Source organism: Arachis hypogaea, chromosome 5 (assembly GCF_003086295.3).
Source record: "Arachis hypogaea cultivar Tifrunner chromosome 5, arahy.Tifrunner.gnm2.J5K5, whole genome shotgun sequence".
NCBI classification, from domain to species: Eukaryota; Viridiplantae; Streptophyta; class Magnoliopsida; order Fabales; family Fabaceae; genus Arachis; species Arachis hypogaea.
The window spans coordinates 111,487,730-111,551,608 of record NC_092040.1 but is presented as its reverse complement, the minus strand read 5'-3'; the positions used below and the strand labels follow the sequence as shown (position 1 = coordinate 111,551,608).

General features: G+C 32.4%; 3 protein-coding genes and 1 long non-coding RNA gene across 12 annotated transcripts; 3 read left to right on the top strand and 1 right to left on the bottom strand.

Annotated features, from left to right (window-relative positions):
• The first annotated feature begins 14,891 nt into the window (after positions 1-14,891).
• On the top strand, positions 14,892-20,151 carry LOC112802748 (uncharacterized). Its single transcript, XM_025846092.3, has 6 exons — positions 14,892-15,425; positions 15,742-15,778; positions 16,783-17,019; positions 17,129-17,176; positions 19,072-19,484; positions 19,901-20,151. The coding sequence occupies exons 1-6, from the start codon at positions 15,115-15,117 to the stop codon at positions 19,977-19,979; spliced, it is 1,125 nt and encodes a 374-aa protein (XP_025701877.1). The 5' UTR covers positions 14,892-15,114; the 3' UTR covers positions 19,980-20,151.
• Positions 20,152-33,285: 13,134 nt separating this feature from the next.
• Positions 33,286-39,939, top strand: LOC112802747 (heat shock protein 90-5, chloroplastic). The gene is made up of 19 exons (XM_025846091.3): positions 33,286-33,836; positions 34,275-34,348; positions 34,651-34,776; positions 34,885-34,978; positions 35,086-35,169; positions 35,278-35,421; positions 35,729-35,845; positions 36,326-36,373; positions 36,463-36,543; positions 36,649-36,753; positions 36,842-36,982; positions 37,289-37,381; positions 37,533-37,610; positions 37,693-37,947; positions 38,173-38,275; positions 38,376-38,550; positions 38,647-38,752; positions 39,200-39,289; positions 39,376-39,939. Exons 1-19 carry the CDS (start codon positions 33,558-33,560, stop codon positions 39,583-39,585), a joined length of 2,403 nt encoding a protein of 800 aa, XP_025701876.1. The 5' UTR covers positions 33,286-33,557; the 3' UTR covers positions 39,586-39,939.
• Positions 39,940-42,314: 2,375 nt separating this feature from the next.
• On the top strand, positions 42,315-54,813 carry LOC112802746 (uncharacterized). 9 transcript variants are annotated; one of them, XR_011882435.1, is made up of 3 exons: positions 42,341-42,477; positions 42,590-42,785; positions 54,114-54,813. It is a non-coding gene; the product is annotated as an uncharacterized lncRNA (long non-coding RNA). The 9 variants fall into 9 exon arrangements; XR_011882434.1 differs by having other exon boundaries at positions 54,079-54,813; XR_011882436.1 differs by having other exon boundaries at positions 42,590-42,789; positions 54,556-54,813.
• Positions 45,834-60,988, bottom strand: LOC112802745 (amino acid transporter AVT6B). Its single transcript, XM_025846090.3, has 5 exons — positions 60,183-60,988; positions 50,488-50,640; positions 47,585-47,788; positions 46,695-47,160; positions 45,834-46,163 (listed from the first exon to the last, which is right to left on the bottom strand). The coding sequence occupies exons 1-5, from the start codon at positions 60,622-60,624 to the stop codon at positions 46,037-46,039; spliced, it is 1,392 nt and encodes a 463-aa protein (XP_025701875.1). The 5' UTR covers positions 60,625-60,988; the 3' UTR covers positions 45,834-46,036.
• Between the last annotated feature and the right edge of the window lie 2,891 nt (positions 60,989-63,879).

The window sequence follows — 63,879 nt, the reverse complement described above, 5'->3', positions numbered from 1 at the left end:
TCTCCCCCCATTTCCTTGCAATTCTTGGGTTCAAAAGCATCAGAAATGAGTTGGATTTGGGCCTCCTTGAGTTCAGAAATCGCCCCCAGCGTATTGCCCTTAAGTTGGTCACGTGCTGTGATGATTGGATTTTTGATGGTTTAGAATTTCACAAATGAATTCTCGTTGCAAGTATAGTTCCTAAACCAAACAATAATCTTTTCATACAAAAAGTTGTTTGTCACTAAAACAAACCCCTAAATTTATAAACCGAAGTATTGAAACCTCGGGTCGTTCTCCCTAGGAATTACAATAGAGTGTCTTGTTATTGGTTGTGAGTTATTTTGGGGTTTTGATATGAAGCATGAAAGATAAATGGCAAGAAAGTAAACTAAGGCCTAAAAAGGTCTTGGCAAGGGTTGGTGGTCAAGGATCCCTATCCTAATCACTAACCACAATATGAGAATTGGCAAGGATTAATCTCATTAAATCATCCTCTAACTAGTAGTAAAGGAAAGTCAAATGAGCTATATCAATCCTAGTCCATAAGTCCTAACTCTCCACTAATTCAATTAGTGAGAACTAGAGTAAATAGCTCCCAATCATCAATTACTTGGACATTAGTAACTCAAGAGTTCCTAAGTTACCTTTCCAAGCCAAGAGTATAAAATTCTACTCTAAAATCCAACCAAGCATTTCATCGAACACTTGGAAGGCATAAACGAAAAGCATAGTAAAATTGCAAGAAAAGTAAATCTACACTACTCAATTGCAAGGAATTAAACAACAACAAAGCAAATGAACACAATTATTATGAATTACCTTGAATTGAATTGAAAGAAAATGGAAGGAACAAAAGTAGATCTACAACAAAGTATAAGAACAACATAAAGGAAATTACAATAAAAGAATGGAAGAAGAAGGAATGTAACAACAAGGAATTGAGAAGATAGAAGTAGAAGAAGATGAATTAAAATCTAGATCTAAGAACTAAACCTAATCCTAATCCTAATCCTAGAGAGAAGTGAGAGCTTCTCTCTTTAGAAACTAATTCTAACTACTAAACTAAACTAATGGTAAAAAGTATGAAAAGTAAGTTGATTCCCCATCAATCCTTGGCTTAAATAGCATCAGAAATGAGTTGGATTGGGCCCACAAGACTTCTAAAATCGCTAGCCACGTTTTGCTTTAAGTGAACCAGGTGGCAGCAACGGCGCGTGCGCGTACTATGCACGTGCGCACCACCATACGTGTAGCAACTATGGCAAATCTTATATCGTTTCGAAGCCCCGGATGTTAGCTTTCTAACCCAACTAGAATCGCACCATTTGGACCTCTGTAGCTCAAGTTATGGTCGTTTAAGTGCAAAGAGGTCGGCTTGACAGCTTTCCGGTTCTTTCATTTCTTCATGAGTTCTCCAACTTTTCATGCTTCTTTCTTCATTCCCTTGATCCAATCTTTGCCTCCTAAACCTTAAACCACTTAACAAACATATCAAGGCATCTAATGGAATCAAGAAGAATTAGATTTAGTTATTTTAAGACCTAAAACGCATGTTTTCACTCTTAAGCACAATTAAAGGAGAAGTTATAAAACCATGCTATTTCATTGAATAAATGTGGGTAAAAGGTGATAAAATCTCCTAAAATCAATACAAGATAAACCCTACAAATGGGGTTTATCAACCTCCCCACACTTAAACCAAGCATGTCCTCATGCTTAAACCAAGAGAAAGCGAAGGGCATCAACATTTATTCAATGGGAACTAACTAAATGCAATCTACCTACATGCAACTATCTAAATGAATGCAATTGCTTGGTCAAAATAAATCAATTCCCAAGAAGCATATATGCACAAGGGCTAAGGACTAGCAAGTCTAATCCATAATTGAATTGAGCTATTAAATATTTTTGCAAACTTGCATGAAGGGAGATGATCATGGGTGGAAACATGTAATTGAGCATCAAACCCTCACCGGTAGTGTTTGCACTCTATTCGCTCAAGTGTATAGGGTTGATTCTCTCAATTCCCCCTAATCATGCTTTCCAAGATTTGTTCTTCTTCTAACAATCAACATATATTTCATGCATGCATACAAGTATCATGAGGTCTTTTCTTTGGTTGTAATGGGGCTAGGGTCAAGGTATGATGCATATATGGTTAAGTGAGCTTGAAATTTGAATCTTTGATAAGCTTAAACTTCCCACCTAACCTATGACATCCTATACAATTAAGTTCTAACCTAACTACCCATTCCTCACTTTTCCCATACTCATGCATTTCCTTTTCATTTCACAACACTTATGCATTGATCTTTATTGAGCTTCACTTTGCTTTGGGGCATTTTGTCCCCTTTTTATTGCTTTCTTTTTCTTCTTTTTCTTTCTTTTTCTATTTTTTTCTTTTTATTTTCCATATTATTTTTCTTTTCTTTTTCTTTTGTTTTTCTCATTCCTTTCTTTCTATATACAAGAACCTCAATGCATAAGGTTTTACATTTGATCAATACATGAGTATGTACCCAATTCCCAATATTTCCAATAATACTACAAAACTACCTTTTTATTCCCCCAATGTCCCAAGATTCCCACACTTGAATAGTACTCACACACACTAGCCTAAGCCAATCAAAGATCCAAATTAAGGACATTTATTGTTTTTCGCTTTAAGCTTGCAATGTGCTAAAATTAAGAACAAGTGGGTTAATCGTAGGCTCAAAGTTGGCTAACAAAGGAAGATAAAAGGTAGGCTATATGGGTGAGTGAGCTAATGAAATGATGGCCTCAATCATATAAATGCATGTATACATAAAATAATAGACATAAAGAATCAAACAAATCAAGGATCACAATCATAGATAGAGAACAATTTCACACAAGAAGGAAAAATAAGTGGTTATAAGATGTAACCACACCATTAGGCTCAAATCTCACTTGCTTGTGTTCTTAGCTCAAAAACATGATCCACAATACATATATATATGTGATTCAGCAAGTTTAATGAAAAGTTTTTTACTCAAATCAATTGAAGTGCCCTATAGATAGAAATCTTGAAAATTTTCATTATTTTGACTAAGCTTATTGTGTATACATATGCAAAACTAAGAAAATGCAAGTAAAAATCCTAAAATCCTAGAATGAAATGCAAAAGTGTTGGGATTAGAAATTTGTCACCCAAAATTGCCGAACGGTCGGACGACCTCCCCACACTTAAAAGTTTGCACCGTCCTCGGTGCACTCAAAGATGAGCAAGGGGGTACGGCGACTCTCTGGATTGCTACGTGTTCTTAGTCTTGCTTTCGTTATTGCTTGTGGTGCATTGTTCATGAAAAACAAAAATATAACACCATAAGATGAGAAGATATAAAAGCAAGGAAGCATAATTGTTGGAATGAGGTAAATCACTAGAATTGAGTGAGTGAATTAGTGTGACATGAATGACAAATAAGTGTGTGAATTCTAAATTGCGCGATTTAGAACACACATTAGCCTAAAAGTTATGTCACAAAAGAAGCATGCACTTCACTTATCCTAGTGTACTTGAGACGCTTTAAGTGAACTTGTAAGGTAAAACAAGTATTAAAGAAGCATGAAAGCATTCAAGCTAAACACATATGGATGCGTATGATCATGCAATACAATGCATTAAGGTAAATGCATAACATCCATCAAGAGGTTTCCTAATCAAGGAAAAGGATTCAAATCACATGATGGCTAGCTACAACATGCAATTCAAAAGAGTTATAAGCTCGAAGGCAATTCTCATCACTTGGTATTTTTCAAAAGGTAAGCATGAAAAACTCAAAACCAAGTAGCAAAATATAACCTCAATCATAGAATCCAACAAATATTATCTAAAAAAAAATAGTCATGCTAAAATAGCATTTAGGCAATAAGGAGGCAGCAATGCATAGTAAACAAAGTCAATAATCCAACACTTATAATAAAAAAAAGATAAAATGAAATGAAAACTAACTAAAACTAACTAATCGACTAACCAACTAACTAATTAACTAACTAAAATAAATGGTTATCCATGGTGTTTGGAAGTGTTGGATGAGGGGTAGGAGGAGGGAAGAAGAAAGGAGGAGGAAAGAAATAGAAAGAGGAGAAGAAAAGAAATGTGGTGAAGGAAGGAAATCCACGCGTACGCGTGCATGCCGCGCGCGAGCGGATGGTGTATTTCGAGAGTGGCGTGTACGCGTCATGTGTGCGTGCGCGCAAGTGGTGTTTGTGCCAGAGGCACAACGTTGGCGCGGCGTAAGCACAACTCTCTGGAAAATGTATGGAATGTGGAATTTCTCAATCCACGCGTACGCACGCATGGCGCGCTCGCGTGGATGGTCGAAAACGCTTGATGCACGCGTACGCGTACAGTGCGCGTACGCGTGGATGGTGCTTTGTTTTTCAAAAATTTTTGCTATGTTTTTGCACCAGTCCAAGTATTCTAAACCTCCAAACAGCTACCAAAATACCATAAAACCTTATTTAACATACTAAAATACCAATTAAACTCATCAAATCAATCAAAACAAGAATTTAAACTAATTTTACCAATATGTACAAAAAGAGAAAATGAAAAGAAGTTACCATGGTGGGGTGTCTCCCACCTAGCACTTTTGTTTATTGTCCTTAAGTTGGACTTATGGGGAGCTCCTCTCAATGTGGCTTGTGCTTGTATTCATCTTGGAACTTCCACCAATACTTGGACTTCCAATAAACTCCATTATTCAAGATTAATATCTCCAAGCTTTGATGGAGTTCTTCACAAACCATGGGCTCCCAATGTTGATCCTCATGTATTCCCGGATCCCATATTTTGTCTTCACACCCATCTCCAAGTTGATTATCATCAATCCATGTGGGTGGTGAGCAAGGTGAATTCTCAACAAAGTGACCAAACATCCCTCTAGACCCATGTACTCTAGTTATACACCAACCTTTGCTATCAAGCTTTGGACATGTGACCATAATGAACCTAGGATGATGCTTCCAACCACTAACCATCTCCTTTTTACTCTTAAAGCCACAAATATATCTAAGTTGACCATCCGTTTCAAGCAAACCATATTCAAGGGGAATAATAAAGCTTGAGTATAAGGAATTTACCCACTTGAATAAGAGAGTGGATGGTGGTGGCTTGGGGAGAGGTATCTCCAATGTGCTTGCAAGCTCTACTCCCTTGTTTGCTTCTTTGTCAATCTCCACCTCTTCATAAACTTCTTCATTCTCAATCCTTTGTTCATCAACTTCATCTAACTCTTCTCCATCACTCAAGTCATAAACGGGAGGTTGAGAGAAATCTACCTCCATATCACTTTTAAATTCATTGGGCGAGGGTTCTTCAAATTCAAAGGATTCTTCACCAAGAAGATTGGATGCATGATCTTCATCACCAAGGGAACTCAATTCTTGCTGCATTCTCTCCAAGTCTTCATATAGAATATGCCTCGGAGGTTGTGCACATTTCTCCTCAACATCAAATTTACTCTTCTTGGAGGATTTTTCTTTGACTATAGGTTCCCATGGAGGTTCCGCATCTCCTAAGTCTTCAACCACTTCTACCTCTTGTTCAATAATCATAAGTTCCTCTAATTGTTTTAACACAAAGTGGCATTCCTCTTTTTCCATCGGAGTTTCCAATCTCTCCTTCATGCTATGCTCTTTAATCGATTCTCCACATGTGACCATGGGAGTTCTTTGAGTGCTCATGCATTGGGAGGCTAAAATGCTTACTACCTTGGTAAAGGTAGCCATAAATTCTAGTGTCTCCCTTTGCATTTCTCCTTGCCCTTGAAGTATAAGGCTAAGGATTTCATCCATTGAGGATTGGAGTGGATAAGAGGGTTCATTGTCTTGGAGAAAGGGTTCATTATAGGAAGGTGGTTCTTCTTGGTAAGGTGGTGGTATGTATTGAGGTGGTTCTTGGGAGTAATAATCTTGGAATTGTGGTTCCATGTATGGCTTATATGGTTCAAAAGGAGGTTGGTATGGTGGGTAAGGATCATGATCATATGGAGGTGTTTGTTGAAAATAGGCTTGTGAGTGTGGTTGAGGGTCATGTTGAGGATATGACTCATAGGCATATGGTGGTGGTTCTTGAAAATCACAAAGAGATTCACCATAGCCATTGGATTGATATGCATCATAGAGTGGCTCTTCTTCATAGTGAATTGGTGGAGGTTGTTGCCAAAAGGATTGATCATATGCATATGGCTCCTCCCACCTTTGGTTATCCCATCCTTGATACACATTCTCATTATAGTTCTCATCACCTACAACATAATTGTAACTACACTCATAGCCAAAGTGAGAATTCATGATAATAGGAGAGGGCAAAAACAATAAAATAGGAACAAATAAAGAGAACAAACTAAAAACTAACAAAGAAGCAAAAAGCAAACATATTCACAATATTCACATATATACAATAACCAATAACATAACACCATTACAATTTCCCAGCAACGGCGCCATTTTTATGATTGGATTTTTGATGGTTTAGAATTTCACAAATGAATTCTCGTTGCAAGTATAGTTCCTAAACCAAACAATAATCTTTTCATACAAAAAGTTGTTTGTCACTAAAACAAACCCCTAAATTTATAAACCGAAGTATTGAAACCTCGGGTCGTTCTCCCTAGGAATTACAATAGAGTGTCTTGTTATTGGTTGTGAGTTATTTTGGGGTTTTGATATGAAGCATGAAAGATAAATGGCAAGAAAGTAAACTAAGGCCTAAAAAGGTCTTGGCAAGGGTTGGTGGTCAAGGATCCCTATCCTAATCACTAACCACAATATGAGAATTGGCAAGGATTAATCTCATTAAATCATCCTCTAACTAGTAGTAAAGGAAAGTCAAATGAGCTATATCAATCCTAGTCCATAAGTCCTAACTCTCCACTAATTCAATTAGTGAGAACTAGAGTAAATGGCTCCCAATCATCAATTACTTGGACATTAGTAACTCAAGAGTTCCTAAGTTACCTTTCCAAGCCAAGAGTATAAAATTCTACTCTAAAATCCAACCAAGCATTTCATCGAACACTTGGAAGGCATAAACGAAAAGCATAGTAAAATTGCAAGAAAAGTAAATCTACACTACTCAATTGCAAGGAATTAAACAACAACAAAGCAAATGAACACAATTATTATGAATTACCTTGAATTGAATTGAAAGAAAATGGAAGGAACAAAAGTAGATCTACAACAAAGTATAAGAACAACATAAAGGAAATTACAATAAAAGAATGGAAGAAGAAGGAATGTAACAACAAGGAATTGAGAAGATAGAAGTAGAAGAAGATGAATTAAAATCTAGATCTAAGAACTAAACCTAATCCTAATCCTAGAGAGAAGTGAGAGCTTCTCTCTCTAGAAACTAATTCTAACTACTAAACTAAACTAATGGTAAAAAGTATGAAAAGTAAGTTGATTCCACATCAATCCTTGGCTTAAATAGCATCAGAAATGAGTTGGATTGGGCCCACAAGACTTCTAAAATCGCTGGCCACATTTTGCTTTAAGTGAACCAGGTGGCAGCAACGACGCGTGCGCGTACTATGCGCGTGCGCGCCACCATACATGTAGCAACTATGGAAAATCTTATATCGTTTCGAAGCCCCGGATGTTAGCTTTCTAACCCAACTAGAACCGCACCATTTGGACCTCTGTAGCTCAAGTTATGGTCATTTAAGTGCGAAGAGGTCGGCTTGACAGCTTTCCGGTTCTTTCATTTCTTCATGAGTTCTCCAACTTTTCATGCTTCTTTCTTCATTCCCTTGATCCAATCTTTACCTCCTAAACCTTAAACCACTTAACAAACATATCAAGGCATCTAATGGAATCAAGGAGAATTAGATTTAGTTATTTTAAGACCTAAAACGCATGTTTTCACTCTTAAGCACAATTAAAGGAGAAATTATAAAACCATGCTATTTCATTGAATAAATGTGGGTAAAAGGTGATAAAATCCCCTAAAATCAATACAAGATAAACCCTACAAATGGGGTTTATCATGCTGCTTGTCATGCGTACGCATGGGTCACGCGTACGCGTCACTAGCAACTTTACTTATCACGCATACGCGTGGGTGACGCGTGCGCATTGTTGGCAAATCCCCTCCTCACGCATACGCGTGGATGATGCAGTGCATGGCCTTGAATTCTACAAATGCTCATTTTCCATGAATTCTTCTTCTTGCATGCTTTTCTCTTCACTCGTTTGATCCATTCCTTGTCTTTTAACCCTGAAATCACTAACAAACACATCAAGGCACCGAGTGGAATTAAAGTGGATTAAATTTAACCAATTAAAGGCCTAAAAAGTATGTTTTTACTTTTAAGCACAAATTAGGAGAAATTCACAAAACCATACTATTTCATTGAATAAATGTGAGATAAGTTGATAAAATCCCATAAATGTTACACAAGATAAACTACGAAATTAGGGTTTATCAAACCTCCCCACACTTAAACTAAGCATGTCCTCATGCTAAACCAAGAAAGACAAGAAGTGGGGTATGAACATTTATTCAATGCAGATAATCTATATACACCTATCTACATGCATGCAACTAAATGTAAAATAATTCTACCTACTTGGTTAAAAGTAAATCAATCTCCAAGAACGTATATGAACAAGTAGGGCTAAGTTAATATGATGATTCATGAATTCCACCAATTCAAATATTAAAATGAAGTTCAAATAGACTTGTAAGAAAAAAGCTCACGAAAGTCGGGAACGAGGAATTGAGCATCGAACCCTCACCGGAAGTGTATCCGCTCTAGTTGCTCAAGTGTATAGAGTTGATTCACTCAATTCTCCTCTAATCATGATTTCCAAGATTTGTTTTTCATCTAACGATCAACAATTATTCAATGCATGCATACATTTATCATGAGAACTTATTTATAGGTTATAATGGGGCTAGGATAAATATAAGGATTCATATGGTCAAGTGAGCTTGAAATTTGCATCTTTGATTAACCTAAGCTTTCACCAAACACATATAACAACCTATACAATTCTAATATACCACCTACCTACCCATGCTTCCCACTTTTTTTTTTTTTACATACTCATGCATTCTCTTCAATTCATATTCCATATGCATTGTTATTATTACTTTGTTTTGGGACATTTTTGTCCCCTTTTTATTACTTTTTTTCTTTTCTTTTCTTTTTCTTATATATATATATATTCTTTTTTTTTATCATTTTTTTCTTTTCAAACTAAAATATATACAAGAGCATCAATGTATAAGGTTTAAACATTCAATGCATGAGTACATATCCAATTCCCAAGATCTTCAATAAAAATACAAAAATATACTTTTATCCCAACCAATATTCCCAAATTTTCCTTATTTAAATGATACACACTCTCACTAGCCTAAGCTAATCAAAGATCTAAACAAGGGACATTTATTGTTTTTCGCTTAGAGTTAGTGATGTGTTAAAATTAAGAACAAAAGAAGTTTAGCATAGGCTCAAAGTTGGCTAGCAATGATAGATAGAAGGGTAAGGCTATTTCGGTAAGTGAGCTATTTGAAATGAGGCATCAATCATATAAATGCATTCATACACAAAATAATGGATATAAAGAATCAAACAAATCAAAGATTACAATCATAGAAAGAGAATAATACGCATAAGAATGAATATAGTGGTTATATGATGTAGCCACACACTCAGGCTCAAAACTCACATGCTTATGTGTTCTTAGCTCAAAAATCATGTTCCAAAATTAATTCCTTCAAGCAAGTTTAACACACACAAAAATTTATTCAAATTGGTAGGGTGCCCTAAAACGATTTTCTTAGAAGGAAAATCATCACTTCAACCAAGTAGTTTATTAATTGTAGAGTTTATTAATTCGTGCAATTTAGTATACTTTTTCTTGTATGCACACGAAGTATTTGATAAAATGTTTGACTTAGTTTTAGAGTAGATTTTTTAGCATTCTCAGCTTGGAAAGAGAAATTAGGCAATCTTAAGTCATTAATACCCAATTTGAATTGGTGATCTAGAGTTGTTAGTTAATCTTGTTTCTATTAACATTGCTTATAGATTGGGATTAACGAAGCATATTTGACATTTTTCCGATGTGAAGATAACATAATAGGCTTAACTCTTGATAATTATTGTATGATTAATGATTATGATAGAAAACCTCGATTCTTAATTCTTGCCATGAATGCCTCTTTTTAGTATTTGTCATCTTTAGTTGTTTTCTTTATTTTATTGTCATTTAATTTCTTGCCATTTTATATTCTTGCTTCTTTGTCATTAACCCACCTTTGTGAACCTCGTAACCAATAATTAAGTACTGACTTTTAATTCTTAAGGAGAACGATTCGAGAGTAATACTCTCGGTTATTTTTATTGGGTTGAATTTGTAACAACTAAAATTAAACTTTGATTGAGGGTTATTTGTTAGTTTAAAACTATACTTACAATGAAATAATTTTTTATTGAAAAGAAAATTGTAAACCGACTATAACCCTAACATCACATATAATACGCATACTCTCACAATTACAATATCCAACAAAACTGTATTATTAAGGGTTGCTAATTCAAGGTAGTAATTAGAGTAGTAACGAACAATAATTTTTCTGGATGACTACGGTATTTGTTAGTCTGATAAACTAATAACTAATTCGTTATGAATCTAAGCTCTATTTAAGAATTAGTTGTTGACCAATAAATTGCTGCATTTATAAAATAGAATTTGAATCCTCAATACTTGTTAAAGTAGACAAATAAATTGATCACTCGACCAATTCGAAGTGCTTTGTACGTAACAAATAATAATTAAGAAGTCTCGTTACCCACCAAAACCGTATTAAGGGTTGCTACTTGCTAATAATTCAGCACAGTAATTAGAGTAGTGACTTATAATAATTAACAAGTCTCATTCAAGTTTTGAAGTTCAAAAAGGAGTTCAATTTTACGCACTAATGATATGCAATCATATAGGGTGCTCCCCGTGCTCCTATAACGCAGACCCACCATTCATTTTCTTTCATCTTCCTTTGTTCATATCAACCCCACAAAATTCATCATATTCATTAACTGTTTCCCCTTTAATTTTCACTTTTCTTCTCTGTCAATACTCCCATTTCTGTTTCTATTCAAATGAGCACACGGATATAGTCAAGCACCTGCAAATCTGCTTCTTTCAGAAAAGATTGAATCATAAAATTGGTTTAATTAAGGACTAAATTCAATTCCGTGATTCCCCATTTCTTTTTGGTCTCTTACCAAAATAAATTATAATTAGACCTCTAATTTCGTCTTGTTACGAAAATAATGAAAATTAGCACATAATTAGCTAACAAAAATGTTCGTATATTCAAAAATTGGAAAAATCTTATATATCTAAATTCCAAAATATAAAAACCAAATATTCACAATTAATGTTGGCGGATAATTGCTATTTTTGTTATTTAAAAATTATATTGTTATTTTTATTTTAAAGACTAAGTTGTACATATAAAAAAAATGGTTGGAGGATTCTCATAATCTCGTTCCTCTTGATTTAGGGTTATGATAACAGAGGAGGAAGTGTGGAAAGATGGTAATTTGAATTAGGCACCTAATTATTTGAAAGTGGTGGGATACATATATATTTGCATTGCATGAATATGATTCACTTTTGAAATTTTATTAAAGCAAGTTGGTTAAGGGTCGCATTTTGGCTCTTAAAGGTTCCCAAGTCTCAACTATCCCTAGGCTTTTTCTAGCCAGGAAAGCTCAATCTTAGTTTTTTTTTTATTATTTTTAAAATGGCGTGCTATACCTATCTAAGTAAACGCAATGAGCGAATCGATTTTTATCAAATCTTGGAAAAGGAAAAACATTTTAATTTATTGTGTTTATTATGTACAGAAAAATCAGTTAAACATAAAATAATAATATAATTTCTTAAGTATATCAATTCAATCATATTACGTGTATACTAAATTCAATCATCAAAATTAATTATCAGTATAAAATATTTGTTAAAATATAAATATATATCGAAAATAAATTAAATAATATATATATTTATATATAAATGTATATATTAATGATTGATTTTAGTATACAAATAGTATTTTTATTATATTCTTTTATTTTTGTTTTTAGCAACATCCATATAATTTTAGAAAAAATATTTTAGACGTTCAAGATATATAAATGTATTTAAATACTTTCTTTTTATTCTAGTAAATGAATATTTTGAAACCACTGCTGATATATGAGTCTTATAATCAGGTTTACGACCAAAATGCCTTAACCTTGTTGATATCTGTATATAGGGGAAATAGGTTCGCCGACCATAATTTTAATTTGAATAAAGTATCGTTTTTGTTCTTAATGTTTGGGATAAGTATTAAAGTTGTCCTTAATGTTTCAAATTTTAATTGTTCTATTTTGTCATTAGAAATCCGTTAATAGAATTGACGGCGGGACAAAATTGAGACGATTTTGAAACGTTAGGGACTTAAATAGGACGAAAACATTTGAGACAAAAACAATACATAGAAATAATTTTTAGTTTTATCCTTTAATAATATCAATTTTTTACTATACATAATATTCAATTATTTTTTAATCATATATAAGTAAATTACACTTAATTACATTACTTTTATTCTAAATAAAAGTTATAAGTTATTATAATAATATAAAAAAATTTATTTAGAATGAAAATAATGTGATTAAGTATAATTTATTTAAATATGATTAAAAAATAATTGAATATTATGTACAGTAAAAATTTGATATTATTAAAGAATAAAACTAAAATTTATTTCTATGTCGTTTTTGTTTTCAACGTGTTTGTTCTATTTAAGTCCCTAACGTTTTAAAATCATCTCAATTTTGTCTCGCCGTCAATTCTATTAACGGATTCCTAACGGCAGAATAACATTGAGTCAATTTTAAACGTTAGGGATTTAAATAGGACGGTTGAAACGTTAGAGACAATTTTAAAACTTACGCTAAACGTTGAAGACAAAAACAATACTTTACTCTTTTATTTATTTATTTTTTTTTCATTTTTAGATAGAACTATTTGAACTCGAGACTTTATTACAGGTACTTACCAACATGACGATGCCTATTATGGATAGGGAAAAATTTGGGAAACAAAATAATTTAGCTATAATTAACCAAAAAATTTTTAATTTTATTTTATTCTCTTATCATTCAACTTATCACATTATATCCCTAACTATTAAAATGTAATATATTATATATTAATGAAAGACATTTTATAATTTGATTTTCCTATATACTATTGCATTAAAGACAAATCATAATAATATACTTTATATGTATTAATGCTAATTGATTTTTCTTTATAATCACTACTTTATTTTTTCTTTATTGTTTCTTTGCACCTACGTAATATTGTAGAGGTTGGAATAACGTAAATTTTAATTGTTATTAATTTTAATTAATTATTTTTGTAATCACTAATTATTGTTCGCTTACGTAATATTTTTTTCATGTTTTTTAAAGTGGAATAATAATTTATTTTGATTTTTTAACACAAATATTTTTAAATTTTATCATAATTAGATTTAAAAAATATCAAATACTTAAATTAATTTATTCAATTAACAAAATTACTCATAACATCCATAAATTTATACACATAACATTAATAATTTCATATTAATAACATCCATAATTTTATATATATGATGCTCATAATTAATAAATTGTTATAATTAATATTATCAAATTTTAAACCGTATGTTTTATTGTATTTTTTAAATTATTATCTTATATATACATTAATGGGTCATAATTTTAATTATTTTAATATTTTTATTTAATATTTATATATATGTTTATTTACTGATTTTAATATACTGAGATAATAATTATTTTTAAAAATTTATTTTTTTAATTTTTGTTTATATTTCATTTTCTATTTTTTATTTTTTAATAGTCTATACGTAAAATATGAGTTGTATAGTAAAAATTGTTAAAAATTTTTAATTTAACATCCATAATTTTATATGTATATCATCTATAATTTTAAACGCATAATATCTATAATTAATGAATTAGTGTTAATTTATTATTTATTATTTTATTTTGTAGGTTAAAAATTAATAATTTTGGACGTTTTTAATTCTTAGAGACTATCAAATATAAGATATTTTTACTTTTTATAAAATGTATTGAGGTAATTTGAGATTTTTTTAGGATTAAAAATATCAAAATTTAAAATTTTTGTTTGGAAAAAATTTATAGAATTATGAGTGTAATAATAATGAAAGAGAATTTTTTCAAGTTTAATTCACATTAAATTTAGAATTAATTTTTAATGTAATTAAATAAAATAAAATAGTTATAGAAAGAAATTAATTGTATCAATTAAGTTGAAATAGTAATTCACACTTTTATAAGTGCATATGTTATTAATTATATATTTTTATTTATTGTCTATAATATTTTTGCTACTTAACATTATTCTTATTGATATTTAACAAAGTGTATGTTATTATTCTTATGCTTAAATATATTAATGCAAAAAATTAATCTCCAAACTTTAATAAAATAATAATTTTCACATAATTAAAATTTCAAAGGGCCGTCCTTCATATGTTGTGTCTTTGATGCAATGACAAGGCACACCAAAAGAATCAAGACTGCTCTCTATTTTTATTGTCTCTGTTTTAGCAATATTTTAGGTCTCCCAATTATGCGATTCTTTATGTAATATGTTGGTAACTTGATGAATGGTAAAAGCCAAGGAGAAGCGCGTAATATGGTAAAATTCAATTTTATTTAACAAAAAACAGAAAAATGGTAATTATAAAGAATAAATAAATCCTGTAAATTTTAACAAAAATAAAAAAGGTAATTCTTCACTATTTGTAGTATATAATCCTGTTATTGTCCAAATTAAATGATATTTCTAATTCCCTCTCTTTAGTATTAGACCCCTACTCTCTCTCTCTCTATCTCTCCAACAAGCATGATCATTTTCAAAACATTTTACTAGAGAGTGACCAAATTAAGAGATAGAAGCCATGTATTAGCAGCAACAATATTAGGGTCGAGATCAGATTCTGAAGTGGAGTAGAGAATCTTTGTCACTCGTTCTCATTCAATTAAGCAACATCTAATGGGTAATGCAACATCATCTATGGCATCAAGATTTGCATTCTTTCCACCAGACCCTCCATCATACAATCTGAAGAGTGATGATGGGGGAAAGCTAAGGATATCATCGGAGGTTTGTGACCAGAGAGAAGATGATGAGGTTGAAGTTATGAAGGTTGTAACAAAGAGAGGGAATAGCATTGTGTGTATGTACGTGAAGAACAAAAGGGCAACACTTACACTACTTTACTCACATGGCAATGCTGCTGATATTGGTCATATGTATCCCATCTTCACTCAGCTTAGTCTTCATCTTCGTCTCAATCTTATGGGGTCTGTCATCTAAATTCTCTCCTTCCATTTCCCTTTTATCTAATGGATTTTCTTTTCTTTTCTTTTTTCTTATTATTAAAAGAAGAGAAATATTAAGAGTGCCACCAACACTTTTATCTAATGGCACGCTATGTTTTCGGCAACAAAAACAGGGCTATTTGAAATCTTTAATTTTCGGTCTTTTTTTATCTTCAAAGGATTGTTTTTGTGAGAACTACTTTAAGTTTTCAAATATTTTTTTAGTAATTTACTCTATATATTTCCGAACATATAAATATCATTTGCAAATCTAAATCTTTGTTTGGCTGATGTTCAGGTACGATTATTCTGGCTATGGACAGTCTTCTGGAAAGGTGTATGATGATCTGCTTCTTTTTTACCTATGCATGTTACATAAATTAGATTTTGTTTTTTGTTTTTCTGTTTTTTCATATTTGTGCAGTGCGTAAAACAGCATGCTGATGCCCACAATGCTTGAGCAATAGCACGTGTGATTGCCTTCCTTTGCAGAAAAGTCAAAAGGAATTATAAAGTATCATAATAATATCAATATTAATAATATACGATCTTACTTTATAGAGCCTAGAGCCTAACAACCCCCTAAGCATATAAATAATCACAAAAATGGTTGGTGAGGAAGCAACACCAATTTGTTTATTACCAACCAAAATTAGGTACTCACAAGTTGTTATGAAAATGAAATAAAGTTCCTATCAAATATATGTACTTTCATCCGTGAAGGAATAACTTGCCTTTATTATTTATTTTTTCTGACATAAATCATGGCATTGAGTGATTGAATTAATATAGAAGAATGAATGGTGAAAGTATAGTAGGATAATTTTAAAGAAACCATGCGTGATATACAAATGTTAGAAACACATCTCTCGTTAGTTAGTTTGCTATTCATTACATTATGTTTTAGGTGAAAACTGACGTGGAATCGAATTCATGGGAAGTTGATAACCCAGAGTTATTAGATGATTTGATTGATTTGACTAAATTTTCATCTAGCGGCTCTCAGCTATCAACTTCACGTGAAGTCGACTACACCTGAGTTTTCAACTATGTTATAATATTAATTTGGTGGAAACTCAGGTGCAGTCGACTTCACGTGAAGTTGATAGTTGAGAGCCGTTAGATGGTCTCAACTATCAACTTCACATGAAGTTAACTACACCTGAGTTTTCACCTATTAATTTACTTAATGTAATAGAAATGGTATCAGTTTGAAGTTTAATGATTTAGTAGGATGGTTTCCGTGAATGTAACTTTGATTTAGAATCCATCGGCACTAAATTGCTACTTCAATAGTAACTAATGAATTAGTTCAACTTGTGTTCGGCTGAATGTTCAGGCAAGTGAACAAGACACTTATGCAGACATAGAGGCAGCATATAGATGCCTTAAGGAGAAATTTGGAGTTAAAGAAGAGGACATAATATTGTATGGCCAATCGGTCGGAAGTGGCCCGACTCTTGAATTGGCCACCCGTCTGCCTCGCCTGCGAGCCGTAATCCTTCACAGTCCGATCATGTCCGGTCTGCGAGTCATGTACCCTGTTAAGAAATCATTCTGGTTTGACATTTATAAGGTTCATAAATCATGATTCTGCTTTCAACATACATGACACTCGTTTAATATCTTGTAATGTTTTGTTAATTTTTATTCATATTCTTGGATGGCTTACTACCTCGCTGCAGAACATTGACAAAATTCCACTAGTGAATTGTCCTATTCTGGTAATCCATGTAAGTGTTTCTTCTATTCGTTCTTCATATTTGTTTAATTTATGATCATTTGAGTATATGCTTAATTTCGCCATTTATATAAAGGTCTTTATATATAATGAACCTATTTTTCAACTAATTGGTTAGAATTGACTTCACTCTTAGTTGATTCCCTAGCAGAACCTTTATCATAAAGATTATTTTTTTTTATCTTATAATCATAAATTTAGCATGAATAATATGTCAATACTCCGTATGAAATGAGGAGATATTGTTCTAAAACTTTGCTTGCAGTTCAAGTTGCTTTAGTCTAATTTCAAAAGTTTAATTAATTTTTCAACTTCGGTTAACCATACCATCAATCCTCATTCGAAATTAGAAGAGGAACATGATTGGTGAATAGTGTGCACACGCAAGTTGACCTTTTCTACCTACAATTGACACCAAAAGATATTTTTGGTAAGCAAGCAACAATAAAAGTTCCCTCGCACCCTTTTGCTTTCTCTGATTTGACATTCTCATGCCAATACATGGGTACATATAAAAAAATTAGCCTACCTGATTGCATTAACACTCTTACTGCCAAAAATAAAATAAGACTGCTTTCCCTTTAATATTTTTTTGGCTAATTTTATGGTGTCTTTTATTTGGTGTCTAATTTTTGTTTAAATTATTTTTTATATTAATTTTTAAATATTTAAATTTTTTTAGTTTTTATTCTTTTAAATTTAAAATTAATTATTTAATCTAGTTTAACAATTAAGTAATATCTTTTAAGTATAATAACAAACACCTATCTTTAATAGAGTTTGAAAATGGTCTCTGGAGGCTGGAGCATAATTTTAAAATAGGAAAACAGGAGAAACAAAGACAAAAGTGTAAAATTTGTCAAATTGGCCTGTCTCTATTACTATGGAACTACTAAACAAATTTAGCACTTACCATCTCTCAACAAAAACTGTGTGTGGGACAATGAAAATGTGATATTTTGGGGTCAATATTATTAGGGTAGATCGGTTTAATAACGTACATTTTTATTTTTCGAAAGTAATTAAATAAAATTAACTTGTGGAAAATAACTTTTTAAAAATTATATTATCTATATTTGATAAATTTAATTAAAAATAGTTTTAATAAATAGAAATAATAATAATAATAATAATAATAATAATATTTAATAAAATAATTTTTTAAATTTAAAAAGATCATAATAAAAAATAATAATAAACATAAATATAAAATAAATTTAGATATTTATTAATAGATGAAATTATATTAAATTTTTTACTTTTAATAAATACAAGTTAATAGTATTTTTAAATCACTCCTTTAAATGTTTTTAATAAAACTTTTAACTTCTAAAAATTACAATGGCAAATATAAATATAAGTACAAATCTTTTTAGTTTAGCAAATACAAAACGAGTTATTTGCACCTCTACCCAAAAAAATTACCAAACCATAGCCTTGGTCTAGTTCTTGTCAACTATATGCATAACCATTTGGTAGGATCAGATACTATTACGAGAAGCATAATTAATTATACAAGAGTAGTAAAGAGATATTGAGCCTTGAGTTGATATTAGTCTATTAGATTCTGTTTCTAATTCTTGTTTTCGTTTTATATCTAAAATTTTCGACTAAAGAAATATTAAATGATTGTCAATCAACATTCTTAGATTACTCTTAACGCTAATTCTATGATGACTATGAGTTGATGTCTAAATTTTGTCTAACTTATTTTTATTTGTAGTAAATTTTAATTTTTTAAAAATTATTTATTATTTATCTTTTAAATTAAATATTTTTTTAATCTTTTTTAATAAATAGACATAACTTTTTAGCCACTGTAACATTCACCTACTCTTAAAAATACTGATTGAATGATGAAGATGTACGGATAAATACTTTGTTCAGGGAACAGAAGATGAAGTGGTTGATGTCTCTCATGGCAAGACACTATGGGAACTGTCGAATGTAAAGTATGAACCTCTATGGATCAAAGGTGGAAAACATTGCAACTTAGAACTATACCCTGAGTACCTAAGGCACTTAAGACAATTCATATCCGCTATAGAGAAATTACCATTACCAAGCTTGGAAGAAAATGCAGCTGACCACAGGACAACTCCTCCAGATGATGAAAAGGCGAAATCAAGCATGGTCCAACTCGGAGAGAAGCCGAGATGTAGCACGGGTAAAAGAGACAAGTCTAGACTAAGCACAGATAGCAAAGAGAAATCAAGAACATCTACAAGGAGCACAGACCGCTCCGGGAAGCCCAGAAATAGCACTGACCATATCGACAAAGCCAGGAACAGCTTCGATCGGTACTTCCAATCCTTTTTTTATATATATGAATTTAATTTTAATACACTATCAGAATAAAAGTTTATGTTTTAATATGAAATAGACAGATACATGTTTTTTACTTTCCATCTTTTTACAAATATAAAAATGGACTTAAAGTTGTCTAAAGACTTGTTTTGTGTTGTCTAAGAGAGTACTTTTTTTTATATTGAGGAGTAGAATTAGATGAAGAGCAAAATTTTTTGTAAAATTTATAAAAACAAATTGTGCATTTTACATAATAATTTTTATGTAAATTTTTTATTTACTAAAAGAAATAATTTGCACTCTTCACCATAGCATTATCTTATCTAAGAAACAATTTTAAAATTCTATTTTCATTTTTCATATGATGCATTTTATTAACGAATTGTAATAATATTTTTTGTTTCTGCAGCCTTGGAGAAATGGTTAGATCAGTTGGACTGTGTGCCAGTGTTGATTGTATAAAGCCAACTATTGTTTCAGAGGTCTAAATTAAAGTGGATCTAGTAAGCTTGCAATTGATGCATTTGGGTTGTAAATAAATTTCTTAATCAAATTTCTCGTTCGGTTGTTAGATAAAAAAATGTTTGTGTCGTCAAATAGTTAAAAGCATTTATGGCTTCACTTACCTTCAATCAAATTAAAAAGAGAACATTATATGTATGTTTCACTCTTTCTTTCTTTCTCTAATTTTCAATATAAAGTTGTTGGCTACATGAGGGAAGTTTTTTGGTATAGTGTGAGAAAAACGTCCAAGAGGTATGAATCATGCATGTATATATGAAAATTGCTGCTGGTAGTTATAGATTTCCCGAAAGGGAGTTTTTTCAACTTGTTTCAATAAGCAAATCTATATTCCCACATAATTCTCGCTCAACTTAAACCTTCAAAATCATTGGGAAACCTGAAATACATAACAATTAGCAACCTACAACATGAACAGTCAAGTTCAACAAGCCTGGAAAACTGGGATACAAGAAACACTGCATAAATGTGGTGGAAGAGTTAATAAGTGGCAAGGAGATAAATTTTAAAATATGTAAGAATGCTTTTCTGGGAATGTGGGAAAACCCTCAGGGTGTGTGTGGTTCAAATATTACTTTGTTACAAAGATTTCATTTTCCCATAGGAATTAAAGATACCTAAAGGGAAGGTGAAAATTGAAATGATGGTATTCTGATTCCCGGAAATCAAACTTGCTTAGAAATAGCTTTTCAAACTTTGAACCAAATATGGGAATATGATATTCCCATCTTAAAATTCTTAGGAATTATTTATAATTCCTCCAACCACACACACCTTCAAGGTGTTGCAGTTACAGACATTGGTTGGAAGAAGATGTTATTCAGCTTCAAAGACAGGAAGAAAGGGCTACAGATTATTCAGAATGGTCCATGGAATGTCAAAGAAAATATGGTGAATCTTAGATTATGGAAGGAGGGCAAATCAGTTTTTGAAATTGATCATGACTTCATGGAGTTTTGGATTCAAGTGCATGGCATTCCACATGACCTCATGGACAAAGAGACAGGTATTCTTATCGGCGAAATGTTGGGAGTCTTGGCCGAGGCTGAAGATTCAAAAGTAGATGGCATCCTCAAGAGACCATATCTGAGAATTAGGATTAGCATCAACATCACCAAGGCTTTACCTATAGGATTTTGGTTAGATAGAGAGAAGATGCTACCATTGTGGATTTTTTTCAAGTATGAGAGGCTGCCGGACATCTATTATTTCAACTGTGGTATACTAGGGCATGAGAAGAAAACATGCAAGAATCCAACAGCCATGGCATGCTGGGATCTAACCAAGAACAAGTACTCACCAGAACTGGGAGTAAGCCAAAGACGACCAGGTCCAACCATGGGAGGAGGATTCTCAAAACAACAAGGATGGAAAGAGGAAGAGGAGGAGCATGCGCGTAAGCAATTGGACCCCAATAAAGAGAGTGGTGACGAACAAAATTCTGAGGAGAGTAGGATTAGGGCTGAGCAAGTACTGCAGCAGAAAATCAAGAAGAAAAGTGTCTGAAAAAATCAAATGAGGAGAGAAGAAGAGATGACAGATGTAGAAAAGCAGGTAGAAAAAGTATAAAAAATCCCTGATTTTCAGGAAGAGAGGGATACACAACGTGACCTAGGAGTAACCTACAAACTCAGCAATCTCATTAAGGAGATAAGAAAGAGGAACAACGAATGGGCCAATAACAAAAAGGTACAGAAGGGAGAAAAGAGGTATGAGGTGCAGAAATCAAGTGGAAATGGACCAATAAGGGATATTAGGCCCAGCACAGGGGTATTACATCTGCAAGCTTGGAACGTCGAAGGAAGTGTGCTGAATCATTATATAACTGAAGAAGGGGAGGTGAACAGCTATAAAATGGAAGATTGGAAGTTGGGCCCGGAGAAAAAAAAAAGAAAAAGAAATCATAGGCCAGGAATTAAAAAGATTTATGTTAGCAAGAACGAGGGATAAACAAGCATGTAAAGCCAGAACGGAGGGGAAGGAACATCAAGAACTGCTGAAGAGTGGAACAGAAGAGAATGCATTAAAGAAGCTATCCAAGGAAGCTCAGAATAGAGAACACGAATCTGTGGGTCAGCATGTTAAGCCGGGTGAGAACGTCTACTATGTAGGGTTAGCAAGTGATGAAGCTGAAGATAAAGGAACGGAAGCACAGACAGATTGGGAAACGCGACTAGCTAAGAAGTTGGAATTGAAGCTGAACTTGAAAAGGAAACGAGAAAACAAATAAGCCAACATACAGGGAATGGAAGGAGGAGGAAGAGGACAGGGAACCCAAGAAATTAAAGAACAGCATTACCGCTTTGGACACAGGAGAGTATCAGTTAGCTATGCATGTCTATAGTCAGATTAAGGGAATACAAATGGCTAAGGAGGCGGGCCTTAACATGTCCGAACCTCAGCCATCAGTATCATTAGATGGAATTGTCAGAGAATAGCGGCTGCCCCGACAATTTCTGAGTTGTATAATCTATGTAAAAAAGTAAAGCCTTTTATAGTGTTTTTAATGGAAACTAAGGCCAGTCAAGAAAAAATGAAGTGGATAAGAAGAAGGCTTAATTTTGACAATATGTTTTGCGTAGAACTCCGGGGCTTGTCCACTGACAAAAGTAACCATGGAAGATCATAACTCCTTAGATACCCACAATTGATTTGCTCCGTTTGTCAAAAATATAGCCAAGTCTGATGTAGCCTTAGCAGAGTGGCATACATGGACTGTTTACTTTGATGATAACACGTGTTGGTAGGCATACGCATATTTAGTATCATTTAGGGTCAATTTGAACCCTAATTCTTTGTTCTTCTTAGTTAGAACCCAATTTTTGCAGGATAAAATTATATCCGTGCATAATCATCCAAGGTAACTACAAGTGAAGAACCCTAATTCCTAAATTAATTTATTCTCATAGAATTTGAGCAATGTCAAGGAGAGAAGTAACTACAAGTGAAGGAAGCAGATTTTTAGGAGCTTCATATTTGAAGATGAAGAAGAAGAAAATTATGGATGGAAGATGTCACTGTGGTGAGTATGTTGTCTTGTTGGAATCTTTGACGGTTACTAATCCTGAAAGATGGTTCATTCGTTGCTCCTTTTCGAAGGTATGGAACATTATTTATGATAATTAGACAAGTATAGGGTTTCTCTACATCTCTGATATTTCGATTTTTTTGGCTTCTGTAGAGTCGAAATTGCAATTATTTTGTTTGGGTTGATGAAATTGATGGGGGATGGCAAAGTTTGGCAAGGTGTTTGATTAGAAGACTCAATGAGCATGAATGTGGTGTTGTTAATCAAGATGTGACAATTGCTCCAACAGACCACAAGGAGAGAAATGTTAACATGGCCACGAAGGTTGAGAAGAAGATTGAAGGTAAAATCAAAGCTTTGAGAGTATGGCTTGTGTCTTTAGATTGTTTCTACAGTTTACGCTTTTCTTGTTTGTAATGGTCATATACAAGTGATTGGGAAGTTTGAGTATAAAATTTATGCATAAGTTTAGAACTAGTTTCGGTACATAGTTGTTTTCTACTAATGAAAAACAATGTAATTCATGTTTGATGGGATGATATATTTGCTACTTATTGTATTTTTATTCTATCACTATTTTCACTCATTGTTATTCTTTTCCAACATTGTTTAAGCATTCTGAGTTGAGAAATTAGTTAATCATAATAACATCAATATCAGAGTATAATATGTATTAAAAAATCTGCATAATCACAAGCACTCATAAGCATTCATAAGGTTCTAAAAAGCTACATCAATAACTGTTTAAGTAGTGTATGTAGCATATGAACACGACATGATAATCCAAAATAAAAATAGTAAACATAATTAATCATTATCGGTAAAGTATTGAGGTAAATTTCATAAATATAGATTCCAAAAAAAAGATAAAGACTGTTAATTTTTTTAATTTGGTGTTGAATTGCTGCTTCCACTAGATAATCCATAGGCTGTACAAAAAAAAATTGAAGCATATGATTATCAATGGTATAATAAATAACATGCTGCACAAAATAGGAGTAGTGGATAATAACTGATGTGCAGTATAACAAGGATCACAACTAATTAGTCTATAATATTTGACCTCATACGGTAATTTTCACACAACTGCTCAATTAAAAGAAAAATATAAATTATTGTTCTAACTTCTAACTTACTAGTAATCAAAGGAACACCGAAAAATATTAGTAAATACCTTGTGGGAAGACTTCTGGTTGTTCCTCATCTGAATCTGCACAACTTTGAAGCTCCTCAGACTCATAATAGTGTAATCTTGGTTCAGAGTCTGAATATTCTTCAGCCTCATCAACTGGCACAAAAATACTTGGAGCCTTGTTAGAATCTGGGTTCTGCTTGAAGGTTTGTCTAGTAGGTTCAGGTCTGCTAGTGCTCCTCCTGTTCTACTTCTTGGCCACTTCTCTTACTTCATGTTGAGATAGACCTTGATTGTGTTAAGCATTTTGACTTGAACAGGGTGGTGGTTGGGGCTGAGTAATGGAATCGGAATCCTCTACATGATAGGGTTTAGATTGGGGTTTATTACAAGCTTGGGGTATATATTGTGTCAGTATCTCCGGCGTTATTGTTGGGACAGCATGAAAAGGTTGAGAACTAGAATTGTGTTGTGAATTTAAGGTATTTGTGGCTTGTTGTTGCTGTATGGGATTACTAGACTGTCTCATGGTTGTCGTGGGTTGGCTAAGAAAATTTATGCCTTGTGATAATAATGTCTTTGCTTGTGTATTGGGCTGAGTGTTGGGTTGTATATTGGGCTGTTGCTTGCGTTGGCTATTGGGCCTGGTACCTGACTGTGTGGTGGGTTGGACTTTGGGTGATCAATTGTGTTGGCCATCTTCGTAACCTTCTTTTTTCTAGGAGTTGGAGTCTTCTCTGCACAACTCTTTGCTCTCACCTTTGAAGGAGATGTAACATTACCACCACCCTCTTCAACAACTTCTGGCAAGCTTATTGGGTGCTTAGTGTATACACAAATCCTACTATCATTCCTCAATGCAGCTTCATACATCTCTATTATGTCTTTATCACTCCTTAATAACTTTAAATCACCATTAAGCTCCATTCAGGCACTAACCAATAGCATTCATTAATCATGGTGTATCCTATATCTCTAAGGAGGTCATTGATAAAAAACCCATTAAGAGTATCAATGTTGACCCTTCAAATTTCAGATTTCTCTCCACCTACATACACAGTTTTTTCATCTTTTGTTCTCTTACATTTTTTTGTGATATATCTCCAAAGTGATATGTATTGTAACCATCTACGTAAAAGAATAAAAAAGTCCACCATTAGTGACAATCTCACAAACTTCAAGTTACTCAAACCCTAACCATCATGGTACCTAACTTCACTGTCAATTTGGTTTCAAGAACAATAATTACCACAATATTTGAACCATAAAAAATTATACAGCTTAAATAGAGGAACAAGAATATAATGAAGTTACCACAAATCCAAACCCTATCATAAATAACCACAACAACAGAACTAATTTTTTCACATTGAACAAACAACTCTTATAACTTAGAGATTACAGTCATCGAGTCACTTAGTTTATGAAAGTATTACCTCTTAGAGCCTTCGAGTGTGACAGAGTTTGCCTCTAAACACGGTCCGTTGGAGAAGCAGTAACCTCCCTCTCCAATGTCGTCGCAGGAATGGAATCAGAGTACAATTGGATTACGCTAGAGAAGAAGAAAATGAAAAACTGCTCTGTTAGGGAATGGTTGATTTTACGCTCAAAAGAGAGGGGTAACACCTCTTACTGTTCTTCTAATTTCAATGCTTGACGGAGTAATGATTTTTTTAATAAATTAAATAAATGCAATTTTAACACACAAAAAAAATAATCCACGTAAGACATCCTTTTGCCATGTTGTTATGGATGTGGACACATTGTATAATTTAACAACATTCTTCTAACGTTTGGTCACATTTGACAAACGGAGCAAATCAATTGTGGGTATCTGAAGGGTTATAATCTTCCATAGTTACTTTTGTCAGCGAATTAATCTTTCATGGTTACTTTTGGTGGCTTAGTCAAAATACGATAAAAAAAAACTAAGGCTCAATATACAAGCATTAAAATAGTTGGCCGGTCTAGCTCATTCAATAAAAATATTTAACCAAAGTTATCCATTATCAGTATGTAATTAACAATCAATCCTCTAATCAACTTGAGTTGGTTGAGTGGTCAGCTCACTTTTTTATTTAAGCAAGTGTCAGATATTCGAATCCCGCCTTGTGCATGCAGTAACCCATTGACCAGCACCAGACCCTTAATTGAAACTCAAATCCACAACAGATTAGTCATTGACCTATCATACTAGGGAATACCATGGACAATAAAACAAAAAATCAATCAATCCTTTGACTATGACATTACAATACCTAAAAATATGGGTGGCATACACTCTATATATGCATATCTTTTAAAAATATGTTATAGGTGCGTAATAAACCGAGGATCTATCACTTAGTGCAATAGGTCTTTATCACTAAGCCAATATCATCAATTAATAATTTAACACTTTTGTTTATATACAAACCAATTCTATTTTATTGATATTTTTTATAAATATAATATTATAGCACAACGTTACACTCAGATTACAGATTCACAACCCCCAAACTCTCTAAAAATCAAAATCTCTGATACTCTTCTCTCAAATCTCAATCTCTCTGCAACTCTGCATCTGCCCCACTCCCCATGCCGCCGCTACTTGCCCATGTCTCGGACATCTGCCAGCATGGTCGTCGTGCTTTGTGTTCAGATGACTGCGTGCTCCATTTAGACTTCAACGCTTTCTGTGGTCCATTCAAACTTCAGTGCAATGGTCCATTCATTCGTTTTGTCATTCATCGCTCTCTGCGTTCTGTGCTTTGTTCACTAATTAGTGGTCAAATTTTATTATTATTATTATTATTATTATTATTATTATTATTATTATTATTATTATTATTATTATTATTATAGGGAGACTCGAATCCGCAACCTCTAAATGAGTATGGGGAAATTATGCCATTTGAGTTATAGTTCGTTGGCCCTTCATCCATCATCATCATCATCATCATCATCATCATCATCATCATCATCATCATCATCATCATCATCATCATTTAGGATTTTAGTATTTTAGGGTTTTAGGGGTTTAGGATTTAAGGTACTTATTAGGTGATTTTTATTTGCACAAAGTATATTTGAACATAATACATTAATATTTGATGCAACTAATAGCTTTTTAATATTTGATTTGGTCTGCATTGATATATCCTAATTGTCAAACTATAAATGATGATGACAATGATGTCATATCTGAAGTCATAGACTAGTGATGGTGTTGTTGCAGCAAATAAAATGCTCATGAACTTATAATGATTTTATGTGTTTGTTTTATTAATTTAAGCAAAGATTTTTACGTAAAATTGAATATTTAATGATTATGTTGTTTATGGGACGATTATATTGTTTGTGGGATGATTGTATTATTTATATTAAATATTTAATTTGCATGCTCATTAAGTTATATATAATAATATTGCAAATTTGTGAAAATTCACGGATAGGATCGAGTACCTGCAGGTTGACCACGTGTAGGGTTAGGGTTAGATTATTCTCAACCCACGGATAGAATTAGGGTTGAGTCTAAATCCTACCTTATCCATTGTCATCCCTATCTGAAAAGCAATTCTGCACATTACTTCTGTTAGGAGACTATGTGACACGATTGAATTTGGATCCCATTTTTTAGTCACACGCGTCAATAGTTGTGCTGAGACACATGTGTATCTACCTATGAATGTTTACCACTATCTATACCAAAGAGTCTTTAAATAATAGAGAATATTTACATGATCGAGATGGGACTAAAAGTACGATTCGACTCTTATTATATAATTATATTTTTTAATCATTTTAATTTTTATGAGTTCTTTCTAGATCTTTCAAAATTTTAAGTCACACGAACAATTTTTTACTAGTTGATATATGAATTTATTTACTTTTTAGTTTATGTTTGACAATAATGCTCCAAGAAAGCAAATAGTGAAATAAAAATACACTGTTACATAGGTCTTACATAAAAAACTAACAATACAATAAGAAAAAGTACAGATAACTAAATTTTAGTTAGTCAACATTAAAATTTAAGATTGAAAATTTATGATTTAGTGTCTAAAATTTAAGATAAACAAAATAATTTTAAAAGCATTTGTTGATATTGACTTAAAAACAATTAGTTACTCAACGTTACTCATACGATAACTTACAAAGGCAATAAATAAACAAAGAGGAACCAATATTTTTCGGTTAACATTAGCCAACTTCTAAAATTATTTTATTTATCATATTTTTAGATTACATATCATAAATCCTTAAACCTACTTTCTAAATTATAAATTCTAAACTTTAAATTATCATAAAATTGAGAATATTTAGAATAAAAAACAAAAATTAACTAATATTTACTAACTAAAAGTTAGTTTTTCATCATTTTTCAAAAATAAAAAACTAACATGTGATAAAAGGCACAAAAAGCAAGAACAACCGTAAGCTAAGTAAACAAAACCAACAATATGCAAAATCTTTAAAGGTGTATGTCCTGAGTCCTCTTCATCTATTCATTTCTGATTAGATTCTCCTTGTTTTATTATATTATATAAAAAAAAGCGTGCATTGTACATAAAAAAAATATTATTATTTACGAGACAATCTTAAAATTCTATTTTTATTTTTCACATGAAGCATTTTATTAACAAATTGTAATAATTTTTGTTCCTGTAGCCTTGGGGAAATGGTTAGATTGGTTGGACTGTGTTTCGATATTCATTGTATAAAGTCAACGGTTGTTTTAGAGGTCTAAATTAAAGAGGATCTAATAAGCTTGCGATTCATGCATTTGGGGGTGTAAATAAATTTCTTAATAAAAATTCATCATTTTGTTGTAAAAGACGTTGTGGTGCCAAATAGTTAAAAGCATTTCTGACTTCGCTTACCTTCAATCAAATTCAAGCGAGAATATTATATATATGTTTCTCTCTTTCTTTCTTTAATTTTCAATATGAAGTTGTTGGCTACATGAGAGAAGTTTTCTGGTATAGTGTGAGAAAAACATCCAGAGGTATGAATCATGCGTATATATGTGGATGTTGTGATGCGTGGGTGATAACTGCTGCTGGTAGTTATAGGTTTTCTAAGTACAAGACTAGCAACATCAAGTGAGTAGAAAAGTTGATGTGAATTTTGTGGTAGGTTTACTACATTAACACTACTTTGTTGATGTTATTTATGATTATGATTTTTGGCTAATGGGCCTTATATGGTCTGGACGAACATGTGAATGGATTGGTTTTTGTGGTTGTACATGACTTTTCTCTTTTGAAACCAAAAATATAAATGAAAGACATTACATGTCTAAAATAAAATAACAGTGTCAATTGCATTATTTCAAGAACTTTTGGACCCCGTCCAAAAAAAAAAGAACTTTTGGACAGGAGAGCTCTTTTTCTCGCAATAAGAGAGTACTCTAAGAACATTGGATTCTTCTCTAACAGGGAGTTTTTCAACCTGTAAAACTTCACAAATTGTATATTTACACAATTCTCATACCATCTGAACCATCAAAGCCACTATGAGACCTGAAATATACAGCGACCAAAGGATTAGAGACCTACAAAATGAACAATATAGAAGGAAACGTCATCAAACTTAACAAGACAGGAGAACTGAAGTATAAAAAGGATTGTTTGAATATGGTGAGAAAGATAATAAGTGATAAAGAGATGAGTTTCAAAACATATAGAAATGCTTTATTGGGAATGTGAAAAAACCTAAAGAAGTTGCAGTTATTGATATTGGGTTGAAGAAAATGCTGTTCAGCTTCAAAGACAAGAACAAAGAGTTTCAGATTATCCAGAATGGTCCTTGGAATGTCGGAGAAAATATAGTAAAACTCAAATTATGGATGAAGCAAGAATCAGTTTTTGAAGTCGATCATGGCTTTATAGAGTTCTGGATTCAAGTTCGTGGCATTCCACTTGATCACATGAATAAGGACACTGGAATCGTTATCAGAGGAATGTTGGGAGTTTTGGCTGAGGTTGAAGGCCCAAAAGTGGATGGCGTTCTTAGAAGATCATTTTTAAGGATCAAAGTTGGCATCAATATTACCAAGGCTTTTCCTATTGGTTTCTCGTTAGAAAGATAGGAGCTGCCACCATTGTGGGTTTTCTTTAAGTATGAAAGGCTACCGAAGAGCTATTGTTTTAATTGTGGAATAGTATGACATGAGAAGAAACACATACAAGAATTTAACAACCATGATATGCTAGGATCCAACCAAGAAGAAGTACTCACCAGGACTAGGAGTAAGCCAAGTTCGACCAATTTTAGCCATGGGAGGAGGAAGAAGTTCAAAACGACATGGGTGGAAAGAAGAAGAGGAAAAGTAGGCGCGTGAATAACAAAGTTTTAGAAGAGAGAGTGGTGAAAAATAAAGCACTGAATAAAGCAAGATTAAGGCTAAACAAATTCCGTAGCATGAATTCAGGAAAAAAAATGTCTAGAAAAATCTAATAAGGTGAGAAAAAAAGATGGCTGAAGCAGGGGAGTGGGTGAGAGAAGTACAAAAAATTTTTGATTTTTAGGGATATGAGGATGCAACATGACCTAAGAGTAGCATACAAATTTAGAAGTCTTATGAGGGAAATAAGATATAGGAATAATGAATGGGCTTTCACCATACAAGCCCAAAAGAGAAAAAAGGGGTAGAAAGATCAAGAACTGGGTAAATACGGCCAAAAAAGGATGTTGGGCCCAATATTTTGGTTGATCAACTACAAATTTGGAAGGGTAAGGAAGACAATCATAGGATAGATGGGCGGGCTAAAAAAAACACAAAAAAAAAATAGAAGAAAGTTGGCTCAATCTTTATACAACAAAAGAGGTGGAGGTGAATAGCTACAAAAAAAAGAAGATTGGAAGTTTAGCCAAAAAAATAAATAGAAAGAAAAACTATAGGCCAGGAACTAAAAAGACTTATGACAACTAAGAAGAAGGAGAAATATGAAAATGTTGACTAAAAACGGATAAATGAATGATGAAGATAGAAGTGGAAGATGGAAAAATCAGGAAGCTGTCCATGAAATTACAGGGCAGGAAAGATGCATTAGTGTAGCAGCAAGAAAACTTCGGTGGGAACACCTACTATGTTGAACAGGTGAGCGATGAAGATGAAGATGATAAAAGGAGGAAACCTATCGAATGGAAACATAACTAGCAAAGAATATGAAAACAACTGCTAATGCTTACTAATGAGGAATGGAATGAGGAACAAGAGGACATAGAGGACAAAGTGGCTAAGAAAATGAAGAACAATAGTAATGCATTAGATACAGAGGAGTATGACTTATCTCTATATGCTTCTAGTGGTCAGCCATGAGTATCATTAGCTGGAATGTTCGGAGAATAGTGGCTGCCTCGACAATCTCTGAATTGTATGATTTATGTAAAAAAGTAAAGTCGCTTATAATGTTTCTAATGGAAACAAGGGCTAGACAAGAAAAAAATGTTTAGGATATAAAGAAGGTTTCATTTTGATAATATGTTTTGAATAGAACTCGTGGCTTGTCTGACGGGCTATATTTGTTATGGAAATCTAATGCTAATATTAATGTATATGAGTGGTTTGATAATTATATTAAAGCTAGTATTAACATTAATAATGGGCAGATTTGGTAGTGTAACATCCTTAATATCAAAATGTCACGCTTCCAGCTACACTACTCTGATAGAGCAGATATTACGATGACTTCCATACATGTATAATAATAAAATATAAGCCTTTAACTCGAAACTGTGTCGCTGTTTTCTTTGAAAAACCGGAAATACTTTTTCTTTTATTTTATAAGCACGCACGCGCGCGCGCACATACATATACAAAGATCTTTTAAACAAGTAACTTACAAGTATTAATCATCATTACAATCATGACTCATATCCCTCTTTACAAAAATATAAATCTCAATAACAAAGCGAGGAAAAAGATATCTATGATAATACAAACCATAAAGTGCAAAAATCACGTCATAGGCTTCCTCGTCCGCTTCATGAAAAGAGAAGTCTGTAGGGGGTGAGAACCTAACCACACGGTCTCACCAAAAGAGTTTTAGATTGTTATAAGAGGATACGTATAACGAAAAGAATGGATTTTAAGTGCAGTGATTATCGCTCGTCTTATGAATCTTTAAAAAAAAAACTAACAGCTACTCATTCAAAACCCAAATTCATACTTCCATTATAAAATCTTAAAAGTTACTCAAACTGTATGAATGACCAACCTGTTCCAATCATGAGTTCATTAAGTCTATGTTAAACCAGTTTGATCTTTCATACTTTACTAAACTTTAAACAAATCAATCACGGCCTCCGGCCCATTACATAATCAATCATAGCCTTCGACCAAAGTAAAATCAATCGATACACAAACCACCACAAATCAATGCGCGTATCAACCTTTACCAACTTACCAAATTACGGCCTCCGGCCCAACCAGTCACAGCCTCGGCTCAAAATAATCAAATCTTGGCCTCCGAACCAAAAGAATATCATATCTCGGCCTCTAGCTTCACATATAATCGCTTACACGCCACCACACTCCAAACCAACAAGTCACAAACTCAAGCAATGAAACAGACAAGCAGACAATCACACATAGGGAGCAAGTACGACAAGTAGTACAATTAGAAATTAACATGATGTCAGTTAGGCAAGCCAAATAATTATGCAGACCCAAGAAAATGCAAACAAATGCAGTATAATACAAGCTTGTCCTATTGACCACGAGATCACTTGTCGGTTACAGTGCCATAACCCGACACATCCGATAGTTAATCCGGATATTATCTCTCGGTTGTACATCCTTAGGAAGAAATATAAACGAAGGAGAGTGTTTTTTCTACCTTCTCCTAGAAGTATTATGAAGGAGTGTGCCTTTTCACATAAAAAAGTGTGTCTTTTCACCTTACAACTAAAGAGAGATATAAAAAACAATACGAAAAATAGTGTCTTTTTATCTTAACGACCTATTCAATGGTTTTTTGAACGGTTTGAAAATTGACGGTTTTAAGAGAAGAACCGAACCGTTTTCTACGCCGGTCCCGGTTGATGTCCAAAGGTAAATTGCACCTTGCATTCTAACCCTTGTATAACTATACTACTAAACATGTGCAAAGGTAAAGTGCACCTTGCATAATAACCCTTGAGAAATGGTGACCAACGGATAGAGATGGCGTGGTTGCTGACTTGGCAGGATCTGAGCCTTACAATAAAACACATAAGCTGCCAAATGAAATGACAATTGCCAAGTTTTCTAGAACCATCTCCTACATTCTCCTTAAACCCTTCCAAGGGTTTTTAATCCCCTTACTCTCCACTCTCTGCACCTACCAGCTCAAAGAGATAAGACCCAAACTCATTTTTCTCTTTTCTCTCATTTCTCTCTAAAAGCGCTGAAACTGAATGGCTCCAGTTCTCAGCAGAACCGTGGTCGCTGCTTCTTCTCTTGGATGCTCGCTCCCTTCTCCGTCCCCTTTCACACCCAAACGGGCTTCCCTTATCACAAGCGCTTTTCTTCCGCCGCAAAACGGTCTCAGAAGGGCCTTCTCTCGTGCTGGCCTCACATGGAAGCAGCAGCAACGACAGAGGAGCGACAGCTTCACCGTTCGCTGCGATGCTGCCGTTGCTGAGAAAGAAGAAGCTACTGATGTTCCTGGTGAAAAATTTGAGTACCAAGCCGAGGTAGGTTTTCTTCAAATTCATTTAAAATTTGCGCCTCTTTAAGCATTTTCATATTTTATTTTTTGCGTGTTGAGAGGATTGGAAGTTGGAACGCTCAATTGGGAAATGGCTTGTGTGCTTTTAAGCAGTGAAATTGTTGATAATTTTTGTTTTTATCATTTACTGTCTTTTGATGTATTCTAGTTTATATGTGTTTATTGTTTCAAGAGCACAATTTTTTCCTCAGTAATTTTGGGTTAATATATTTTTTGGAAGCATTAATTGAAATTCACTTCCGGTAATAACTGATTTAAGTAATTAAAAATATAGTTATGGTAAAAGTTTTATTATTTCCGTGGTCATCTTTGCCTCCACTACTAAAATTTGGGTCAGTCCCTGTTTATTGATGTTGTATGTAAGGAAACGAGTTCTATTTTTTTATTTTTTATTTTTTTGTAGGTGAGCAGGTTGTTGGATTTGATTGTTCACAGTTTGTATAGCCACAAGGAAGTGTTCCTTCGTGAACTTGTGAGGTAATTACAATGTGAAATTTGTTTGCATCATAGGCTCAGTGGGATTGTATTTATTTTTGTTTAAAGGTATTATTGGTTAGCTGTTTTTAATGGAATGATTTTCTGTGAAATTATCTTTCCAACTTTGTGTTATATTGATGGCTATCATGAGGGAAAGCTTTTGCCTAGTTAGCACCGATTTTACAGTTGTTTCTTCCCGTCTAGGATTTTTCATGTATGTTTTGCTTGCAACATTTGCATATGTGAGCAGAGTTACCTGATTTTGTTGTATTTTGTCTTTGTTCTATTTTTGCTTTTGTCAGTAATGCTAGTGATGCTTTGGACAAGTTGAGATTCTTAAGCGTGACCGAGCCTTCTTTGCTTGGAGATGCTGGAGAACTTGAGATACGCATCAAACCTGACCCAGACAATGGGACAATTACCATAACGTTTGTAACATTCATTCTGTATTTTTTTATGGCATTTTATTTTGTTTGGTGGCCTGTTTTTGCCTATGTATTTAAGATTACTGAACTTTTGTTTTCTGACCTCTTTAGAGATACTGGCATTGGAATGACAAAAGAAGAGCTCATTGACTGTCTTGGAACAATTGCGCAGAGTGGTACTTCAAAATTTTTGAAGGCACTTAAGGTAACTTGTTATGATTTAGAAATTAGAACTGTTGATCAGAGCAATGATTCGAAGCATCAATCATCTTATCATCCTATCATCTCTAAATTTATCTCCACTTATTTCAGGAAAATAAGGATTTGGGGGCAGATAATGGTTTGATTGGTCAATTTGGTGTTGGGTTTTACTCTGCTTTTCTTGTTGCTGAGAAGGTATGGTAGAAAATTCTTATGCGTACTTTGCAGAATTTTTTATGTTTATAATGATTATTTTGGTTGCATGTCACTAATTGGCTATATGTTCATGTTGTTAACAAACAGGTGGTTGTTACTACTAAGAGCCCAAGATCTGATAAGCAGTATGTGTGGGAAGCTGACGCTGACAGTAGCTCTTATGTGATAAGGGAGGAAACTGATCCGGAAAAGATTCTGCGTCGTGGTACACAGATTACACTCTATTTGAGAGTAAGTGTTATTAGTTTCTTTCTTTAATGGATGTATAATCGTCTTACCAGTGCTTGATACATCGTTCAATTACTCTCTGATTTTGGTAGCATCTGAAGTAAACTTCACAGATGCAACAGAGAGCTCTTCTTTGGAGGAGGAAGTTAGCAAATTCTTAATTTTAGATGAAAATCTTATTTCCTAGTGAATTGTTTTTACAATCTCAAAATCTTTTAGGGAAAAAGTTATAACTAGAGATAATTTTGTTGAATTTATTGGATACATGTTGAACGCACTCGAATTCCTATTTTGTTCTTTGCTTATCTAGGCAGATGACAAGTATGAATTCTCAGAGCCAACCAGGATTCAGGGTTTGGTGAAGAATTACTCACAGTTTGTTTCTTTCCCCATCTATACATGGCAAGAAAAGTCAAGAACCGTGGAGGTTAGAATGCTTGCTCTAGCATATTCTACAGTTATTTGTTGTGTGGCTGCTAGTTTTCCTATTTTCACGTTGATGACATAATTTCAAACTATTTGTATGCCAGCTTTTAATGATAAATGTGTATGTTGTTACACACAAATGTTTCTTTGGATCATAGGAGATGGATGTTCTTTTCAAAGTTTTCCTGTATAAAAAGAAATTAAGCTTCTTTCCTTTTCGCATTACTTTCACTTTATTAGAGCTGTTTATATAGATAATATTGAATCAAAGAAGGGAAAGTTGCAAAAGAAATTTCATAAAGAGTGTGTGTCAATAGAACTGATTGTTATATCAAGGTGATTTCATTCTATTTGGATTCAATTCATACACGTGGAATCTTACTTTGCTATTCATAATATTGGACTGTATAAAAAAACTAAAACATGCAGCTTGAAGGATTGGCAAATGAAACAACTTATTCCTTATTGTTATCCTACACAGGTAGAAGAGGAAGAAGAGCCCAAAGAAGGGGAAGAACCTAAAGCAGAGGTAACTTGTGTGATATTTCTGTCTGACAGGGGTGCTTCTTTCTCAAAATATGTTGTTAATACCAAATGTGTCTTGCACTCTTGTTTCAGGGTGAGAAAAAGAAGACAAAGAAGACAAAGACTGAGAAGTATTGGGACTGGGAATTGGCCAATGAAACAAAGCCAATATGGGTGAGCTGGATATCTGCTTTGCATGGTGTTAGGGTGCCAATGGCATGCATTTAACATATTCTTGATAGTGCCTTTTATATTGACTTCATTAGCCACTTCTTGTAGATGCGGCAGCCTAAGGAAGTTGAAAAGGAAGAGTACAATGAATTCTACAAGAAGACTTTTAACGAGTTCTTAGAACCCCTTGCTCATACTCACTTCACCACTGAGGTATTTTGATTTGATGATATTTTAGTAACTTTTATTAGCACATTTTCTTTAGAGAGCTGTCAATTTAACTGCCTTTCAAACTTTGTAGGGTGAAGTTGAGTTCAGAAGTATTTTGTACGTTCCAGGAATGGGGCCTCTTAACAATGAAGAAGTAATAAATCCAAAAACGAAAAACATACGCTTGTATGTCAAGCGTGTGTTTATCTCAGATGATTTTGATGGTGAACTGGTGAGTTTACTGCCATTTGAAATTGTCTTGTATATTATTTTCATGCCATCTTTTTATATTTACTTATCATGGAAAAAAATGAGTAAGATATAATTTCTGTAGCATAGTGATTCATGGCAAAGTTTTAGTCATAATTATACAATCGCATGACTCGGAAGTGCATTATATGTCATCTGCTTATACAAACCTGCACGAGCTGTAACTTAGGTCATATTTGTTGTGTGCTTATTCAATGTTTCCAGCCCTTTTGTTACTCCTCCCAGTGTTAATTGCTGTAAATCACTAATTTCATCAGTGTCTTCACAGTTTCCACGTTACTTGAGCTTTGTTAAGGGTGTGGTTGATTCAGATGACCTTCCACTCAATGTTTCCCGGGAGATCCTTCAGGAAAGCAGAATTGTAAGTGAACCCATATTTTGCTGCTAATATTGGAAACTCTTTACATTGTAGTAACATAAATGAACGACATATTGTATGTTAGGAATGCTCTTCATATATTTATTTATAAATGTGCTTCCCAAAATGTTGTCTGACAATATTTTAATTGCAGGTAAGAATAATGAGGAAGAGACTTGTGAGGAAGGCATTTGATATGATTCAAGACCTTTCTGAAAGGGAAAATAAAGAGGTTTGTTGCAGTATATTCAGTTTTTCTACTTTTAAAATGTCAAGGGTCTTCATTTAATATAGGTGGTTTCATGTGGATCCAGGACTACAAGAAATTCTGGGAAAACTTTGGTAGATTTTTGAAGTTGGGATGCATTGAAGACAGTGGAAATCATAAGCGCTTAACACCATTGTTGAGGTTTTACACTTCCAAAAGTGAGGAGGAGCTGAAAAGCTTAGATGATTATGTTGAAAACATGGGTGAAAACCAAAAGGCTATCTATTATCTAGCATCTGACAGCTTGAAAAGTGCCAAGAGTGCTCCATTTTTGGAGAAGTTGGTTCAAAAAGATATTGAGGTATGTGTAGCTGGTCATTTTGAGCAAACAATATAGAAAGAACTTAAGCAATTTGAGCCTGTATAGGTTTTTATGAGACCCCCCAGTTAATATACTTAATTTTATTGATTTAGTGAATTGAGATACAATTGAATTGAATGGGTTGCTTGATCAAATTTAGTTTTCAGTTACGTTTTTCCTTGAAAAGTTTTCACTTTTACTGAATAGTCTGAGTATCATTTGTAGGTTCTTTATTTGATTGAACCAATTGACGAGGTTGCCATTCAGAACTTACAAACATACAAAGAAAAGAAATTTGTTGATATCAGCAAAGAAGATTTGGAATTGGGTTTGTATTTTTCTCTTGAAAGTCATATCCTTAGATACTATATTTTATTTCTGAAAATGGGATTCGGATGTATTCATGTCTAATATTTTCTCCAATGCAGGTGATGAGGATGAGGTGAAGGAGAGGGAATCCAAGCAAGAATACAACTTGCTCTGTGATTGGATAAAACAGCAGCTTGGCGACAAGGTTGCAAAAGTTCAAGTGTCTAAGCGCTTAAGCTCATCTCCTTGTGTGCTTGTATCTGGGAAGTTTGGATGGTCTGCAAATATGGAGAGGTTCGCCTTCTCCTTTCCATGTGATTTAACTTGATCACGAGAAATTCATCTTCTTTGCGTCATTGGATTTAATACTGTATAAGTTCTTTTCTTCAGATTAATGAAGGCACAAGCTCTTGGGGACAGTTCAAGTTTGGAGTTTATGAGGGGGAGGAGAATATTGGAGGTTAATCCAGACCATCCCATCATTAAAGACTTGAATGTAAGATAATTTAATTTGGTGCTTTCAATTTAAAATCCTATCATTATTAGCTCGGTTTTGGATAATCTTTCTGATAAAAGAAAGAAAAAAAGGACATCAGGTGAACAAGCATCCTGCATTAATGCAGGGTCTGGGAAAAGGCCCACCCAAAAGGTGTAATAGACATCAGTGACTATTTTTACGGCTTGAATCCATCACCTTGAGGTTGCACAAAAACAACTCGAGCCTTTATACCTCACCTTCATAGTCATTTTGATAGTCAACACAAAAAGAGCTAATCTCTTGCTGCCTATTATGGCATGCTGGGAGATGATAATTTGATTAGAAGAAACTGATAAAACAACCAACCAAAAGAGCATGATTCTTGAATAGGCAAAAACAATTGGTGCACATGTTTTCTTGTCAGGTGCACACGAGATTCGGTTTTCATTTTGTATTCTTTTGCAGGCTGCCTGCAAGAATGCTCCCGACAGTGACGATGCAAAGAGAGCGGTCGACCTATTATATGACACAGCACTAATATCTAGTGGATTTACTGTAAGGATTAGTATTTTGGTTCACCTGTATATTATGCACTATATGCAGCTCACTGAACATTAATTTCCTGGATCTCAATAATGCAGCCGGACAGTCCTGCCGAGTTGGGAGGTAAGATTTATGAAATGATGGCCCTTGCCCTGGGTGGAAGATGGGGTAGAGCAGAAGAGGGAGATGTACCTGTTGAAGCTGAATCAAGTAGTGACGCTAATTCAGGCTCGGGTGAATCTTCAGAGTCAGAAGTTTTTGAACCTTCTGAAGTCATAGCTGAGAGTGATCCATGGACAACTGATTAGGTTTCCTGTTGGAATGTCTCCATATATTAAAAAATTTTGGTGCTATAGGGAAGTAGGGAACAATGCATACAGAAACGGGAGTGGAAAGGGAGAGATTGTCACATTGGTAATTTAGTTGTGTTGAAGGGAATTTTGCAATCTTCTGAAACTTTAAATGGCTTAATGGAATGTATGGTATACAATAGGCTTTGGCTTTTGAGGATGAATCAGATCCAGTTTTTATGGGTGGGAATACATAGGATGTGTCATGTTTAGTTTAATGGCACGGATTATTTTAAGAATTTAGTTAAAACTTAAATGGAATTGTATTTAGATTTACAATATTTGGATGAAATTGCTTATGTTTGACACGAATTTAATGACCTATATCGTTAGAATTCCATTGAACATTTTGGGCTTCTCTGGTGGGCAACTTTTCTTTTTCTATTAACAGAACGAAATACAACTAGGTTCTAGACTTCTAGTGAGTAGGGTTCATCGTTTTAACGGTTTTTTACTTAACAAAAATACAAAGTACTATATTTTTTGTTAACTAATCAAATTTTAATTTTTTATTTATTATATTTTATATTGTGATTTAGACTTAGAGTTTATAATTTAGAGTTTAGGATTTAGAAGAATTTAGGATTAAGGATTCAAAATTTAGGATTTAGAGTTAATGATTTAAGGTTTAGAATTCAAGGAGTGATGTATTTTTACTTTTTTTTTTTTTGTGAAGCACATTAGCATTCTTATTATTTAAAAAACACCAAAAATTATGTTTTACTGTTGTATGAAATATTTTTTTACGGTTTAATTATTCTATTAGTCTATGTTAGTAATTTAATTGCTATATCAAAATGACAACTACATAACTATAGGGGTGGCAACACTACCCGAACCCGCGGGTACCCACCCCGCCCCTACCCGTTCGGGGCGGGTTCTTGGGCGGGGCGGGGTCGGGTTTATGTTGAACTTGCCCCTACCCGCCCCGGTATATATAATAGATATATAAATATATATTTTTAATATATAATATATGTAAGATATATATAAAATAATTAATAAAATGATTAATAATATTATATCATATTTAAATTTTTACTTTAATTTATGTTATGTATATAAATAATAGTTATATAATTTTTAAAATTTTATTTTATTTTTTGGATTTAATAATTATAGGGGCGGGTAGGGGCGGAGCGGGTACCCGCAAGGACGGGTTAGGGTTTAATATTTTACTACCCGCGGGTAGAGGCGGAGCGGGTTCGATGTGGGTTTTCGTTGAGAGGGGCAGGGTCGGGTAGAGCAAAAACCCGCCCCTACCCACCCCATTGCCACCCCTACATAACTATATCATAGCAAGATATTACTCAAAATAGTATTTAAAGAGAAATACTTGAAAAATTAAAAAAATGTATTTATTTTATTGGTTTTTATAGTTTTATCATATTTGTAATTAGGTTTTATATTTTTTTGTTTTTAATTGAATTTTGACATTTTTTAATTTTGTAATTAGCCTATCTTGGTGTAAAAAATATTAAAATTAAAAGAATATTCCTTCCAAAAAGTATGTCAGATTTAATTATGTTCTTAATTATGGGTACTTTCAATATGTGGAGAAATATTCTGCTAACTCTAATATATTTTATACTAACAAGGGACTTAATTACAAAATTAAAAGTAGAGTATAGATCTAATTAAAAAAATATATAAAAATTTAATTACAAATTTAATAAAATTATAAAGATTAATAAAATAATTAATTTTTTTTTTAAATTTTCAAGTATTTCTCTTTGGATACTATTTTAAGTAGTATCTTGCTTTGATGCAGTCATGCAGTTGCCAGTTGCCACTCCAATGTAGCAATTGCCATGCTAATGTAGGCTACCACTTCATCAAATAACTATTAAAAGTGGCTTTTGTAACTGCATGAGTGCCTGTCGTGGCTGGCTTCTAGTCTCTATAGTGGTTAAATTAGTCATTGGGATAATTGGAGGAACCTGTTTCACGATTCCATTCACTGCTAAAGCCCAAGTAAATCTATAACAATATTTCACTCGAAACTCACCAACTTGCAAAACAAGGAACAACACAACTCGAGCGTAAGGAGACGGATCTTTCGGGAATTTATTTTCTGTATAGATGCTGTGGAACAGATTATGAAACCATCTGGACTGGAATCAACATAAAAACCTTTGTATTGTTGATATGGAGGATAATCTGTTTCAATCCTTTTTCAGAAGCTAGATTGATGTGATCCGAATTAAACAAGGGAATCATTGGTTATTCACAAAATACATTTTTAAGTTTCCAGAGATGGAGAACATGAATAGTCATTGAGAATTGTGATTTCTTTGCATGTACAAGTTTGGATTTAGATTTGGGGACTTGTCTAAGCACAATCTTCATGATGTTGTATTAGATGTATGGTTATTTTATATGAATATAAAGGAACGAAATTAAAGATCCTAAAGTGTGAAGATCTTCCAAATGCAATAATTATTATTTTTAGAATATTTTATAAGGTAAAGTCTAGGGGCAGCAATTCTATTGAATTTTGGCCAGCATGTAACTAGCAGAGAAATGTGAGCCATTGGATAAAATTTCACACTAATTTCATACCATCAAATCTCACAAAAGTTGCTGGCTCCTAGCATCATTGATTTTATAATTCATCTAATTTTTTTTAAAGCAAAGATATATTTTCTATGAGAAAATAAATGAATGGTCCACAAACGGACAACTGTACACAGGGGATTTTCAAAAACTGAAGCATAGCTTACAATAAGAAGAAATATCTAGAAGAAATGAAACTTAAAAGAGTCAAAGAAGAAGAAGATTATCTTGAAGATGCAGAGAAAGAGGCGAACTCCATAGCAACGCTCACAGCCTGAGACAGTACTTCCTCAGGTGAGATTCTCTTTCCCTAAAATATCATTAAATTCCTTGATAGTTAAATTCTCCATATGGTGAATATGAGCTGCATCATGAGTTGCTTACTGTGGCTCCTAAATTTGATCAGATTCAAGCTCTCTTCCAATCACATCCATGAGGGTTGATTTTGGTGACCTGACAGAACATGCTGCCAGTCTAGCCTGCATCAGACCTCGGTGGAGACTGGGCATGATAAGAGATAGTGGAATACATTCTCTGATTGACGATGGTAGCGGAGGCAGGCAGGAAAGACTTGGGCCAAATTGGAATGGATTTTCATCATGGTAGGTAAGCCATTGTGACCTATCTTCCATACGAAAACTCTGAAATTTTGCTGACATTTTATTTTCCAAATTGCATTTGATAGTTTGGTAGCTCTGAATCTGTGGTCTAATTGCTGTTCATGTACATGGTAGAAGTAAAAGGCTAATTCATATCCTGTAGAAACTGAATAGAGCCCATTAATTTTTTAACTACAAATCAATTTATTTGCACCATGGGGAGCTCGATAGATTGTTTGAGCCTCTGCTTGGTTGAAGTTGCTGTTTATGATTTGTTAATCCCAATTGTCTTAGTAATCTAAACGGGGGAGTGTCTCCAAACCAAGGATCATCCCTAATTCAGATTAACTCTATTTCCAATTTTTCATTTAAACCCTTTCTCCAATATTTCTCTTCCCTCCAAGAGGCTTCTCCAAGCCTAGTATTGGTAGAACCAGAACCAATTTTAGCTTTCATAATAGAAGGAAATTTGAAATACCTGCTCTTGTAGACTTTGAATAGTAGTAAATGTTCTCTAGCGATCAAATGCCAAACCTTGCTTAGCAAGCATAATAAGATTAAACTTTTTGAGATCTTTAAAATCAAGTCCACCTAGTCTTTTTGGCTTGTACATCACATCCCAAACCAATCCACTACATCCTCCTTTCATTGTTTTGTTGTTCCCACTAAAATTGCATCATGTGTCTGTGTAGTTCATGAATCAAAGTATATGGGAGCTTGAAACAACCAAGAATATACGTAGGAATAATAGAGGCTACTGCCTTGATAAGAATCTCATGCCTATTAGCAGATAGTAGAGATTGTTACTAGTGTTGTAGCTTCTTAGAAATTTTCTCTTTAATGTAGACAAAGGTTTGCTTCGTTGACCTGTTGGTAACTGTTGGCATCTTAAGGTATTTATTCTGTGTTCCCAGATGAGGTATACCCAATGTCTCTACTATTTGGTCGCAGATCATGTAGGGAGTGTTTTCACTAAAGAAAATTAAATATTTTCTCATGTTTACCTACTAGCAACTAATAGATTCGTAGTCCAATAGTAGTTGGAGTATATTCTCACAAGTTTGAGGATTAGCCTTATTGAATAGAATAGAGTCATTAACAAAGAATAGGTGGCTGATTGAGGAGTATTTAGCATATAATCTCAAACCATGAAATATCTTATTCTATTCTTCCTTATAGAGCAGATGAGAAAATCGTTCTACACAAATTAGGAATAGGTAGGGTGAAAGTTATTGGAGCTCTCTGTTGGGTCTAAAGAATCCCATTGGTTGTCTTTCCACAATAAGAGCATATGAAACTGTTGTTACAAACTCCTAAATTCACCTTATCCATCTCCTTCCAAAGCCTAATTTCTCCAACATATCAGGACAACTCCACTTTATCGTAAGCCTTACTCATATCAAGCTTTATGGCCATTTCAGAATCTCTGGTTCTCTTTTTTAGAAAATGCATGCATTCATGACCAACAAGCATATTGTCACTTATAAGCCTTCTTCTGATAAAAGCACTCTGGTTCTCACTTATTATTCTTGTCATAAAAGAATGCATTTGGTGAACTAGAATTTTTGAAAGTATTTTGTAGAAATTAGTGCTTAAGAAGATTGGTTTAATCTGCTGCATAAAAGCATTATTAACCTTAGATATTAGACAAATTTGAATATGGTTGAAGCCTTTTAGGAGCCACCTGATATGGATTTGATGAACAATATCCACCGGCAAGTGCACCAGATCGTAATCAAGTAATAACTCACGAGGATTGAGAGATTAATCAACTTTAATCAATTGGTCGTTCTAGTCAAACAATCAGATTAATGTGGTTTGAGTGATCATTAGAGATCTTGACAGTAAAATAAACGACTAAAATGTAAATAGCAAGAAATTAAATTATTGGAAATAAAGAGCGGAAAGTAAATAGCTGGAAATTTAAAGTGCATAAACTTAAATTGTTGAAATGTAAATACGGGAAGAGTAAATAACAAGAAAATTAAATTGCAGAAATGTAAAGGAATTGAGAACAATGAACATTAAAGAGAATAAACAATCAGGAAGGGAATTAAAAGGAAGTAAGGAAATGCTTATGAATAAAAATCATTAGGGATTGGAGATGTTAGATCTTTCTAAATCAATGAACTTCTCTTTTCTTTTGTTCATGCAATGTTAGATCTCTGGCGGATTATAAGTAATTGGGTTTCAATTCCTTGCTAACTCAATTTCTCTAGACATGATCAAATGCCAGTTCCTTGATCCAATGCTCATGAAAAGAGGTGGAGCTTGAATTCTAATCCCAAGCCACACAACTCCTAAGATCCCAATTTCAGAGTGATTACATGTCATAATATCAAGCTCCGAATCAAAATCAAATTCATTGTGAGAAAAGAGTTTCAAATTGAATTACTATGATTCCTTTTCCAAGGTTCACATAGAATTCTAATAGATCCAATTCCTCTTCCGATTGAATTGGATCTTTGAAGATCGGAAACTGTCTTTTAGATAAACGAAAATAGAATCAAGAAGAGAAGAAGATGAACATTAATTCATTTCAATTTTTGACTTGCCAAATTTTGCGTCTTTAAAATCTTTTTTTTTTAGCATACGGAAATAATGAGTCTTTTAAAATTTTTTGAGACTAAAATAAAAAATTTAAAATTAAATTAAAATTTAATTCAAATATTGGTGACTAAAATAATATTTTATACTAATATTTTAACTTGGGTGTTCAAGTTTATAATTTTCTTAAGACTTATAAATAAAATTGATTTAATGACTATCAATTATTAAAGGGGATATTTTTGTCTTCAATAATTTTAGAAATGATCGAAAATGTTTAATTTTTTTTTGTCACTAAATAAAACAGAAAAATACGTTGGCGGCGAGCTACTGATGGTATATTTTTTTTTTTGGTTGCCCACGGTATCCCCACACTTGCTTAAGTAGACGAGTAAGTTGACCATTCGATCAACCAAGTTGGTTCTGTTGATGGTGTATTGTTACAACTTACAATGCGAATATGGACAAATTGTAAAAGAGGTGATGAAAGTAATTCAATAAATATCTATATAAACATCATGATAGTATGCATTAATGAAGCCAAGTGGTTTTTCAAATAAATCACTTGGAAAAAAGATCAAAGAAAATTTACATTTTACAATAAATCACTTGAGGATAAGATAAAAGAAAATTTACATTTTACAATAAATCACACATTTTACACAAGCACCAAATAAAGATCACTCCTTTAATAAGAGGAATGAATCTTAAGATGTTATTCCAGACATGGAAGCTGCATTACTGTATATGGCCAAACTGTTTGAGAACACAGCAAGAACAATCATGACAATGGATAAAATCTTATCCTTCTCTGTTGCAATTCCATGAGGATCCCTGAAATAATAATGAAAATATACAGGCTAGTCATCATGATAAAAATACCTCTAAAAGCAACTTGGTGTAGCTTTAATTTGTACTTCAAATCTATTCAAGCATATAATACCAGCTTTGATTAATAATAGTAAACATTACTTTCCAACACCAATTAACTGTGACATTTTGAAACTAGCTTACTAAACTTAATTTTAAAAATATATTTTTAAAGTTGTAGTATTTATATTTGATAAACTGAACTAAAAATAATTTTTAATAAATACAAAGAATAATAATTATGTTTAATAAAATAATTTTTAAAATTTAAAAAAATTATAATAAATTAAAAATTAAAATAAATTTAAATATTTATTAATATAAAATTATATTAGACTCTTAAATTTTAATAAGTACAAACTAATTTTAAAATAAAACTTAGATATTTTCAAAAGTATTTTTAATTCACACCAACCTTTAATTATGTGAACATAACTATATCACTAATAAATAACTTAATTTAGAAGAAAGGTAAAAAGAGAAACAAAGGCTCACCTTATAGATATTGCAGCCGGGAAAACAAAGCCTATGCAAACTGTGGCAGTTGCTCCTGTGAATTGTAGAGCATACCATATGCTAGGCATAAAATTTGCAGCTATATACACTAAAGCAACGAGTACAACGGTGGTAGAAACAAACTTATACTTAGTTGCATTCAAAGACTTAGATGAAGCAAAGATAAATTCATCAAAGTTAAACCGTAGCGAAAAGAAGATAACAGGGAAGACAAGCATAAGGTGGAAGGCATAACTAATGCGAACAATGTCGTTCAGTAGACTGCTGTATGGGATTCCCAGGTCAACGTCGAAGTTGGCGAGAACGTCGTCAAGCGTTGACTCGCCAAATAAAAGGAATCCAAATATGGCGGTAAGAATATAGATAACTGAACTCAAAGTCAATGATGCACGCACAACTGGCTGGATTCGGGAAGAATCTTGTAGCTCCATGTTTATTGTATGCACTGCAAAAAATATCCTTTTGTACATCAAACACTAAAAATTACTAAACATCATTGAATATATTGTGTAACCCACACATATTCTGGTAGATTCCATATTGATAGTTTTTCTAAAATCATACATCAAAACCAAATTTGACAATTTTAGCATAATTTTAAAAATGATTAGAGAATTGACATATATATTGAAAATTAGTTTTTAAATTAATCATTTTGTGTTTCAAAATATTTATATATATTCATATACTCTTAAAAGAGTAGTTATTTATATATTAAAATAATCAAACTTTTTTAAAAACCAAAAGGTAAATCACTATCCTACTATATTTTTGTACTTTTCTTTATATTTTTTATTAAATTGATGTAATAAACGAAATAATAGCAGAACATTGAAAATTTATAAACTACTAAATAGATGATGTCATACCATTGGAATGGCAAACAAATGCATTCACAAGAATTGGAACGGCTGTAAAGAGATTCCATATAGAATTCATGTCTGTAATAGTTGGAAGCAATCTCGGAGTAGTTATGCCGCCATTAAATAATTTTAGGAATGTGATTCCCACAAGTATGACTAGAAAAACAAGTGCCAAAGCTACTGCAATAGCAGAAGTATATCGCAGTGAATCTGCAACCAAGAAAAGTAATGTCATATATTAGTTAGCATTTATTATAGACTATACATTAATACTTATGCTTAAATTCAAAGAGGGTAAAAATATATTATTTCAATAAGATTAAACTCTCAAATTGGTTTATATTGTGTCGGAAATAACATCATCTACTATTGAGAATCTTCAAGATCACATACTGCCTGATAAAGCACTAGAGAAATTCGTCACTCCTTAAGCAAAAGCAGCTGGAACAATATTATGTAACTGTTAGGTTAGACTGCGTATATTATACTCTTTGGTGCAATCTTTTTTAGATTTTGTGTTAATGCGGAATACTTATATATCAGACTGCCTTTTATTTAGAATAATGGGTACTTGAAGATTATAATTTGAGTTCTTGGTTCCTTCTTTCGGTTGATACTACATCCAAGAATCGCCTGGTACAGTGTTCTTCTACATTTGAAATTTAAGACAAAATTCAGCAAATTTCCATCTCCTCCACCAAGACTACTATCAAACAGTTGCGCTATCAACTAAAGGCAGTCAATAAACTCAATCATTGAGCATATTGAAAAAATCAAAACCCTTGTTGATTTACTTCATGCAGTTGATTTACTTCTATAGCTCCTCTTCATCTTCCTCTCCACAATAATCAAATAGTTCTTTTCAATTTGGTTGACCTCCATCCACCACCACCCTTCTCATTCCATCAACCAACTTTTTATCTGGCTATTCCATCATCATCGCCTGAATCTTTCTAGTGTCCAAATTTCAGAGCTAGCCATCATCCCACAAATGATTCATCCAATTTGATCTCTACCTCTGATTATGTTGGTCGAGATTAGCTCTTTGTTGCCAATGGCAGTGGTATCCGTATATGTCATTCTGGCAATTCTAACTTAACTAATGATTCCAATAATGCTAGTTTTCTTTTAAAAGATATTCTGTTCATTCCTCAATTTGCAAAGAATTTAATCACTGTGGCTAATTTTTTTTTAAGATAAGCTGTAAATTTTGAGTTTCATATAAATTTTTTCAACACTCATCCCATGACAACAAAAGGTGCCACCAAATTGAGGGTACTGACTACTCATAAATATTTAGTGCTATTATCAACCCAGCAACTATTTGTATTGTGTTGTCCATGCATCACTTTAGTAAAAGATTAGGTTTTGAGACAATTTGACTTTAATAATGTCTTTTTGACTGACGATTTAACTGAAAAGTTTTGATGCAACAACCTCCTGCCTTTACAAGCTATAATTCTTTACAAGTTTGTAGATTGCACAAAGTCATTATGACTTAAAACAAGCACCATGAGATAGTTCACTAACCTCGGTAACACTCTATTCAAGTTTGATTTTCCTAACACAAAGGTTGATCTCTCACTCTTTACTAGATTCACCAGTTCTTCAACAATCTTCATCTTAGCATACGTAGATGATATTGTCACCGCTAATGAGTAATGACTCCTCTAGGGAAGTGGAGTTGCTAATTTCTCAACTTGATTCATTGGTCTCTCTAAAGAATCTTGGCACTCTTCACTACTTTTTGGGCTTGGAATTTAATTTTCTAACACATACTTCTCTTGATATCTCTTAAGCTAAATATATAAGTGATTTACTAACTTGTTTTGGCATGAAGAATTCCAAGCCCATTCCCACCACTCCCATGATCTCTTCCCTGAAGCTTACTATACATGGCACTGACTTTTTTTAAAATCCAACATTCTATTGCTTTATTGTTGGTGCTTTGTAATATGCCACATTAACTCATCATCCTGAAATTTCTTTTTCCATGAATAGAGTTAGTCGATTCATGCAGCAACTACTGGTTCAACATTGGAGTGCAGTAAAGCGTATCCTAGTGGATATAGTGTATTCTTTGGAAACGATCCAAGTTGTTTGGTCAAGTGGAAAACAACATATTTTAGTAGTTCATCATCTTAAGCAAAATTTAGGTGTATTGCAAACACCTAAAATGAAATCTTATGGATTCAGAAGCTCCTTTATGAACTTAGAGTTCACTATCCAGTCTCTCTTGTGATCTATTGTGCAACCTTAGTGTTGTCTTTCTTGCAGAAAATCTAGTCCTACACAATCTTACAAACTCTTTCTCTACCTCCGTGTTTCTTCATTTCCGCTCCAATCTCAAGATCTTCTCTTACTAGCCCTCGAGCTTGAGGGGAATGTAGAGAATAGTAGTACTAGTGCAACAAAACCAAAATTAACTAATTCTATTATGACAACTCAAACAAAATTATCAAACACTGATTTACTTAGTCAGCAAGCTATCTCTTAAAATACCTGTTCTCTGTATTGTAAATCACTTAATAATATGATTCAGATTATATTGTTCGTATTACTCTCTCATCCTCTCTCATACTTTCATAGACACAATAATAAGTCAGGATTTGAAACTCTCAAATTCAGTATCAGTCATCATTTTTTCAATGAACACTCTCACCATTTTAAAAAAAGAACACATAGTATATATTAATCATACTTTCCTTCTGTTTGTACAATCAAAATGATTAATTTATCATTTTCTTACTAGTGATGACGATGAGAAAATTTGTACTTTTAAATTTTAGAAGACTTATTTTGTCCTATACTTTACGCAGTCAAAATAGAAAAAAAAAAAATTGAATGTCCAACACAAAAAATGGTTAAGAACGAATCAAAATGAGAGCTTACTCCTTCGTTAAACATACCTATTTGCTTAAAGAATGCCAGTGGTGCAAGAACAAAAAGCGTTGTCATAAGAAGAACAAAAGTTCGCATAGTCCACCAATGTTCACCAAACCATCCGTCTAATACACCAAAATGATGAATTCCAGTTGTCGAAGTTCCGGATAGCACATCGCCTGGCAGTGAAATCAAAGTAATTTATGCAAATTAAACTCAGAATCTGTTCAATTTTTTAAAGTGGAATCAAAATAAACAAACCTAATGTTTTTATTTCGCTATATATATTGTTACGATTACGCTTTAAGGTCCATTCATTTCAACCTTTTTATGTGACAAGTAATGAAATTATATATTTATATATGAGACGCTAAATATTGAAAGTATATAAAATTTTGGAATAAGGAGAATAACATTTCTTTAACCAATGTTCTATTCCTTGCAAAATTTTCTTACTATAAAACCACGAATCAAAACTCGTCCATTCAAATCGACAAAACCTTTATAACAACCACTCAAACTTCCAAGTCAGACACAAACCGGCAAATTCTTAAAATTTAGAAAGAGTAATATTACGTGGTGAATATTTTTAGCTAATATCAGTTAATTATTTTTAAAATTATTTGTTTATTTTAAATATTTTAAATTTTAAATTCTTAATTTTAAATTTTAAAATTTGTTAATATTGAATAACTAAAAGTTAATTTTTTTTTTGTTGTTCTTGCTCTTTTAGAGATAATTTCTTGCTCTTTTAGAGATAATACTCACGTGTTGGTGTATTCCAAGTGTACAACTTTTTTTTTTTTTTAAATTAGAAAACAAACTTCTTGCATCTTCTCTAAACTAAAAAAAAATAGAAAGATACACAAAGACACACACATATATAACACTTATATTAAAGAAAATATACGTATACGGTAAAAATTTGGATAAATAATAAATAAATAATTAATAATTGAATCAGAGCAAAAAAAATTATGAATTTAATATTTACAATTCAAAAAAAATATTAGTGAGAATTTAATTTAAACAATAAAATTAAACGCAAAAAATATAATTAATTATAAAAAATGCATATTGTCATTAAAATTTATTGTACTGATTTAAATTTGTTCAGTATTACGAATGAAAAAGTTAAAACTGTAAAAATAACAACAAAAATATTTAGAACGACTTGAATACTTATCTTAAATATTTTAATCCAAGATAAGACTAAATGAACAAAAAATCACAAATGAATCCATGTTAAATCCAAAGTCCAAACTCACAGTTATAAACATCCCCTGTTAGTGTTGTAAGTGTGAGGGGTGTTGAAATTAGTCCTACATCAAAGAAAGTAAGGAAGAGTGAGGAGTTTATAAGATGAGAGAGACCTATTAACTTGACACCTTAAGATTTTGAGTTGGATGTGGTGTCTTTTCATCTTATGTATCTCGCTTGATGGTTTAATCGGTCTGGTTTAAGGAGTATTCAAGGTGATGCATCAAAAGTCTTTTCGGTAAAGGTGGTCCGGGCGATGAGAGACCTATTAACTTGACACCTTAAGATTTTGAGTTGGATGTGGTGTTTTTTCATCAACACCAATTTAGCACTCCACCCTCATGAAAGAGAAAGAGGCACGGATAGGGAAAGAAGAGAGTGCCCTAACCCCTTTGATACTATTCATCATCTTTGATTGCTCATAAATTTTTCTACGGAACTTCGATCGTAGCACTGTTTTAGTTTGGTAAAGAACTAGAAATTCCAACTTCAGTTTTTTATTCAAAGCTAATTTCATGTTTTGAATTTGGGTATTGAGGATTTTTGGTGATTTTGATGTTATAGGAGTTTTTTAATTTAAGTTTTGGTGATTTTCATTACTAAATTCAGTGGGTTAAGATAAGCAAACCTAATCCCTTCATTATCCTTAATTTTAAGTAAGTATCCTAGTATGAATGTTGAAATAATTGTTGTAATTAGATCATAATAGATTAGCTTGGATCGCGTAGTGAATGTTGGGTGCAAGTTGGGTTTGCTCAGGTTGAGTTGATACAGAGGGATTATTTCATTTGATTGGTGGAATTTTTGTTTGGAGGAGGATTAATCAAGCTTGGGTCCATTCTTTTTGGTGAGAAAAGTCAAGTGTTGGAAAACCTAGGTATGGATATGGGTCTTAATTTTGGATAAACATTGTATAACACTATGAAAACTTAGGTTAATTGCCTCTAAGATATGATTGAATGAAAAATGGTGTATGTTGATGATGGATTATGTGTTAATATGATTTTATGCGTTGAATTGCTTGGTGTATAATATGTGTTGATTTGAATGAAATTAGATATGAGATCGTGGATTTATTGCCAATTATGGTAATATGTGTGAAAATTGGATCGAAAACTGTGATAGGGTGATGTATTCCTCTATTTGATAAGTTATAGTAAGTTAGATAATTGTCATGTTATGATTTGTTGAGAAATTGGTGAGATTTGATTGAATAAGTGCATTGTTGGTATTGATTTGGATGAGAAACTTAAGATGTGATAAATTGAATCAGAGTTAGGCCCTTGATGGATTGGATTGGTTCATTAGATCTTAAATGGCTAGGGAATGAATGGAAATTGGTAGTTGTATAAAAGTGATGCCTAAAATTGGCTTTGGATGGTATTGAAATGGAATGAATTGAGAAAATTGGTAAATGAGTGTTGTGTATAAAATTGGTGAATTGTGGTTTTCAACCAACTTCGACGGATCATAACTTGGCGCTCAGAGTTTGAAATTGAGTGATATTTATCTCAAATTAAAACTAATGAAAAAGACCTTTAAAATCATCTAAAATTTAAGAAAAATGAATAAGTGCACAAAAAGTTATAGAGATTAAATTTTGGAATTTAAAAACTGAATTTTGCAAAAGTTGCAAAAAGTTGGGGTGATGCGTATGCACGATCCATGTGTACACACGAGGAGTGTTACAGAAGTGAAATGGTTTTGTGAGCATACCATGCGTGTGCACAAAAGCCAAATCATGCGTACACATAACACATGCGTACGCACGAGTTGCATTTCAAAATTGAACAATTTTCATGTGTATTTCTGCGCGTACCCACCAAAATGGATTCGTGTGTACGTACAATTGTCCTATTTTTCAGAAAACATTAATTTTAACTAGTTTTGCCTATTCAATTGCTTTTTCACCTCTATAACTCTCGTTTAAGATCCGAGAATTAATTTTTAGGCTTTGGAAGGAGTAAGAGTATATTGAAGGCATTAAAATAAATTATTCTTAGATAAATGCTTGGTTAAATCGGATGACATGTTGCGGAGATGGTCACTTTATCCCGTCCACGGTGAGAACAGGAATTTTATTCCACTCACATGTTAAAGAAATTGGAGAACTGATACATGAATGGGAGTTTATGGATTCGAATTAATGAAATGGATAAATAATTGGGGTTAATGAGTTAAATCACTTATAAAATTATTTAAGAACACTGATAATGATTGATTATGATCTGAATGGCTGGATTGGCAAGGTTTGGGTGATATCCCACTTGTATATTGACTGAATATTTGTTTGTGGCAAGGTCTGGGTGTTATCCCGCTGTCGTACTAATTTGTTATTGCTTTGGTACCTGCACTAGGTAAGAATAGAGGTCTCATCCCACTTATTCCATAGTTGCAGTGTAGTTGTGGAGACGAAGGTTTTATTCCGCCCGTTGTGAGGACGGTGGTATTATCCTGCTCACGTGACGAAGGAATTGGTAAACTGAATGAGAATGTGGTTAATGAATTTAATGATTTCAAAAACTGATTAAAGACTTTACTGTGAATTGATTTTTGCTCGTGGTAAGGACAGTAGTAAATTCCGCTTGCACATTGAGCTAAGTTATGCTAGGGCAAGGACGATAATTAATCCTGCTTGTTCGTGGTTTTCCGTGTAAGGACGGTAGTTAATCCCGTTTGTTTGAGATTTACTGCAATAGCAAGGACGGCGGTTAGTCCCACTTGCACATTAACTGATATTTGTTTTGGACAAAGACGGTTGGTTAGTCCTGCTTGTTCGAGGTACTCGATAAGGATGGTAGGGAATTCCACTTACTCGTGGACTAATGTAATAGGTAATGATGGTCGTTAATCCCACTTGCGTGTTCTGGACAAGGACGGTTGATGAATTCCGCTTACTTGTGAAACCTACGAATAAGGACGGTTGATTAATCCCGCTTACTCATGTCTGGCTTTGATAATAAAACCGATGTGTGAACTCATGGCCAATAAAATAGGTATGCATTATTTGTATTTATATGTATTGATTAAGTGTACATCTTATTTTTAGCTTGCTTTATTGAATAATTATATTTATATGCTATTTGAGTTAATTATCTTATTTATTCTTTTTACTTGTGTATTTTTTGTGTTATTTTGTATGTATTTAAATAACTAAAAAAATTTTTATGCTAATAATAGTGACGTTAAAAATTGTTATGTTATTTTTTAGGCTCTTAGTTAAATTATATTATTTTAAATATTATATATTTTTTATTTTTAAAACTCGTAATATTTCACCACCTATAATTCACAACTATAATTTAAGATTTTATGTAATAGGGTGGTACATATACTAAAGGCCTTACGTCATATCTAACACAGGAAATTATTTGATGCTTTATACATCAGTAGTTAGATTTAAAGTTGTCATGCTAATTATTATGTCGACAATTTGACTAATGATTTGACAAAGAACAATGATTGATTCTAAATCTTTAAATATAAAAAATTTAGGGTTATATTATAAAATAATTTATTTTAACATATAAATTTTCAAACAAAGAGATATATAAATAATTATATATTTATTAAAAATTATGTAAAAATTTATTATTATTATTATTATTATTATTATTATTATTATTATTATTATTATTATTCAACGATAAACTCTTATTTTTAATAATTATTGTTATGTAGTATTAGAAAGAAAGAATAAAAATGCAGGGACTATATAATTTTACTATTTGGACTTTTGGAAATTAATTAAATTGATAAATCTCCACAATTTAATATAAAAGAAAACATCAATTAGCTAGCATGATTAGTCATTTATTAAAGCATCATTTTTTTAAGGTTTTAATATAAAATATATCGAAACTAAGTTTCTGAGAAATGTCTTTGTTCAATACAAGCATGTCCATTTTAAAGTTTTATAAAGTGGTCCGTCCAAAGAATTCACTAGAAAAATATTAGAATTTTCAGTTAGTTGCAACATTTTCTGCACATGAGAATTGTGTGTCTTTTTATGTGACATTGCATGTCTTGTTATATATATTTATCTTGGCAGTATTGAATTCATCATACTTTGTCTTGACCTCATTATTGTTCAGCGCCATTGCTGTTCAATAATTATATATAGGTGTGTTAATTACAGCCACACAAACACTTTAATAATTAGGGAAAACCTTATCTTGTTGAATTGCATGGCAAGCTTGGGCCTTCTACTCAGGATTCTCATATGCCACTTTTTATCTTTGATGCTAATTAATCGGTGTTAAAATATATTATTATAAAAGAACAATGGAGAACGTGACTTTACTGGTGCTAGACTTGAGTGCTCAACTAAACGGGTGACAAGTTTCTAACATTTTGATAAATGACAACGGACCACGCTATTATTGCTACTTAACATGTGACATTGTTAAACAAAAACCGTGATAGAATGAGAGACAGGACAATAAAATGGATATTAGTATTAGGTTTTATTGTCTCTCTATCTTTCTGTCTTTCTGATTCTTATGATACCATATATCAACAAAAGATAATATTTATGTAATAAAATCAATCATTAAAATTAGTTATTATATATTTATATATAAATATATATAAAATTTAATTTATTTTTAATATTTATTTTATATTCAATATATATTTTATTTAATAATTAATTTTAATGCATATTTTAAATATGTATATAACTATATATAAAATTTAATTTATTTTTAATATATATTTTATTTAGTAGCTAATTCTAGTTAGTGTATATTTTAAATAGTTGTAGTATCAAATATATCTACATGCTACTTTTATATCTAATGGAAGAAACGCTATTTTTAGAGGATTCTTAGGACTGATTGTTAAAGATGAAGAGAATGACAACTGTTCAGGTTCAACGTTGTCGGTGATCTGATGGTAGTTTTATTTGTAGAATAATACTATTTCTTATTATATTTTTTAAAATTATCTTTTAATAATATAGATTTTTTTTATCTATTCTTAAGTTTTGTCAATTATTTTTAACATTATGTATACAAAAATTTGTAAATAACAGCAATACATATAGTGTTTTTCTTTGTTTTACACTATTTAATTTCTGTGCTATTGCTACTTATTTGTGATCTGATTTTTAATTTGCGTTTTTCTTTGTTTTTCCCTTCCTATTTTGGCTGATGATTGAGCTTTATTTATATAAAATATTACAAAAATAATAAATATAAATATATAATTACACAAATAATTTTTGTATGGTATCTTATTATCGAAAATTTCTTTGATGAAGAATATAATGAAGAGTTTAGTAATTTTAAAAATAGTATGTATTGCATATGATATTTTTAATTTATTTATTTATGTTTTTTTATTTTAAAAAATATTATTTTATTATTCATTCAACTCTTTTTATTAACATAATATGATTTTGAGATCAATTTCAATGGAATATTATTTGAATATCATTTCTAATATTTACGGTAATCAAACTAATTTAAAACTAAAATTTATAATGAATACAATATTTAAAATAAAATTGGTATAAATCGTATTCTTTCGAAAATAATTAATTAAATATTATTACTTATATAATTTATTAAATAGAATAATTAAAAATAATATAAAATTTAAAATTAAATATTAAAATAATAAATTTGATATTCAATCTCAAATCAATATTATATAATAAAATTTTGAAAAGTCCAAAAGGAAAATTGAAGAAGAAGGAAGCGTCGGAGATGCTCTTACTATCTTTGTAGTTTGTCTATTTTGGGTGGGGCCCATTGTTATCCATAATAATATATAGCTTTCATTTTCTGTTTTCAATCTCTCTCAAAGTGGGATAAAACTGACCACCACCACCACCACCCCAAAAGAAATGCTCAAAAGCGATGCGGACATGGACGCAAGCTTCTGTGATTGGATTCTAATTTTTTCTGTGTATTATCCCCCAGCATCTCATGAGAGAATTCCGTGTCACTTTCTATTATTTTTTCTTTTTGTTCAAACATTTCACTATCGATTAGGCCACATCTTTTTCTTTTTCTTTTTCTCTTTCTTTTTGTACATAGCTTAGCCTAGGGGTGATATGGTATATACTAGGAATAAGATGAGTTAGATGTTTATGTTGGGTAATTACTAATTACAGCTTAATTAAACTTGATCAAACTACTGTATGTGAAATAGTTGAATTAAATTTCAACTTTTTACTGTATTATGTTTTAGAAAATAATTATAACCCAATAATGAACCAAAATATTTTGTTTATATTTAGGCGATATATATAAATTAAGTCTAATCTTGTTCTTAATCTAATATTTAGATGTACGTATAAATTTAAAGCTTCTTCAGAGTATAGAAGGAGAACATATATAACATTTAATCTAAAATAACAAAAATACTTTATATTGCATAGTCATTTTTATTTGAACCCGTTTTAATTTCAGTAACAATAATGATAATTTTAATTCACAAATTTAATTTTAGTGTACCGAAAAATTAAAAAGATTCATATATGTTTGAAAATTAGTTGTTTTTAGTGCAACAATCATATAAAACTTTATACAATGAAAACTAAATCCTTTTACAATGATATCTACAAAATAAAAATAAAAATAAAAACAAAAATATATCATTGACGGATACTTTTATTATTCATATATAAAAAGCACACATATTTCCTTCATTTCTCTCTTGCACGTTTTAACTTCCTACGTACTATCTACGGTTAGGTTTAATTGATGTGGTATCTGTGATGGTTTTGTTTGTTTTAATCAACAACGTTACTGCCATATCTTTGATTTTGCATGCTGTCATTCATATTTTCCATAATTGTTTTTAAGGTAGAATTGTTTAAAGTGTTTGACGATGATTATAATTGACTAAACGTCTTTTTTCCATTTAGCGTATACGCTTATACGCTCAAAACTCGTCAAGAAATTGTAGTAGCTAGTAATTGTAGTAGTGCATCTCTCTCTATCTCTCTCTCTCTCCCTCTCTCTCTATTTATATTTATATATAATTGACTAAACATCTCTTTCTTCCAATTAGCATATACGCTAAATATGCTCAGAAGTTATCAAGAAATTGAAGTAGAAATGTTCATCTCTCTCTATCTCTCTCTCTCTTCAAGTTTTTGGAGTATACGGAAAGATTATCCATTGATCAATAACAAGAATTCCTAAGTAAGACGTAAGGAAAGGATTGTGACTTGTGAAATAAAAAGAACCTAAACATTTTGGTAAATACTAAATACTATAAATCAATCAAGATCAGATAACACACAAGACTGTTTCCATTTCAAAGAACTGTCACAATAACAGCAACAATGATAATAACAACAACAACGTTGATTTTGGTAACATATAAAGTTCTATAATACATCAACATTATTATTAATATAAAAAATTCATTAATAAAAATATTAAACAATTATGCATATAATTTTAAGTTTCCACTAATAAAATATTTATTGCTAACGTAAATAATTTTGAATGATAATATATTTTCCCCCTCAAAGATAATAATTGTATTTCAAAAGGTATCTAATCATTAGAAAAGTAATTAATAGTGCTTAATTCTAATAATTAACAGTATATAGAAAAAATTAAACTGTAATTCAATTTCAAATATATTCTTTTATATAAAATTTACATGATTAAATATATCTATTTGGTATAAATTCAAAACCTACTAAATTACCTTGACATTAGAAATTAAGAACATTGAGAAAATTTAGAAAAAATATAGGTAGGTAATGAGAATATTAAACGATATGAACAATGGATATGTTGGATGTTTAATTTAATAGGTATGCAGATGATTATGTTCATTATTTTTAATTGGATGATTATTTCTTTTAATTCAATTTACTCATGTACAGTTAATAATGGCTGGATGTTCAATTCACTAGGTGTGCAGATGGTTATCCTAATGTTAAGGTTTAAAAAATAATTTGGAGTAGAGTGCTTTTTTAATTTAGAAAAAGTATAGGTAGACAATGAAAATATTAAATAATGTGAACAATAGATATATCGGATGTTCATTTCACTAAGTATACGGATGATTATTTTAATATTAAAATTTAGATGGTTAATTTGGAGGTGTAGTATATTTTTATTTGAATGATAGTTGTTCAAGATTATCATTATTTACCTAGCACTTCCTTTTAATTTATTAGGTCAATTTTAGAACCTATTGTTCATATTGTTTACGAAATTCATTCTCTATCTAGCAAAACCGAAAAATTTAAATATTGAAACAATGATTCGACATAATAGCTTTAAGTTAACAATCATGATGCACAACAAAATCAACCAGCAAAATAATTATTAGTATAAAATACATGTTAACATATAAAATATATATTAAAAATAAATTAATACATATATTTATACACAAATAAATTGTAGTTAATTTTTGGTGTGCAAATAATATTATAGTTAAATTAATGAATTAATTACTAAAATGGAGTAGTGATAGGAATTACCAATTATAATCATGTAGACAACAAGTATCCCAAAATTGTTGACAAAGATACATATCTGGAACAACCTTCTTCCAACACGTCCAAATGCAGATTCCATGACTTGAGAATAAGTTACGGCATTCCCCACTTTGCTGAACCTCATCAGAACATCCAAAGAGTACTCAGCAAGAACAGCAAGAATCGCAATGGCACCAACCCCCAAGGCAAGGCCTAGAACCTTCATGGTTGCTGGTAAGGCCATGATCCCGGCGCCAATGATGGTGGTCGACAAATTGAACACGGCCCCTGTAAATGATGCGGCCGGCGGCTCATTATAGGGGCCGCCGGTCTTTGTCTTTGATATCTTGTTTGGTAGTAGAAGAGGAGTTTGTTCGTTGTTCACTAGGATAGTGGTGTGTTGTTGTTGTTGTTGTTGTTCATTGTTTTTCTCATACAGTGTCATTGTTTCTCAAGAAATCTCTCTTGAATCTTTGTTATGCTGCCTATGATGTCTTTAGCGAATGTTTTTTCTGTTGATGGTGGAAGGAATGGGAATTAAAGAGAAAGATTGTGGTGAGAGTGGTTTGATTTAATTTCTGCCACATATATATACTAACACTAAGACATGTACAGGTAAGAATAGCTTTTTCCATTCACTTTCATTCGTTGATTATTGTTTGGATAAGAAAAGGAAGGCCCGCGCTTGTTCAGGTGAAACGAAACTGAAATTTAATTAATAAAATATACTGTGTAATGTGTACGAAAGTTATATAGAATGAATTTGACCTTGTCATCAAATTAATAAAATGTAATATATATTCTTGTTCCTTTTTTTTCTTTTTGTTTTCTTTTGACGATAAATTAATAAAAAAGAAGCTTAAACCCAACTCAAACATATAGTTTAATCGAAATATAATTACATTTATTAATATCCTAATGTATCTTACTGTTATCAAAATTGAACTGAAGTCCGGTTCAATCGTAAAACCGGTGAAGCCGGTGAAATTTGAAATAAATTCCAAAATTTCAAGCGTGGAACATGCGCCATAACTGCATTAACTCCCACTCATCACCTGCCACCGACACAAGCGAGTAATTCTTATTTAATGCTTAGTGAAATTATAGGGTAATTTATGTATATAGATAAAATATTGAGAATGAATATTTTACAAATGTCCTAAAATAAATTGATATATATATATATATATATATTATTTGTTATTTTATATAAATTGGATCAACTTAGATTTAATTTAGCACGATACATAAATAAATTTGATTTATTTGCTATTAGCTTTTGACAACACGCAATTATAGTAAATTAAAATAATTGAATTCGATTTATAGGAGAGAAATGTCAGTAGTAAATCGATACAAGTTGTTTCGATTTATTGAGAATGTAGCTTTAAGATAAATCGAATCTAATTGACTCAAATTATTAGTTACAATTTATAAATTAGTATTTTGAATTTACTTAATTCGATTTAGCTAAGAGTATGTCTTATAAATACTACCAGAAAGTTTGTTCTTCATAAGTGGCACTGACAATGAATAGCGATAATAGTTTTTTAATTTTATGCACTACAAAAGAACAATTAAGAGAAAAATACGAGAGGTAATAAAATTTATTAATAAGAATCTAATGAGTATCTTTATCAATCTTTCTATGAGTTTTGCTTAGCTTTAGAATACTATAATCCAAAAACTGGGAGTTAGTGACATGAAACGAGTGGAGAAATTACTTTATAGGATTTCGATTTCTATTGTCTGAGATGGTGTGAAGTACGATTGTACTCCTTTGTAATAGATAATGATAAAGATTTGCAAGTTTGTTTCACTGTCATCTTTAATTTCTAGAGGTGAAAATCCATGAACTATTGACCAAGTCTAGAGATGTGGTTTCTAGTTCAAGAGAATCAAATCAGATTCCTCAATTTGTAGCAATGCTAGGAGCCTCTACTTCAGTGCCTCTTGTTGCCTCTTCATTTGTGTTTGTCATTGCATCTGAAATAGTTTTGGTGGCATCTCTATCTTTCGCAGTTGATCTAAATTGCGTTAATGATGAAGAAATTGGTGATAATCAATCTTTTGGTAAGCTTACGATTGGAATGATAAATACTCCTATTATGATCCCGGTTTCAAGTTTCAGGAGAGGGTGGAAAATCGAATTCCTTGGAGGATGTACAGTGAAATGACAACCTAGGGAGGAGTAGTCCAGTTGGTTGGGGTGGGGCATCGAGTTCGGAAACTCATCATTATTCCCCACACTTTTTGACTTTAAATCTAGAGGCTATGGTACATTAGAGTTTTTCAGATGTAGAATCTATATTTCGGGGCAGATATGCACAGGATACAATAGCTCCAGCTGAGTTTTAAGTTGGTCAATAATTTCAGAGTAAAGAGAAAGTCATCCTAAGTGTGAAGACTTATAGAATCCATTATGGGATTGATTATAGTGTGCTAGAGTCGGATTTATGGAAATTGGGAAGAGTCATACAATGAGTTGTCAAGATGGGCAATAGGTGCTCAGACAACCATGCTAGGTAGTATTACAGTACTGAAGAAGAGTCATGTGCGAGTTGGAGGCTAGGTTGACGAGTCATCAGCTTATTTTCACTGACTTATATGGGGTTACATTGATTGTTGCAATTGCACATGATGGTAATTCTAATATCATTCCATTGATTTCGCACTTGCAGAGGGTGAAATTACGGTGTCATGGTCATTTTTCCTATCTCACATTTGGAGTACGTCACTACTCAACCGGGTATCTAGTGATATCAGATAGCCATAACAAAATCAAGATTGCTTGGAGGCTTTTGATGGTGGATGGATTCCACCTAGTGCTTATCGTGCATTTTGTGTCTGACACATTGTAGCAAATTTTGCTTTGAGCTTCAAGGGCAAGGATATAAGGAGGTTTCTATTGAACGCTGCTTATTCTAAGACTGAGGTTGAGTTTGACTTCTAGTTTGACATTCTCTGAAGTGAAGACTTAATAATGTGTGAATGGCCCAATAGAATAGAATATGAGAAGTGGACTCAGCATCGGGACCAGGGTCGTAGATTCGGTCATATGACAATTAATATCTCCGAGTGTATTAGCTCCGTACTAAAAGATATAAGGAATATTCCAGTTTGTTCCTCAGTGAAGTCCATTTATGGGAGGTTGGCCGAGCTCTTTGATCGCAAGGGAAGAGAGACTACGGAACAGTTAGGGACAAGACAACAGTTTAGTCAGGCTGTGATGAAGACAATAGAGGCTAATATGAAGGCATCAAGGTATTTCATGGTAATCTTGTATGATCGGGATAATTCTGAGTTTAACATGGCAGAGACTGCTAATTTCTCACTTGGCTCTTATAGAGTGTCACTTAGGGATCAGACATGCGATTGCGGATACTTCTAAGCACTTCATTATCCATGTCGTCATGCCATGGTCTATTGTGCACACTCTCGTCTGAGTTGGAAAACCTATGTCCACGAGGTGTATCGCCTTACCATTGTGTTCAATGTCTATAGGATGGGATTCAATCCTCCGATCCCAGAGGGTTTTTGGCCCCATACGATGGTTCCATAATCATATATTATTCCAATAAGAGATGTGCATTTGAAGGGCGTCTGAGAACTACTAGAATCCGAACTAGCATGGATAAGGTGGATCCAAGTAGACCTAAGCAATATGGACTTTGCAGGCAATTTGGTCACACTCGAAGGA

What these genes read in the sequence shown, in the direction of transcription:
- LOC112802748 (XM_025846092.3), top strand. Translation starts at nt 15,115, where the DNA reads ATGGGTAATGCAACATCATCTATGGCATCAAGATTTGCATTCTTTCCA. An exon ending in GTCCTATTCTGGTAATCCAT is followed by an intron (nt 17,177 to 19,071) that starts GTAAGTGTTTCT and finishes TACTTTGTTCAG; the next exon opens with GGAACAGAAGATGAAGTGGT. An exon ending in GCCAGGAACAGCTTCGATCG is followed by an intron (nt 19,485 to 19,900) that starts GTACTTCCAATC and finishes TTGTTTCTGCAG; the next exon opens with CCTTGGAGAAATGGTTAGAT.
- LOC112802747 (XM_025846091.3), top strand. Translation starts at nt 33,558, where the DNA reads ATGGCTCCAGTTCTCAGCAGAACCGTGGTCGCTGCTTCTTCTCTTGGA. An exon ending in CCATCATTAAAGACTTGAAT is followed by an intron (nt 38,753 to 39,199) that starts GTAAGATAATTT and finishes ATTCTTTTGCAG; the next exon opens with GCTGCCTGCAAGAATGCTCC. An exon ending in TAATATCTAGTGGATTTACT is followed by an intron (nt 39,290 to 39,375) that starts GTAAGGATTAGT and finishes TCAATAATGCAG; the next exon opens with CCGGACAGTCCTGCCGAGTT.
- LOC112802745 (XM_025846090.3), bottom strand. Translation starts at nt 60,624, where the DNA reads ATGACACTGTATGAGAAAAACAATGAACAACAACAACAACAACAACAC. An exon ending in TGTCTACATGATTATAATTG is followed by an intron (nt 50,641 to 60,182) that starts GTAATTCCTATC and finishes TTTCACTGCCAG; the next exon opens with GCGATGTGCTATCCGGAACT. An exon ending in CCGGCTGCAATATCTATAAG is followed by an intron (nt 46,164 to 46,694) that starts GTGAGCCTTTGT and finishes TTATTATTTCAG; the next exon opens with GGATCCTCATGGAATTGCAA.